Here is a 72,089-nt window from a genome sequence, read left to right on the forward strand (position 1 = left end):
TTTATTTATTTTTTTTTTTTTGAGTCTCGTTTAATCGAAATCTCGATAAGTCGAATTCCTGAGTAAGTCGTAAAAGATTTGATTCCCTTGCCATTTTTAATTATGGGGATTCGACTGTACTTCCGAAATAAAATATACTTTATTCGTTAATACTATTGTGGAAGCTACATGTAAAACAATTCCAGATCTTAAATTCTACAAGCACTAACCATACAATGTATAGACATACCAAATGGTCCTTTTTGTCGAAACAAAAAAAATCGAAACGAGGCGACCCCAATGATACCTGCGACCATTTTAGTGTTCCCAGACAGAGTAAGACTGCTGAGAGTGGCAGCCGAACGCCGGCCTCAAAAGCCGATCATTCAGTATGAAGCCGCATCTCGCTCAGCGCACAACGTCGCGGCTGATGATGCGTTTTCTTAATATATGTATGTATGCCATTTTTAAATCCTTAAAGCCCACTCACTCACTCATTGCTTGCATCCATCTCTTTCTCCCTGCATAGCTTCCCACAAAACCCCGAGATCTATAAGCATTAATACGTTTGTGTTGTGTGGATGTGCGCACAAGTAGATCGCGGCGTTTGTCGCGAGCCAGAGGTTATTTCTTCAATTGTGTGCCTTTTGTGCCTGTGGTAGCAATAGGCACTCACATTTAAATGCTCTATCAGGTATTTTTTTTATCCAGTCAGGCATGATGAGAAGAATTTGATCAAATTTTATTTAATACACAATTAATTGACCTAAATGAAATACTTATATTTATTTTCTGTTTACTGTAGGGACCTATTTTGCTTAAAATACAAAAATATATAAGTCGTATTTATGCAAGGGTAATTCATCGTCGGCTTGCCGAAGAATTTTAAGAAAAGACCAAAAATTGACGCACACTCTTTCAAGTAAGCACTTGTATGATATTATTTAAAGGTTTGGCCTGTTCATGTGCAAAATTGCTATTTTCCATGCTTGTTGTAAAGGTTAAGGGTTCCTGATCGCTGGCATGTGTGCATGATAACTTTTTGGGTCGGCCAACCACGCACACTAACACACTTTTCTATATGGATGGAAGCATTAATGCGTTTGTGTGCATGTTGGTAGCGTGCCTGCCACCGCAGGCATGCAAAAAAAAAAACAAAGACCGTGCCAGTCGCCCAAATTTACGCACCCATTAATAAAAATATCTCTGCCTTACGACAAACCCTTGATCAGCTCATTCGCACACATTTGTGTGCGCCTCGTTTCGATTTTTTTTTTGTTTCGATAAAAAGGGCCATTTGGTATGTCTATACATTGTATGGTTAGTGCTACAAGGTTTGCTCAAAAAACAGTAATTCGATATCTACTGCTTGGAATCGGGACAAGTTATCGACACATTGTAACACTTTGTTGAATCATAATCACACGTCAGTGAGACAAGATCAAATAATATGATACGGTCACTTGACGAGTTTCTGAAGCAAGTGCTTGGGAGCGCTATGTACATAGCACTTATACTTTTATGTAAACATCTGTATATGCATGACTAAGCTCCTTCTCAGAGCATATTGTCCGCTAACATTATAAGGCTAAGTTAAAAATGTAAGTTACGATAAGCTTGGGACAATTCAATAAACGCATTCTAAAAACCCCATCAAACGATTCATAGTGTATTCAATCTATGGCGACAAGTAAATTGGATATATAAGTTACCGAGTGACCCTCGCACGTCGTACTTTAATACTTTATAAGCAGACCCCACATTGTCTAACGAATGCACTCATGCAGGACCCTGATAGCAATGGACAGCGGCGGTAAGCTGCTCCCTTGCATATATCGCGTTATATATGCGTTATCGATAATGCTGAGTCGGCAGCCGGCTATAATTTCGAATATGGTATTTTGTAGCTAATGTTTTTGGTAGTTTATGCCTCAGCTCGCTGGTGACTTCAGTTTCAGTTCTGTACGAATAGCTTTAGTCTACACTTGACCTATAAATAAACTTTGCTAGCACAACTTTTCTTAGACTACATATTAGAGAAAAAGAAAAATAAAACAAGTAAGTAATAAAACTAGTCGGGGGCTTACGACTAGGGGATACCCTTACCCCTCTTATTCCAACACGAAATGCAGCTCGCGCTACACGCTCTTTTGCTTTAGAAGTAATAAAGATTAATTTAAAAAAAGTTCTCTTGGCAGGGATCGACCTCTCAACTGATCGCATTACTTGCTGCCGCTTCATCTCAACAGCCAGACCAGCCAAAAATTATAGTTTCCTCGTTAAATTCTAAATTGAATTATGCAAGTTGTTAGCAGCGAGTGTTACAAGAGACATAGCCAAAGGAAGAAACAAATTATCAACTGAATTAAACAATTTACTACTTCCACGACAAAATAAGCCACCGATGCATACAACCTTTTAAGGCCGTACGAAGGCTGTTACTACCATGAGAAATAACATGTAAGAGGCTCTAGTCGGGAATTCCCAACTAGGGGATACCGTGAACCCACTTTTACTAACATCAAATGCAGCGCTCGTTTGTAGTAATAAATATAAATTTAAAAAAAAAGTTCCCTCGGTAAGGTTCGATCTCGCAATAGACCAAACTACTATTACTACATAACAGCCGCATCAATAATTGAGTTTTAATGAGGAAAAAAAAACAGATAAAAATAGCAACAGAAAACAATACAGTTGCAATTGTATTGAGAGGACATGTACATGTAAACAGAAATTCGAGCAATTTGCGCTAGGTGCCACAAACACACATTAACTCTTGTTTCTTAACCGATCCTGATAAAGTTTTCGACGGTAGATCTTATTGTACCATAGAATATTTGTATATTCTCAAAAAGTCAATTCCATTTAAATTGTGGCTTTAATTGATGGGCAGTATAAGTTGGTTTACTTATTTGATTTTTAGGTATGAGGTATATATTTATATATATATATATATATATATATATATATATATATATATATATATATATATATATATGTATATGTATATATATGTACTATTCTAGATATATATATATATATATATATATGTACTATTCTAGATGCAACGTGTCAAGTTTTGTGACTTTAGCTCTTACTTATCACAAAATTTGCTCAAAAAACAGGATTTTGATTTCGATTTTTATGTATTACTTGAAAACGGGGCAAGTTATCGATTATCGGAGTTATCTGAACAAACTCGTACTGAGCAGGCACTATGAGGACCTACATTCACCAAATTTTAAGTCTCCCAGTTCAGGTTCAGATACCCTTGCGTTCATACATACGGACTGACGGACGGACAGATAGACGGACATCGCTAGATTGACTCGGCTTTGATGCTGATCAATGAGGTCGGAGGTGCTTCCTTTTGCCTTTTACCTACATTTGCACAAAGTCATTATTACATTTTTACAGTCCAGAGGCCAGAGCCGTCAACAAATGCACAACCCTGCACAGTATGCCTCTGATGACCAAGATCACGACTACGACAAAAGTTATGATCCTAACAGACACAGAGGCGGCAGGAGCTATACTAAGCCCGCAATGGTTCCATCGCCATGGTTCTTACAAGATCCACCAGTGTTTTTAACATCTTCGGTAAGACAGCTTCGATTTTCTTATATGACTCCCTTACACCGTTCGATGATATCAAAAGCTTTGACTTGCTAGCCGAGGTGGATCTGTGTCCGTAAGTCCACAGCACCAACCGGTGAAAATAGCTCCATCAGCAAACAAATTATTTTAGTGTGTAAGCTTTAGCAGATTTCTAAATCTGAAAACTATTCGATCTATCGACGGATGTTTCTGCGTACGGTATTAGTGCGGTATTGCCAGGCACATTACTATGATTTCAAGAACATTGAAAAAAAGTGAAACACATTACTTAAATGAAATACACCAATGAAACGTAATCAATGAGCATACAGTACTTCAACTAGAAGATGACACCGTAGCCGAATACGACGGCGATGTCCTAGCAGTCACAAGCTGTGCCGCAACAAACTGCAAACTGACGACTAACTGACGACACCTGGTCACGTGGCTTACATTCCGAAGGCACGGCGCTCTGCCACACTCACCCAGCCACTTGAAACCCAAAACATATATGGATGAACAAGTCAGCACAAACAACCATCAATGGTACGCAACTCTTCACATTTGAGAGCTTAGCGGTCATCAGCAAAACCAAGCGTATGAGTCGACTCGAGTCTTCACCATTACTAAAGAACATTAGCGATGATCCGGTACTGAGTATGCCACTCCTCCATAGGCTGAAAGATCGTAATCTGCAGATCATTCAGGAACTTAAAAAAAAGGTATTTTTCGACGTGTCGCCCAAGTCCAGCTTTGCGGCCGGACTGCCGCTGCTTCTACTCGACAGCCATACCAACAATCCGTTTTCGACGTAAGAATAACTTAGGCGGCCGATGATTTAATACACTGCAGACATTTCAGTTTTACAGGTGTGTGAAAATAGTGCTGCTCAAAAATGCTGAGTTTGTTGAAAATATCTTTGTGAACTGAATATTTCGTTATATAAAATCCTTTAATTCCACCGATCTTTCCTTTAGCAGCTACATCTGTGGCCGGATGCTGAATATCTACCAATCGTTTTTATGGTAGCTATGTGATATAGTGAGCGGATATTGATAATATTTTGCATATATTTTCGGGTATAGTAAAATTTTAAAATTACTAAAATATATTGATAACTACATATGCATAAAGAAACCTATAAATGCATCGCTTGGGTAAAGTAAACAAAAAAAAAGATTTTCATACAACAATCTACTTTTGGACTGATCGTTCCTATAGCAGCTGTATGATGTAGTGGTCTGATCCGGCTTCGGTTCCGGTCCCGACATATGTATTATTTGAAAATAGAAAAATGGACCTATGCATTGTTGCAAGACGATAGCTTGAAAACTGATTGACTAGTTCGCATATGTTACAAACAGACAGACGGACATGAGTATATCAACTCGGTTGTTGATGCTGATCTAGCTTATATATGCCTATATGGTATCGTAGATGTCTCAATCTATTCGTTACACATTTCATAAAAAAATTTAATTAGTTTCTTCAAAGTACAGATCACAATAAAATCGCTTAAAATTTGAAGTTTGTAGATTGTAGTTTGTAGTTTGTAGTTTGTAGTTGGAATGCGAATAATCGGTGAGCATTTACTATCGCTAGTAAGAATAAAATCGTGCCCAAAAAAAACCCAATAAAAAAGGAAATTAAATCTATTGTGCCAATTAATTTAATTACATAAGTACATATCTATTTAAAATTTATTTAGGTATGATGTGTGGCCCACCTTACCTTTCATGAGAACAGACGTTCATATGTCTACTTGAATAGTTGACTCCATACACAAGGGAGTCAGTTTGTTTCATATTCAAATACTCTTATCTTCTGTTGAGTTGTTTGTTTCTAATTGCGTTAGTTGAGTTTTATCTTATTTTATTTGCATTAAATTCATCGGTACATACATGTACTATCTCGATCGTTTCCTTCTCCGTTACGGAGTGCAAGAATCGGTTCTTTTCTAAGGTAGCGTGTGGATTAGTTCAACTGTGTCGTATAGCCTCCTCTCAATCTAAAGGCATCACGCGTTTTTTTACTAGGGTGCTATGAAAACGTTCTACATGCCAATTTGAAGGACTATGGATTTCACTACAAATACATAGCTTACAAAATTTATCTCGTACTTATTTTTTAGTAGCATGCTGATAGTTTGGTATTTAACGAATGCCTTATTATCTCAGTATATGATATGAGAAAAAATTCATAAGTTGGGCGCTATTGGTTGCACCATTGCATTTTTTGAAAATTTGTCGGGTTCTGTTCTTTATCAAAAAACTATATTAACTTATACTAACTTATACAGCTTATTCGAAATTTGCTTAGAATATACTTTCTTGATAGTTACACATGTAGTATATATACTAAGCAATTCAATTGTTACCGTAAAGATAAGAATGGGTACCGTCGGTCGCAAAAACCAATTTAATTACAGCTAATGTAATAAAAGACACAACAAATTGTATAAAGATTCTAAAGAAATGATATTTAACCCAATTTAAAGCGAAGTTATATTTTTTGTCTAGAATCAGGACCAATTCCCTGTAACAATTTCATAACAGGCAGAAGAAAGCATCTCCGACCCCATAATATAAATAAAGAACTTGGGACTACACGCCAGTTAGAGCAACCAATTTTATGCATTTGCCGTTTTGAGAATATAAAAATATTCTACTAAACAATAAACTAAAGTTCATCCAGATTGGTTAAGAAACACAAAAGTTATTTAAAAGACGTGTTGTTATGTTGTTATTTCACGGATATCCTGAGGCAATGCAACGTCGTGTAACGTACGATGCGAGTCGAGATGTACAAAACGAATACAAGCTACGACTATACATATAAAACAAATATAAATAAGACTACCGTCTTGCTAAATAGTTTGGAATAGAAGACTTTATACGAGAAAGAGAAGACTCAGAGAAGTTTAATTGGCTAATCAACACACAATTTGTTTGTAAGGACAAAATATTCCTCTCATAGGAAAACTTAAAGTGGTAGCATTATCAGCTATAGCACCTAAAAAAGCCGGTAGTCCGGACGACGATGTCGCCCCGTAGGAACTTCTACAACAGCGGATTATCAATTGATTTTCTCGTACCGATGTCACACATTTCGGAACAGATTTAGTGTCCACAGCAGACCTCACAGCTAAAGGAGTAACAAAAGAAATGAGCTTCGTAAGACATTATCACATTGTATCACGAGGTATGCCCAATTGACTTGCCGTAGTTTGCTTTTGGCAAGTTTTTCTCAAGTAGACAATTATATTATCCATTATTATGGGTATGTAACAAAGTAGCTAAATGCAAGGGGAGTATAAAGTAAGATATTATTAAGATCGAGCACAAGAGTACAAAGATAGAAATTATTAGGAGCGGACACAACGCCAACACGCAGCCAAGTGTAAGAAGAGTATAAGGTTAGAAATTATTAAGAGCAATCACAACGCTAGCAAGCGCTTGAATAAAGAATCAGATCAAAGCACAAGTTGAAAAGGGGCGCGATAGAGTGATCTGTTTATAGATTATAATATTTATAGATGTGCAGTTAAACATAAACAACTAAAAGCAGCTGAACCACAGAGTTAATGGGTAAGGTACGTTAATGAAATTAAATTAAAATTAAAAAGCCAGAAATATTCAGCAAGTAATAAAAATGTACAACGGTATAGTATAACACTACCTACGAATAAAATATGGGGGCCAGTAGAAGACTATCACCAAATAAATAAAAAAAAATATAAGCCAGCAATCAAATATTTAAAATATATTTGATCAATTAGAAAACAGTCGGTTCTAGTCGGGAGCTCCCGACTACGGAATACCCTGAACCCTCTTATTTCAACACCAAATGCAGTTTGCGCATAGCGGTAATAAAGATAAATTAAAAAAAAAAAACTCGCAACTGACCGCATTGCTTGCTGACGACTCTACTCAACAGCCATACCAATAATGGTGTATTATTGGGAAAAAAAAACGAATTAAAATAGAAGCACAGAAAACAATCGGAATTGCAATGTTGTTGATAACACTCAAAGCAGACGCGCGTTGAATGTGTGTGTGTTCATGTATACAGAAAATGTTGCAATTTGCGCTAGCTGCCCCATCCAATTGCGCGGTTAAACATAACTTTGTTTTTTTCTTAAATGATCTTAATGATATTTTCTGCAGTGTATCTTATTGTACCATAAAATATTTGTGTATTCTCAAAAATGTAATGGCATTTAAATTGTGTCATATATTGGTGGACAACATAAATTGGTTAATTAACAAAAAAAATGGTTTATTAACTTGATTTATAGCTATGAGGTAGTAGCATACTTAATATATTTACTAGTCTAGACGCAACATATAATTTGGCGACTCTAGCTCTAATTGTTTACCAAAATTGCTCAAAAGTCAGGACTTTGATATCGGATTTTTATCGATTACTTGGAAACGGGGCAAGCTATCGAATTTTGGAAACAAACTCGATCTACGCAGGCACTAGGAGGACCTACAGCTTACATTTCAAGCCGCTAGCTCTTATAGGTTCTGATATCCTTGCGTTCATACATACAAACAGACAGACCAACGGACGGACAGACAGACGCACATGGCTAGATCGACTCGGCTTTTTATGCTGATCAAGAATAAATATACCTTATGGGGTCGAACATGCTTCCTTTTGCCCGTTATATTCATTTGCACAAATATATTGATGGCGTAGATCCGCGCATTGAATTAAAAAATGAAAATTAAACATGAAGTCTAGTGTAAATTAGGTTTAGAGCAAAGCGAGAGCGCAAAAAAATTTTATCCCCCGCTTTTAAGCGAAATCGCCTCGCTTCGCCGCCTTAGCGTAATGTAGGCTTAAGATCAGCTGTCTAATTATATCAATGCGATATAATAATAAATCTGTCCTGCTGCCATCGTTGGAGAATGCCAAGGAAAGTAGATTCCAAAGTGGAACGTCCGGAACAGGAGGTACTGTGCTAAAAATTAAAAGCCCAACTCGATCGGTTTGGTTGCGCTAATAAAGCCCACGCTTTCAATTCAATGTGAAGTAGTTGAGCATAATTAATAGTACATGCACTTTCCAACTGCTTTGGAGATTCCTACATATAATTTAGTAATTGTGCGAATGATTATTAGCGTCTAAAATTAATTGTGCCTATAATTTCATTTCGCTTAGCTTTGTCGTTCCCCTCTTCTTGAAATCACTCGCAACCACTGTAAATTATACAGTTGTCCGAGACCAAGCGCTTGCATATAATTGCAGTACACGCATACATATATTTGTACAAAGTTTATTTTTCGTTCCGCTTTGTGCTAAGCGGTGGCTGTGCAATTGTTTTGTACGCATTTTCTCCCATACGCTTTTTTTAAACAAATTCGATTTTAATTTAAATTAACAATTATTAAATCGAATTTAGAGTAAAATATGGCCAAGGAAAGCTTTGACGATTCAAAAAAGAAACGCAATATGTCCGTTAAAAGCATAATGCATTTAAGTGATCAAATAATAAAGGGTAAATTAAACATAGAGTCTACAAAGTTAGAATGTAGATTAGAAATGCTGGCCTCACATATAGATACAGCGTTAAAATATCAGACTTGAGTAGAAACTTTTGACCAAGATGATGAGTATCGTGCCGAGCTCGAAGAACTTTGTATAACGACAAATGCTCGTCTAAGGTCCGGTTTCAAGACAATAAGTCCTGCAACGCGCATAGGCATGCCCGCTGCGGCTCCATGCACACGTCTTCCGCATCTGGCAGTTCCCCAGCTTAGTGGAAAATACTCCGAGCTTAAGAATTTTATTAGCCTTTCGAAACTATTGTTCATAACGATCATGCGATCCCGGGCATAGATAAATTCAATCATCTGATCTCATGTCTTTCAGGTAAAGCTCTAGGCACTGTTTGAGCGTTTCAAGTCACCGAGGACAATTATTTAAAAGTATTGGACAAGCCTAAATAGAGTATACGACAATGAATATCTAATATTTAATGAAAATATTTCGGCTCTCTTTAGCCTGGCAAAAATAACGCAGCCTTCTTCGACATCATTGAGATCAATAATTGACACTTTCCGCCATCTATGGCTTGCTCCTGTCAATAGGTGATGACATAAAGATTTCTAACACTCGAGCGTTACCACCACCTCTTGACTCCGCACAGGATCAACCATCGACTTCCAATGCTATGTATACGAATGTGTCTGATAGTGTAATCCTAGCTACCGCAGTCGTTACCGTTGAAACGGAAAGTAGCGAGCTTCTTTTGGCTAGAGCTTTACTCGATGCAACAGACGAGCCAGCACAACGATTGCAGCTGCGTAGAGAAGAGGCCGGTATTAGCTTACTCGGGCTTGCTCAATGCAATACTCAAGTATGAAAGAAGATTCATACACTAGTGAAGTCGCGAGTCAATTGCAGTGAGTTCTCGTTAGATTTGTGGATTTTGAAGTCTATTTCGGGTTAACAGCCTGCCCATACGGTCCATGTCAGTGCCTGGAAAATCTTGCAATTGGTTGATCCATATTTTCATAAGCTACAGAAGATCGCCATGCTCATCGGAGCTGAGACGTTCTTTGAGCTTCTGTATGTCGGTCAGATTAAACAAGGTCCGAATTGTCCGATTCTGCAAAACACACTTGTTGGCTGGATTGTATCAGGGCGTTACACGCTGTTAAGTCATGGGATGACTCATGCTCTGAGTTGCCAAGAAGAGTCTTATACCTCGATAGACAAAACATTGCAAAAATTTTGGTCGTTGAAGGAGTTGCCTTAAGTCAAAAAGGTCCGAACAGTTGAACAGCAGTTATGTGAGAACCACTTTCAAGATAATTTGGAAATAATGCCATCAGGTCAATTTAAAGTAAGACTGCCATTTAAATCAGATCCCAATCAGCCAGGTAACTCCTTCGAGGTTGCTAATCATCGTTTTTAGTCGCTTGAAAGACGCTTGTCTCGAGATCCCGAGCTTAAGCGCATGTGCTTGGAATTCATGGAATTCATGGAAAATCCGTGCAAAAAAAAACCGTGTAGAACGAGACACAGAGTTCATAAAAAGTAAACGGATATGTTCAATTAACCTGAAAACCGATCTTAAAAAGACAAAGAAAAGTCGAAGGTATGTTCATTATAATCGTGTAAAATGAGATGAGGTTGGAATAATAAAATAGAGATTTTTGCATTCAATTAAATTTATTTTTGATAGTTAAAAATGTACACATCAATGAATAATATTCCTTTCAATTAAAAAAAAAAATTTAAAAACGTAAAAATATTACAAATATTCTGTACAAAACAATAAAAGAATTCAATCATAAATAACTTTTTAAAAACATAAACTTAAAAAAAAAAGCAGAAATAAAAATCAGCCTTTATACTTCTTCTGAACTTTCTAAAGTTACAATTCTCCTTTCCCTTTCACTATCCGAGTCACTAACAGAAAATTCATCAACGTTTTCCATAGGTTTCGCTTCACTAATTGAGATGTTAGCAACATTTTGCACTTGGCTTCTAAAAGTTTTGGATGGCAAGAAATTAGTGATTAGCATTTCCTTACTTTTGCGGGAATTCTTATAAATTTTTTCATATTGACTGAGATCATTGCTTATTGTTCTTTGAAATTTCAATGCTCTCTCAGTATCAGGATCTCTGATCAAAAAAAGAATGATTGCAGTTCTCTACCTAGTCGTAGCCCTTCAGCCACTTTTCCACTAATTTTTTAGCATCATTATTGTCATCCTCAGAACTGCTTTCTACATTTTATCCTGGAGTCATTTGTAAGATTAATAAATTAATTAATTAGAATTCAATTCAACAAATGGATTTCAAGTTTCTTCTCCTTCATGCACAATATTCATTAAAAAAAGGTTAATGTGAATGGCCTGCTGTGAATGGAATAAATATTTAGCATACGTTTTGCAAACTTATACAAATAAATCTATCAGAATAAGAAAAAATGCTTGTTGCGATTTGAAAACCGTGTTAAAGTGAAACCGTGTAAATCAAGTACCGTGTAAATCGAGGGATAGGGGACCACAAAGCACATCGACGAAGTTACGCGTTGTTTTTGACGCGTCCTGTCGGACATCGTCTCAAATTGCGTTGAATGACCTTCTAATGGTTGGACCGACCATTCAAGAGGAGCTATACTTGACTCTTGCAGCTCGTAGTGTGGAGAAAGAACCCATCTGACTCTTTGAGGTCCGGTCCTTCAGGTTAAACACCGTAACTTACGGCACTGCGCCAGCCCCGTTTTTGGCAATACGGTGTTTAACCAAGCTAAGTGATATGAGCGAGTTATCACACTCTAAAGCTGCTGACGTTATCAGGACTTTTATGTCGATAATTTACTAACTGGTGCTGCATGCTTAGAGAACCTGCGGACAATTAAGTCTGCAGTGTCGCAAATACTCAAAAGCGCAGGTTTTGAACAAACCAAATGGTTTTCGAATTCTCCTGAGTTTTCCGCAACAAACGCAGCCAAGCTGATAACGATCTCAGAGTCTGACGCAACCAAAACACTTGGCGTGTTGTCGTTGCCGAATGAAGATGCCTTTCAATTTAAGATTGACGATTCATCATGGGTCTTAGAGCGACAAAACGGAACATTCTTTGACCCGCTTGGCCTGGCAGGGCAAAAATCCTACTCCAAGAACTATGGCTTCAGAAGTTAGATTGGGATGAATCTGTCCCTCTAAGTTCAATAACTCGTGGCAGCAACTGAAATCTACTCTGATTCAGTTGCAACAAATAAAGATAAATTCACCGATCGAAATACATGGCTTCGCCGACGTCTCAATAAGAGCGTTTAGCGCATGCGTGTATATACGCAGCCATACTTCGGAAGATTGTCGTATTTCGTTGTTGACATCCAAATTTAAAGTAGCCCCTCGCAAGACGAAGACTCTTTCCCGACTTGGGCTGTGCGAGGCTCACCTTCTCGCAGATCTTTGTTATCGAGTCAGAAATCTCATAAGATTACCGATTGAACAGACAGTTCCTCGGTCTGAAGTCACGCTTCATTGGATTCGGTCATAATTTTCGTCTTTGACAACATTGGTGTCAAATCGAGTGGCTGAAATCCAAGAATGGACAGAGAAAGCTGAATGGCGCCATGTACCTACTAAGCAAAACCCAGCAGATATTGTTTCAAGAGGCTGCGATGTTGATGAATTATTTGCGTCGATGTGGTTCATTTTTGAAGAAACCAAGAGGATCCGGGAGCCGGTTAACCAGCATCTGACAAAAGATGAACTCTAGAAGTACGCAAATCAGCTGTTGGACTAGCAGCTGTGGTAGACCGACCAGATATCTTGGAAACTCTCATCACATGTCAGGCTGCTGAGAGTGTTTGCTTATGGGTGCCGCTTGATTTATGTAAAAATGGAGAAGAACAATTTGAAAGTATCCCTAAGGCGCTCGAAAGGAAAGGAGCTTACGAGAAAATAGTTGAAGTCATCCAACGAGTTGAATTTAAAGATGACAACGATAGAGTTCGAAAAGGCACTCGCGTTGGTTGTAGCCTGTAGCGTATCATTCCATTTATAGATGACTATAATGGATCTTGGTGCTCCTTTTCGTTGTTGCGAGTAGGGGGACGATTTGTAAATGCTCATATTTCAATTGATGCCAAGTTTCCGCTACTTAAAAAAAAAAGCTCACAATTCGCTAGAAGCTTAATTAAATTCCTGCATTTGCTGGCCCAAGAGCACTTGTGAGTTTTCTTCGTGAGCGACTTTAGCTAATCAATGCTCAAGAGATCTGTCGTCAGACACTGAGATCATGTATCCGTTGCTTCAAATGCAAACCTCTGCTACCACAAATTATGGAATATTTATCAGAAGATCGACTTCGAGCGCTCCGCCCGTTTTCTATCTGTGGCGTCGACTTTTGTGGCCCAATTAGACGACATTTCGAATGCGTGCAAAGCCTACGTATTAGTCGTACAAAGCACTGTTTGTTTGCTTCGCCTCCAAAGCGGTTTACTTAGAACTAGTATCTGACTTATCCATTAATACATTTTTAATGGCTTTTCAAAGGTCGTCGAGGAGTCCCACAGTTCGTCCATTTCCAGTTCCTGGAGTTGCGAGCTGAATCGCGGAAGAGGCGCACCAAAAAGCGGATGTGAATTTGCGTTCATACCGCCAAGAGCTCCGCACTTCGGGGGTCTGTGGGAGGCAGCTGTGAAGTCTAGAAAACACCTACTCCTACGGACGGTAGGCAGCCTGCTGCTAACGGCCAAGGAGCTGCAGATGACTCTTGTCGCAGTGGAAGCAGTCCTCAATTCCAGGCCCCTGGGAACAATAAGCGAGGACCCAAGCGATGGCGAGGCTTAAACGCCAGGCCACCTACTGGTGGGAGGCCCATTGAGGGCTCTGTCGGCAGAGGGGACCCCCGACCAGCTGGGTCTCACCTGCTTGTATCGATCGCGAGCTGTCTCGTTGCTCAAGCAACAGTTTTGGCGGCGATGGTCAAAGGAGTATGTGCTCGGTCTCGTGGGAGAGCTGGTGGTCGTCACCGAGGACAATCTGCCGACCCGGCAGTGGCTGATCGGCAAAGTAACGGCAGTACACGCAGGAGAGGATGGAGTCGTCAGAGTAGCAGACATTAGGACGGCTAGTGGCGGAAATTTTAAAAGGCCGATCCACAAAATGGCTCTGCTATCCATGGTGGCCAGTGTTGGCGAAGATCCGCGCATTAAATAAAAAAATGAAAATGAAACATTAAGTCTAGTGTAAATTAGGTTTACGGCGGAGCGAGTGCGCGATAAAGCTTTATCACTCGCTTTGGAGCGAATACGCCTCGCTTCGCCGCCTTAGCGTAATGTAGGCTTAAGTTCAGTTGTTGAATTATATCAATGCGATACGTACTAAACCGCATGTAAATCTTTTGAAGCCACCACAAGTTTTAATTTTTTTAATTATATAAACTAATATACATTTTCATATATAATACCCATTTTACCCATTATCAATGGGTTCAGGGTGTAAAAAAATTAATATACATATGTAAATTATTTTTGCGAGCGAGCTAAACAAATATTTATTTAATGAAAACGTCGCAAAAACCAGCATTGTAAAACAATATTGTTTATCAATATAGATATATTCATGTATGTAGACCAAGGCCGTAATAAATGCTGCTTACATATGAGTCAACTGTTTTCAATATAGCATATCTATAGCACTAAAGAAAGAGTCGGTTAAAACATTAGATTTTGAATGTGTTGTAATAGGACGTCCACTACGCTTCTAGATAAAATATCGTCGATTTGCTGTTCCTATGGTGGGCTCTTTTCTTCATTGAAATAATATAATTTTTATTCACTTAAAAAAAACACGTTATTCTCGCTTGAATTTCTTTTCGTCTATATTTTCTGATAATATGTTACAATGTTTAGTGTGTGTGTTTTTGTTCTGTTTCCGGAATCAGAGTCATTTACTAACTTCGCTATCCTCACATAGTATCTGGAAAACCGTTAGCCAGAAGACGCCAAAGTCTAAAAGAGCATTAAATCTTCTACCAAAAATGTCCTTACTTTCTCGTCTTATTTACAATAAGCTGTTCTTAAACTGTGTGCTTCGCATGAGTTAAACCACTAACCAAACAACATATAGACTGGACAATCAGAGTACGGCGATCGTTTTCTGTGCGGCTGGTCCAAAGTCGCCTTCGCTTTTGTTCGGGTTCATAAAACGGCATCGCTGTTTTTTTTATTCCCTCGCACTGCAGGAAACTGCTTTGGTTTACTCTCAGTGCTCTTTCAATCTGTGTATTTACCGTTGAACTGTCTGTGTGTGTATTTGTCCACACAAGCAAAAATGCCCACAATTTCTTAAAAGTCGTTGGCTTTCTTCTCTTTTGATGGGACCAGTGATATGAAAAAATCAAAGGGTTTGCCACGTCGTTGCAAAATTCTTGCAGTTTATCTCGCTATTCACGCATATTTGAACAATTTTTGCGCTTGTTAACCTGTTGATTACTTGCCTGCCTGTCCCCGATGCAAATTTTACAAGATTTGAAATTTTTGTGATTTCTGTTTTCGGGCGCTAGGCACACACACTCACACACAAATATGTGTGAATGGGCAGATCATGGTCGCAAAAGAAAATTAATTATTGGCACGCGTCTGGAGCGCGCCCATTATTTTTATGAGTTCAGGTTTGAATTGATGAATGAATGAAAAATATTACCGTTTGGCTGAAAGGGTCAACTTTTAGTAGGTAAAATGATCACCTAAATGATTTTATGAGCAGCGGAAATTAGTTCGAAAATTAAAAACTTTTAATATAAGTACCAAATACAAAGGATCGATTATATATTTATAATGTTGATAATATTATTGAATAATCATATTAGCCTTTTCATTTAATTTCTTTAATCAAGATGCATGCCAATAATGCATTTTTTTTGCGCCCATGATCGCCCCATTCAAACATATTTGTATGTATCTGTGTGTGTGTGTTTTTAGTGCCCGAAATACAGAAATCACAAAAAATTCAAATCTTGTTAAATTTGCGAGGGACAGGCAAGGAGGCCACCAATAGGTACACAAGCGCACAAATTCCTCTATTCATATACAAAATATGCAAGTATGCGTGAGTCCAAAATATTTTAAATGCACACATGGCAACGCTTAGATACCCTTACCTACGATATCGACCTAAAATGCAAGAATTTCGCAACGACGTGGCGAACCCTTTCCTTATTTCATATTACTCGTCCCTTCAAAAGGGAAGAAAGCCACCGACTTATGAGAAAAACTAAATTTGTGGGCATTTTTGCTTGTGTGGACAAATACACATACAGACAATACAACAGTAAATACACAAATTGAAAGAGCACTGAGAGTAAGCCAAAGCAGTTTCCAGCAGTGCGAGGGAATAAAAAAAAAACAGCGATGCCATTTTATGAACCCAAACAAAAACGAAGTCGACTTTGGACCAGCCGCACAGAAAACGAGAGGCCCCATCGTCGTACTCTGACTGTCCAGTCTATATGTTTGTTGTTTGATTAGCGGTTAAACAAAAAGAGAGCGGTTCCAAGTTGTTACATACATACATATGTATGTATGTACATACATACGCATATAAACCAGGACTTTAAATTAAATTTCAATTCTTGAAGTATGCATACGAGGAATAAAATGGAAAATTAGCTGTTTTAATATATTGATGCATAGCTTTCCAAACTTATCAATTGAACATTGAAAACGATTCGTTACCTGTTGCTGATAACGTGCGATTGTGCCCTTTACGCGCAAAAACTGATAAGATTAGATATCTTTTGGGAAATAAGCCTCAAAATGAAAACTTTACTTGTTAGTCAGTTATATACAATTACTCTTGTTGAATAAACGGTGTTAATCTTACAATATATCATGAAGACAGTTTTAGACATATTTTATATCTTAACAGTGCTCTTTTTAATAATAAATTTGGGATTTGCAATACCAGGATCTGAAATTGAAGGAACAAAACCAAAAGACACACTCAAAAAGGTAAGATTGATGGAATTTAATGCAAAAACGTATTCATATATGTATGTATATGTATATGTATGTGCATACGTACATGCTTGTGTATTTATCATTCGCAAGCGCTATACCAGTCATATATATACATATATGTATATATGTGTACATATATGTATGTCACTTGTTCAATGTTCACTGTACATTTTAATATATTTTTATATTTTATATTAGCATATGTACTTATTTCTCGTGACTTGTACAACCTGTGCATATAAGACTTAACAAACTCTAGTTACATATTTTATATGTGTGTACATGTACATGATATATTTATACTGTTAATTGTTTTAAGTTACTAAAAAAAATTTCAATGTGAGTCATTGAGTGAATAAAATGAATCATTGGTTTTTTTATGTCATATAACCTTTAACAATTTTAAAAATGTGCTGTAATGGTTTTCTGATATTTATTTATGTGTAACAGGCATTTTTATTATAATTCAATAATTTATCATTTATCGACCATCAGCGAAACGCCGAGCCTAACTATCAACGGCCAGTACCTAGCTGTATCGCGTTTTAATTTTATTTACAGTTTGCTGTGCAGTTTACCCTTTGTTGTGCTACCATCACTTCCAAACTGTGGAAAATGGCTTTTCCGATCCTGTACAGTGTATATAAATCACTTTTTTGCCTGCGTGTGCCGTCACGCAGGTGTCCAGAGGTAGTACATTTTCAGATGCTTCTCTAATGATTAGGTTGAGATCGCTGTAATCTCTAAAATCGCTAGGCTTGTGGCGCAACAATGAAATAAAATGATATACTTAGGTTTGCGGCAATGCCGGAGAAAGAACTTAATGCAAAATTACACTATTGGTGCAGCTAAAGCTAAAGCCAGTCAATTGAAGTATACTCTAAATAACACGCTACAAAGTCACGGTTGGCAAGCCGACACAGCATAATCGTAGGCGATATTGAAAACTTAAGACTTAACAGAAGTATCTGATTACCACCGCTGACTGTTGCAGCTAGAGTGCTGAACTCAAATATTTGTGTCAGTGCATACGAGGTACATCTTTTTTGATTTCGGTTTCGATATCGATTGCATAGATACGGGGTTGATATCGATGATTAAAATATAGCTCGTACTGCGGTACCATTAGGAGACCCAACGCGTATAAATTAAAGCTTAGAGTATAATTAAGTATATTGTAGTTTTAAATATTCAATCTATCCAAAATACAAATCTTTTATTTTCATTAATCTCAGCTCTTTATTACAGGAGGAGCTGCCACAAAATATAGTATGCAATAAATGTAATTGCGATTCAGAAAATAGTCTTATTGATTGCACAAATAAGCTAAATGAGTGGTTTTCTGAAAATGAATGGGCAATCATTCAAAACGATAAACTTATATTTGAGACTATTAAAATGGAACACAATAATTATACGACAATTCCTAAATTTCCAACCTACGGCGTGAAAAACCTGTATTTGGGATATAACCAAATATCGTCGATTACAATTGGAGCTTTTCAAAATTTAACAGAGCTTTCCAGGCTTGATTTGTCAAATAACAAATTAACTTCAAAGAACTTACTTCCTGATGTTTTCAAAGGACCATTTTCAGAACAGGATTTTGAGCCGCTTAAAAACCTAAGGTCCCTAAATTTGGGATATAATCTCTTACATTTCTTAAATGATGATTTGTTTGAACATCTTCCAAATCTTGAAGAGCTTATTTTGTGCTCTAATACTTTTCAAGTGATCGATAAACTTACGGAAACTGCACTCTCTGGACTGTCTGCATTGAAGGTATGTAAAATATTGGCTTTTTGACGCTTTTTATATTAGTCTGGCTTAAGCAAGTCCTTTTCATAAAAAAAAAAATTAAGAGGTCGGGAGATCCCCACTAGGGGATATCCTGAACCCTGTTCTACTAACATCAGTTGCTCGATTGATTCAGCAGTTATAAAAATAAATTAAAAATAAATTGGTTTATTTACTTAATTTATACTTATGTGGTAGTAGCAGGAATAGCGATGGCTATAAAATGTAAGATACTTAATATATATATACTATTCAAAAAGCTACATGTCAAGTTTGGTGACTTTAGCTCTTATAACTTACGAGATTTGCTCAAAATACAGGATTTAAATATCGATTGTTATCGATTTCTTGTAAACGGAGCAAACTATCGATTATCGGAAATAAATTCGTTCTGCGCGGGAACTAGGTGGAGCTACGTTATATATTTTAATTTTCTCTTGCTGTTATAGGTTCTGATATCATTGCGTTCATACATACGGACAAACGGACAGACAGACGACTTGGCAAGATGAGGGTTCAGGCTATCCCCTAGTCGGGAGCTCACGACTAGAGTCCCCTACTTGTTTCTGGATCAATTAGTTGCCCTTGCCGAATTTTAATCTGTTCACAGTCAATGTTGGGTGCCGGATATTAGTTTTAGTGCGCTTCCCAGCATGTTTATGGTTATTAATATTTCTGATTGTCAGAGGTCTGCGTTGAGCAATTTTTCATATGGTCTATGGTATGGATTTTAATAATTTTTTTATAGTCTGTTTTTTTATACCCTGAACCCATTAAAAATGGGTGATCAGCATCAATAGCCAAGTCGATCTGGCCTTGTCCGTCTGTCTATCCGCATGTCTGGCTGTATGTATGAACGCAAAGATCTCAGAGCCTATAAGAAATAAAGGCTTGAAATTTGGAAAGTAGGTCATCCTAGTACATGCACAGCACGAGTTTCTCTTCGATAGCCGATAGCTTGCCCTGTTCCTTAAAAACTGATCAAAATCAATATCAAACTCCTGTTTTTTGAGCAAATATCGTAAGTTATAAGAGCTGGAGTCGCGTACACACTATAGCTACAAATCAAGTAATTAAACAATTTGAACTACCAAGCAATTTAAGACACAATTTTAATGCATTTGACTTTTTGAGAAATACTCTATAGCACAATAAGATCTACTGTTTAAAATTGCTTCAAGATCAGTTAATAACAATTAAGAGGTTCTAGTCGGGAGCTCCCGACTAGGGGATACCCTGAATCCTATTCTTCCAACAACAAATACATATATATATTTTATTTTAGAAGCTATATATCAAGTTTGGTGAGTCTTATTATTTACCATAATTGCCCAAAAAAAACAGGATATCGATATCGATTTTTATCGATTGCTTGGAAAGGGCGTAAGTTATCGATTATCGGAAACAAACTCGATCTGCGCGGGAACTAGGAGCATCTACATCTAAAATTTCAAGTCTCTAGCTCTTATAGGTTCTGAGAACCTTGCGTTCATACATACGGACGGACGGACTGACAGACAGACAGACGGACATGGCTAGATCGACTCGGCTATTGGTGCTGATCAAGTATATATATACTTTATGGGGTCGGAGATGCTTCCTTCTGCCTGTTACATACATTTGGATTTTGCAGAAATACAATATACCCTTATACCCATTTTTAATGGGTTCAGGGTATAATTACAGAAGTTATTAAAGAAAACGTCAGCGGCAGCTAGTGCAAATTGCACAAATTAACCGCATTGCAACTGCGATTGTATTGTTTTCTGTTCTGTGAGCATCTGCTGATATTTTAATTGGTTCATTTCTTGGCAGTGGTAAGTTGTTTGTTTGGCTGTTGGGTAGAGGAGGCTGCAAGTAGCGAGTCTGTTATGTTCAACACGTATCGAGGGAACTATTTTTTATTTTCAATTAATTTATAAAATATTTTAATTACTGCTAAAGTAATCGAGCACGTAGCGCGAGCTGTAATTTGTGTTGGTAAAAGAGGGTTCAGTGACGGGAGCTCCTGACTAGAGCCTTTTCCTTGATTTCTTGTGCCGATGTGTTTGCTTTCTTAATTTGTGTGGTAAGGTCTACAGGTATCGAATGTATGCATTTGATCGGTTATTTGTGGTCACAAAATATTGTCCTATTATATTCTACGTTTGGAATGAGGATAATATTGGTAGTATCGGTTGAATGTTTATCCATTCTCATGCAGCAGCCAATAATTTAGAGGGTACTATGGAACTATGAATTGATCGACTTTTCATTGCCACATTAAATTCTTTTTGTTTTCGAAAACATGTTTATTAGTTGTAAGATCAGAGCTTTATTGACTACGATTACACGTGAAAGAATAGCTTGGACCACTGAAAATGTAGAAAACTTATCGACGCAGGTCAGGAAGTATTTCTCATCGCGGAATACAAGTAACATGAAGTATTTCCTCGTCGGTTGTTTTGTATGGTAACGACTATACTTTTCCTCATATACCCTATATACAGCTATTTTCGTTGTAACCGGCTCATATTGGGGAAGAAATAATATCGTTGAGTATGTTTCATGATCACTTGATCTCCGCGATGAGCGCGGTTATGCTCCGTTGTTGAAATTTCTTACAGTTTTGTATATTAAAATATTTGTAAGGTATTTGAATGTGGTTTTAGAGAATGCTTCAACTGACTTATGTTGGATAAGCGCAGGCATCTCTCAATGTGCTGCGTTGACTACGTACGCTTATAAAACGTCTAGTTTGGTTTGTAAAAGAATGTTAAGGTTAGAAAATTGAACGGCATGTCTATTTTTGTTTTTAACTTGAAAAATTAAGTTTATATTTAATATTTATATCTTCCTCAATTACTAGTTTGTTCATATAGCAGCCTACCAGTCTTTCTGAAAGCTCAATCATATGTATAAGAGTTTCCTCACTGTGCACTGAGACCACATCTGAGTCTACAGAGTCTTCTGGGGCGTATTCTGGTTCTTATTCGGTTTCTTTTCCGGTACTACAACTGCTAGAGACTGATGGTCTAAAAAATGTTCTAATTTCTTATTCCGTATAAAAATATCTGAAGTTTTCTTAATGTCCAAACAATGGCAAAAAGTTATCGCTCGTTTGTGGCAAACGTTTTTTCAATGATGCTAATCAATATATATATGTATATAATAATAAATATATTTTTAAAGGGGTCGGAAATGCTTTCTCAGCCTGTTACATACATTTATTTTACCCATTGTCAATGGGTTCAGGTTATTAAGACTAGTTGGTTGCATTCATATGTTGGATAACCAAGGAAGAGCTTATTTTGTGAAAAAAACAGAGGAACTTGTTGGTCACTGTTCATTAAGAACTAAGAGGATTGAACTATGCAACATCTAAAGTTATATGATATGCATCCTTAAAAGCAGAAAGAGAATTGGTCCCTGGTCCATTAGCTATATGGTAATTATTGACAAATACAAGATCAAGTAATATATTCAACTGATTAGAAATTTAATTGATTCCAAACTGTGAATGGTCGAACGAGCTATCTAAAAAGTCGTGCTTTGCTGAAGGCAAGAGGTAATTTTTGCGGTTAATAAGGAGGAACAGATGTAGTTCTTTTAAAAAAACTTCGAAATCAGTTATGGTTGACTTCTGATCTATGCTTCTTAATGCGATTATATTTAAATCAAAGAATGTGACAGCCAAAATAAAAATGTTTACAAAATGGAAGTAATGACACATTGATAAAGAACAGGACTAAATCCAAAAATACAAAAATCCAAAAATGAATTTAATTTTTTGTGCCACTGCTTGTATGGAAACAACCTGAAGTTTTGGGTAATAATTTCTAGTGTCTTTAAAAATATGAACTTTGTTGCATTACATTTAAGGGCACTTTAACTTTTCCTGCTTCTGTTTGATTGCAATACTTATATTACTTGCTCTAGAATGATTTATTATTGCACAATAAGTGGCTTCTTTGACACTGTCAATTATATTAGTTTGAGGCCAAAAAAAAATAAATACTGTAAGGACTGGAAAATAATATTATTGTTCAGTGCAGTGCAGTATTCAATACAAATACAAAATACAATAGACAAACATTTATTAAAAGATTAACCTTACATGTAGGATAACTGCCCACTTTTGTGACATACTATCAGATGCGCTTCAAATTAATTTACACAGTTTTTTATTAAATTGAATCTGAAAAGTGTGTCACACTTTCACTGTTGAATGAAAAATGTATATCACAGGTTCCCTCGTAAAAAATTGGATGAAATGGATTTCAACTTTTGGTTCTTTATTTGATATTAGTTTATGGTGGAGCGGGCCCTAGATAGGTCTGTCGTTGGTCGTCAGTTTTGTGATGTATACCTAGGTCTAGGTGTAGCCTAAATCATGATCTTTTACCATCAAATTCTAATGCATCTGTAAAGCTAACCCTTCAACCGTTGTTCTTCAAACAATTTTTTAATTTATTTGAATGCATTTAATTACTAATTGAATGCAACTTATTAATTTAAAATAAATTATTAAACAATTAGTTTAATGGGAAATTAATCAAATAAAAATTTATTAAATAAAAATGCATTTAATAAACGCTAGGCTAACAGTTCTAGGAGGACCTTACTTCAAAACTTCAAGTCTCTAGGTCTTATATTTCTTTTTCTGGGGTCGGAGATGCTCCCTGTCGGAGATGCGCTGTCAGTTACATGCAAAATCATTATATCCTTTTTAGTTATTTCCAACTGAAGGCAACCATCACATAATTAAAAAGGTGAACTCGCCGGGTCCTGATGGTACTGGGGTTTAGCAATTTGTAAACCAGATTACACTGCATCTTTCCCTGGCTTATAAAAATATCGTGTTTTATTCCACTTCGTTCTTAAAATTGTCTGCTATTCCTAAGGACTTGGAGAGAATTCTTCACTGTAACATTTATACAGCTTTATTATATCACCACATTCTGTCCCCACTTAGCTCTTTTAGCATGCAGTTTAAATAATTATAAGCATACAATTTAATTCAGAATAGAATTGTAACAAATAAAATATAATTTGTAAATAAATAACTGATGCAATGTGTCAGCAGAAGTTGGCGTTTTTAACAAATTGATAACTCGCGCATTTCATTATTTTACATGTAGAGCTCTTAAGTTAACTGTTTCAAAAGCTATTTTTAAATTATACTTTCATCGTAGAAAACTATTAGCATGAAGCAAATAATCTAAAAAACAAATCAGCTTACAATATGCATATGTTTATTTGGTATTCAAGGTTTTGGATATGTCGTACATGGAACTAAAAACATTGCCTGAAACAATTTTTCATGGACCTCGAGGACTGGAGACCCTAATAGCATCAGGAAATCTATTTAATCAAGTACCTAAAGCTCTTTCGTATGCGAAGAACTTAAAGCGCCTTGTTTTAGATGAAAATCCCATCACAAACTTAGAAGGAGAAAAGTAGGTAATCTTAAAAGATGTACTGTTGAGATTAAATTAAAATATTTTATTGCTTTTAAGTGTTTTTCCTGCGATGACCTACTTAAAATACCTTAGTATTTCATATATGCCCGAACTGTACAAAATTGGACAAGGAGCACTGAATAACCTACAAAGTAAGAACATGCATGCAAGAAGCATACCAAATTATATATATAAATATACCAATTACCCCATTTTCCTTTGTTATATTTTCAAAAGATCTAACAGAATTAATTTTAAGTGATAACAAGATGCTTACAGAAATCGATGAATATGCCTTAGCGAAAAATGTTACAGGGGCAAACTTTTTGGATTATCCCCCGCTTGAAAAGGTAAAGTAAAGAATAACATTTTTTTAAATTATATATTATTAACTGGTTTTATTTTATGACAGCTTTATTTAAATAACTGCAATCTAACTGCATTGCCAAGAACTTTAATTGTTCGCTGGGATAAACTTTACGTAATAGATCTTCGATTTAACCCATGGAATTGCGATGCCTCTAACGAGTTTATGATAAATTACTTAATTCAAAGAATAAACAACAGCACGCCACTTCTAGCAACAAATGTTAAATGTGAACTTCCACAACAGTTGAAAGGCGTGGAGGTTTTAAATGTTGCAAATGACAAATTATTAGGATCTTCACGCAATGGCAGTCTGGTCTGGATTGTCATAATAGTGTGCGTTCTCTTAGCAGTGCCCATTACTATATCTGGTGTAATATTTTATAGACGCGGGTATTGTCGCTGTGTTCAGAAAGATGAGACAGCTAAAAGGGCGTTGTATAGTCGAGCAAACTTTAGCGAGGATTTTCATATATAATAAATTAGTCATACAGTCAACATAGAACGTATTTGAATGAGCATAACTATATATGTTTTGTTTATAATTAAGAAATAAAAATTGTGTAAGCTCTGTTCTTACCTATAAAGTCTGTGGGTTGTATTGTATATTAATGTATATGAGACTACACTGTCACTAATTCAATGTTATTGACGGTGCAAATACTTAAAGCGATTACACAAATGGACCTCAAATGTCAAGGCTGGGCCTATACATCTAAAACACCACCTACTATGAGCTGACTTCATAAAGATTGAAGAAGCCATCCTGGGAGAGTAGATACAGATATTTTACTCTGAGCCTTCTCCGACATCGAAATGGAGTAGTCTTATACATATTTGAGTCGCTTTACAGATCACCAGGCTTATAGATTGAGTGGGATGGTTATCTTCCTTCCTTGATCCGGCAACAGAGTGACTCACAAGCTAAGCTCGCATAACTGGTGTGCTATGATACACCGTCAACGACTTTTGTGGCCGATGAAGGACTAGAAACTTGCGGACACTGCCGGCTGATATATGACTGCACACACAAGGCGCAACGTCGTTAATTTTAGAATGTTGGGTTGCCTTATAAGTATTATAAGAAATTGTGTTATTTTTTCTTAATTGAATTAATTGCACAACGGAAATATATCACATTCACTCAGCATACTCACACTCCACGCAGATGATGATTCTTATTTACGTGATGATTTGAACTTTTTGCGACTCTAATGTTTAATGCTGCTAATCCATTCCATCTAAATTGTTTAAAGTATATGTTTATGAACTTCAATCGTACTAGGCCTTATCGTATCAGCTTTACAATCGACAATAATCCTATATGTAATAACAGCTAATGACCTAGGCGTTATTTTTGATTCTAAGCTCTGCTTCAATCGCCATCTAGCTATCATTGATAATAAGGCCAAAGGTGTATTTGGCTTCGTTAAACGTTGCTCTAATTGTAGTAGTAGATTGTACCACGTACAATCTTTCGGAACTCACTGATCATTTCCAGCTACGACTGGGTCGGTGATTTACCATCACTATCTCTATATCTTATTAAGAATACATCCTTTTTAGTCTATAGCTTATTTCAAATTTCTTTACTTTTTTAAACCCCTTTCCTTCCCCTTTTCTAAAATACATCGTTACAAAAGATTATGTAGTGGCGCTTGAAGCAAGAACAATTTGTTTGAGTTTAAATAAACAGCCCAAAAATAGACAATGTAAATCCAGCCAACGTCTTGTACCTTGCTTCCCCTAGTAGATCTCGCCATCTATGGCTCAACCCGGGCGTAATATCGCTTGTAACGAGTGAAAGAGAAAAAAATAGTAGAGGAATGTTAATTTGATAATTGGAAATGGCGTCTGTCCTGGTGTCGCTGTAAATAGTTTTCCTTAAGCCGATCGGAGCTCAGATCTTTTCTTTTACCTTTGGTCCACCGTGGAGAAAGGCTGACTCACAAAAAAAAAAAAAGTAAGAAAGTGCCTATTTACAATCGCGCTTAACCTCTGAGAAACAGTATTTTTGGAAGCATTATTTTTAATAGAAGTAATTTCAAAAAACAGAAAAAATTCTAAGTGCCCGCACTGATGAACCACTTCTCAGCCGCCAGTTGGTCGCAAATTAATTGAGAAAACAAAAAAATAAAAAAGTGCCAGACCCAATCAGGGGTAAGTTAGATTTTTGCTAGACAGTTTTTTTGTTGAACCAAAAGACTTAAAAGCACTTATATTACAACCTGTCTATTGCAGGTATGGCGCTTCGTAATATTCTCATCAACAAAATATAATGAGATATTATAGTCTTTCGACTTTCTGCAAGTAGCATCGGCAAACATTTCTTTTTTTGCCTGCCGAAGCCCAAAATATGCAGAGCGCCTGTAATTGTCATCGTTAATTCGGCTTGTCGCAAATAGCTTAACCAGCTGCGTCTAGCTTTTTCGCATCGTCAAATCTCGTTGTTTCGTTTCGTGCTCTCTAGCCTGCTCGAAAATGGGAGTTCGAAAGACGAATTAGTAAGAGACGATCGCCGTCGCCGAAACTCCAAAAATTAGTTGGAAATCGTTCCCTGGTGGCTGACGTCGTCAAAGTAAGCTACGTTTATCTTGGTGGCGCAATAATTTTTTTTATAAGCGAAACGAAATCTTACTTTTTTTAGTGTTATATTTTTGCTGGAAAAATGAATAATTAGCTTAGCTAACAAAAAAAGTGAAAAAAACTGAATAAGTCCTATTGTGAACACCATGGGCGTAGTCAATCCGCCTTAAGCGCATAATTTAAAATTTTACATTAGGTATGTGCGAGTTTCTTTTTTTTTTTTTCGGTAAAAGAGTGCAAATTCAAATTCAAATTCTTATTCCGCATTTTTTTTTTCTTTAACTCCGTTTTTTCTTGCCTTACATATTCTTTCCATTGGCCTATTTTTATCTCTCCTTCTCTCCTTCCATGCTCCGAAATTCGGATCGCCATATTGCTGGTGAGAGCCAGTTTTAAAGAGAAAGAGAGAGAATACAAGTCACATGAAGTTCGAAAAATAATTTTGTTATCTAGCGCCTTCTTTGTTTTATTTTTTTTGCTAAATTTTTTTTTTGGTGTGCAATTCGAAGTGATTTTTTTTTCAGCAGATCATCGCACATTACATCGATGGAAGCGCTTTCGGAGATGCAGTGAATGCATGTAAGTGAAGCAAAAAAAAAAAAAAACTCTTAAATTTTATTTTTCTTTGCACTTAGTTTTCGAGAAAATCAAAAGAGAATGGCCTAATAACAATTTAATAGATAATTTAATGCCGCGTTTAAGAGCAAAAAAAAAAAATCGGTAAAGAGAAAACGTTAAGAGAATAATCTATTTCAAGTGAGCGTTACAGCTTTCGCTAAATGAATTAAAAAATTTAAATGAATTTTTGTCGAACAAAAAAAAAAGAAAGGAATAGTTTTTGCTTTTACCAATTTGGGTCATAGACCAAATTAGAACCTCACCTAAAAATTCTTTATCTATGTGTAATATAAGTTTTTTATTAATCTTCTTTTCTTTTCTACTATAAAAATACGAAAAAAAAAATGTTTAATGGCTAAGAAAAATTTCGATTTAACTCCCCAATTCACCCCAAAAATAAATATGTGTAACGAACTTATAATTATGTGCTAATTTGCCTTATTTATGTTGGAGCCTTGCGTCGTCGGAATGTTAGGGTAATGTAATCTGTGTTGTTTTAGGGATCACCGACCATTTGTCTGGTCAAGCGGCCCCGGTGATCATGGTAGGGTGGGCAACAGCTGTCGCATTGATACCAGCGCAGCATAACAACAACATTTACAGCTACGGTCCCTAATCAATCTAATACAATTTCAGTAACTCTGTAGATTTTTTCCTAACCACCGTAATTTTGTTTGTGCAATCGAACTAGACATTAGCACGCGAAATTTTTATATATAATTATAAGAGCTTGCGAGCAGGTAGCTTAGCCATTTATGAGTCAACCCATCCCAGCCGACTTCACTGCACGCTACACGGACATCAGCTCGCTTACATACGTTGTATGTTACAGTATATATCATATATTTATATATTCGGCGCCCAACTAAGGGGCATGAAGCAGCCACTCTGGCTGGTCCCGACTAACCATTATCTTTACATTTTTCAACAATACCTGACAGTACACAGCTAGTTCGATTTGTTTCGTCACTACCCATTATCGTGTTATTTGCAATACGTTTTTCTTTTGGATCAGCTACAGACTTTAATTAGTGTAACTGCCAAGACTTATTATAGCGAATAACACATGTTTTGTTTAGAGTAACTGGATGCGTTTTAACTTTAAATTGTTATAACTCCGTGATCTATAATTACAAAACAATGTAAATCCCAGTATGATTGTTTGGTCGTGCGTAGTAGACTTTGGATATTTGTTATACGCGGAGAAATGTGCAGCGGCAATCCCGATTACTGCTACACCGATTCAATTATACCCTTCTGTTGCGCTATGGAGTTAGCAGTACTTTCATATTAAGTCGTTACCTAGGCAACGGCTATCCCTTGCATCTTAATCTTTTTTTTCTTCTTATGAGAGAGCTTCTGGAGCCTTACTGACGTGTGTTATACCAAGTGGATCAAACTGTTGTCTTTTGCCTTTTTGATCTCGTACTGGTCACATCATAAGACTAAGCCGGCTCTCAACCTAACCATTATCTGTTGTTGAGAAAGCAAGAAGATATTAGTTACTAGAACTGGCACTTGCCGCTTAATTATTAAATTTTTGTTTTCTCATCCCTATACCCTTTCTTGTATTAGTTGATCAGTTTTGAAGCTGATGCAGATTATAACCTTTCGTGAAAACGACTGCATGGCATCCACACATTTTTATGAAATATTGTTCTATATTTTCGATCTGTTTATCGATTTTGCACCTTTTATTTTTTTTGTAATTTTAATTCTTGTTAGTATTTTATTTTAAGCGTAGGTCGGAAATGTCAATACATCGCAGTTGCGAAAACTTAGCAGCTGCTTCGATTAATAATTAACAGTGCTATATTTGCCTCAAAACGATCGAGTTTTCTACACAATTAGTAGCTACCAGTTGCGAGCACACATTCCATCGTGCATGCTATAATACTAGAGTAGGAAAGAAAAATATTTGTCCTGTTTGCAAAACAACAATTTCACCATCTAACCCATGTGTGGTAGACGACGCCCTCGCAAAGCAACCGACGATAGCTACTATGCCAATTGGAACCCGAAGTCAAGGGCCCCCAGAAGAGATTTTGTCCCAAGGCACCATGTCGAAGAATCCTCGTCCGCCAAGTGTTCCGCCTTTGGCAGTCGAGCCAGATGCATGCTCTCGTGTATCCCCCACGGTAAGCGAAATACAGCAGTCAATTTCTGATTCAATGGCAGCAGCCACAAAAAGACAAACAGCCTCCCTGACCCAAACTTTACAGTCAGGATTCCAAAATATTTTGTCTGCTTTTACAGCTCAACTAGGCAGCTCCACAGCTCAGCAACCAACTTCGAACGTGAGTATTGTCGATCATCCTCAGCCCAGACCGGCTAATTCTATACGAAACGAGTCTAGGAGTTCTCCAATATTAGAAAACTTGCGTCCAGACCGACTAAGCCAAATAATCAGTAACTGGAAACTTAGATTTTCTGGTCGATCGGGCATGGGTATAGATGAGTTTATCTATCGCGTCGAGGCGTTAACAGCCGAGACATTATATGGAAATAATGAGTTGTTGGCTCGTCATATAAGCCATCTATTTGAAGGCAGCGCTAACGATTGGTTCTGGCGCTACCATAAGAGTGTCCCTATTATCGTATGGTCGGAATTATGTGTCGCTTTACGTGCTCAGTTCAAAGAAGAGCGAACTGATGTTGACATACGTGCGGCAATTGATCGTCGTAAACAAAAGAGGGTGAGTCTTTCGATGACTTTTACGATGCAATTATTATATTGACCGACAAACTGTCTCTACCCTTATCGAATTCCTCCTTGCTGGAATCGTTGCGCTCAAATTTGCTGCCAGAATTTCAGCACGAGCTTCTTTATAAGCCCATACATTCTATCGCGCAACTTAGACATTTAGTGCGAAAGCGGGAAGGTTTTATTCAGTCAATTTCCAAAGCTCGAGTGTTTGCACCCCGCCCTGCGCCTCGTCGCTCATTGCACGCTATAAAGGTACAAACTGAAAGTGAAGCAGAGTCCGATGCGATAGTCGTTCTCGATAATGATGTATCAGCCATCAATCTAGTCTGCTGGAACTGCAGCCATCGGTATCAAGATTGTGTCGCCGAACGCAAAATGTTTTGCTATGGCTGTGGTCAGACAAACACTTACAAGCCAACTTGTACCAAGTGTAACAATGTGCCAAAAAACTACCATTGACCGGTACACGCAAACCAGTTGCATACAAGGCAACAAATACCGACTAGAGGGAGAAGTAGAATCCTCTAATCAATCCTTACCTGACTTATCATTTTGCCCAGAATTTACCTTACATACTCGTTTGCAATCTCAATCTGTTAATAAAAATACTTCTGTAAGTCGCAAGATATTACGAGCGCGATTACGTCGAATAAATTTCTTTAAGCGATGTAAGATCGAGAAACAAGCTCTCTTGTCAGCGATCGTGTGTACCGATTCAAGGCCTTACGCTGAAGTAACCGTATTGGGAAAAACTGTTACGGGATTATTTGATACCGGTGCGCCGATAAGTTGTTTTGGTGGTAGTTTCGCTGTGGAATTGTTGAATACAAATGTACGGTATAAACCGATTACTTCACAGGTGAAAACCGCCGATGGAAAACCCCAACAAATATTGGGACGGTTACGCACAGAAGTTTATTATGGTGGAAAGGTTAAACGAATTACTTTTTATATAGTCCCTTCTCTTGTTCAACCGCTTTATTTGGGCATAGACTTTTGGTCAACGTTTGAGCTGTTGCCTCCATGCTTGTTAAGGCCAGCCTTGCAGCCAAGTATTGCATGCATTGAGGATCCGCTGCGAGCTTTAACTGCACACGAACAGCAACGTCTTGCAGAAAGTGTGAAGCTATTTCCTTCATTCGCGGAAAAAGGGTTAGGAAAAACCACCTTACTGTCTCATGTCATAGATGTAGGTAACGCAATTCCTATCAAACAATGACACTATTCCGTATCTCCTGCAAGGGAGAAATTAATGTTCAAAGAAATTGATCGTATGCTTTCCCTTGGCGTAATTGAACAATCGGAGAGTTCTTGGTCTTCCCCAGTAGTGCTCGTTTGTAAACCAGGAAAGGTTCGTTTCTGTATTGATTGCAGAAAAGTTAACGAGGTTACTCGAAAGGACCTTTATCCGATGCCCCTAATTGATGGAATTATAAGTCGTCTTCCTAAGGCTGAATATATTACCAGTCTCGACTTAAAAGACGCTTATTGGCAATACCCTTAGAGCCCAGTTCTCGTGACAAAACAGCGTTTGCAGTACCAGGTAGACCCCTTTACCAATACACGGTAATGCCATTTGGTTTGTCTAACGCCCCTGCAACGATGTCCAAATTGATAGATAGGATAATTCCAGCTTACTTAAGAAATGAAGTGTTTATATATTTAGATGATCTTCTGATACATTCGACCGTCATCTTGCCGTGTTAAGTGAACTAGTGGGAAAAATAAAGGATGCCGGGTTGACAATTAACGTTGAAAAAAGCAAGTTTTGTCTAAAGGAAGTTAATTATCTTGGTCATGTTGTTGGTCAGGGTATTATTCGGATGAATGCTGATAAAATAACTGTCATTACCGAATATCCAGCGCCTCGCTCGCTTAAACAATTGCGTCGCTTTCTCGGTATGACTTGGTGGTACCATAAGTTCATTCGAAATTACGCTTCTATAGTTTCGCCATTGACTGACGCCCTGACAATTCGAAAAAAGTTTGAATGGTCAGAAGCGGCAGAGCAAGCTTTCCAGGCGCTTAAAACTGAAATGTTGAAGGCCCCTGTGTTGCATACACCTAACTTTGAAGCTCCCTTCTATATACATTGTGATGCTAGTCACACTAGTGTGGGTGGTGTTCTCGTTCAAATTAATGATACAGGTGACGAGGTCCCCATATTCAGTTACGGAGAAGGAATGTCTAGCAGCAATTTTAAGCATCCGCAAGTTTCGACTTACGTCGAAGGCCATCCATTTACTGTTATTACCGACCACGCATCCCTTAAATGGCTCATGAATCAAGCAGATCTCAGTAGTCGTCTAGCTCGATGGGCTCTCAAGCTTCAAGGATATACATTTTCTATACAACATCGGAAGGGTAGTAAGAATATTGTACCAGATGCTTTATCCCGTACTCACACGGAGGATTTATCGGCTTTAGATGTCGATGACTTTATTGATATGCAGTCTTCATATTTTAAATCCCAGGGTTATGAGTTGTTGAAGTCTAAAGTTTTGCAGAATCAGACTCAAATGCCGGACGTCAAAGTTATCGATGGCTTTATTTATCGAAGGTCCGAGCATGCCTCAGGAGACGGAGTTGCCGATGACATGGTTTGGAAATTATGGCTACCCAAAGAATTGGTTCCCCATGCTTTGAAATTAGCTCATGATGATCCCTTAGCGTCGCATTGTGGAATGAATAAGACACTAGAGAGATTACGACGATATTATTATTGGCCAAATTTAGTTTCAGACGTGAAAGAGTATATCAATAAATGTGAAATTTGCAAAGCGACTAAACATCCGAATCGTGTTTTGAGACCTCCTATGGGAAAAAGTGGAGAAACTTATCGATTCTTTCAAAAATTGTATGTTGATTATCTTGGACCGTATCCCCGTTCCAAGGCTGGTCATATTGGCATATTTATTGTGCTCGACCATTTCACAAAGTTTCCTTTTTTGAAACCGGTTCGCAAATTAACCGCAGATGCTATTCTACCGTTTTTGGAACAAGAGTTGTTTCACTGCTTCGGGGTCCCAGAAGTGATTGTGTCGGACAATGGTGTTCAATTTAAATCACAAGTGTTTAATGATTTACTTCAAAAGTATTCGATACACCACTCGTACACTGCAGTTCACGCACCTCAAGCAAACGCATCCAAGCGTGTCAATAGATCTGTTATAGCAGCCATGAAAGCTTATATAAATCCTAATCAGTCTAATTGGGATGAAAAACTCAGCAGTATCTGTTGTTCAATGCGATCCAGTTGGCATTCAGCTATTACCCATAGTCCGTATCGCTTGGCTTTTGGTCAGAATATGATTACCAATGGGTCAACATATAAATTATTACGAGACTTGAAGATCGGACAGTGCAATTTAGCAGAGATGATTCCTTTGATTTAATGAGAAATCAGGCTGCCAAAGCTACACAAAAGCAGCACGTACGAAATAAAAACTCCTACAATCTAAGGTGTAGTCCAGTATTTTTTACTGTAGGACAAGAAGTTTTTCGAAGGAACTTCCAACAGAGCAATTTCTCTCAAGGTTTTAGTGCTAAGCTAGCTCCTACTTTTATCAAGGTAAGAATACGACGTAAGCTTGGTAATAGTTACTATGAGTTGGAGAACCTACAAGGGCAGTTCGTGGGAAAGTACCATGCGAAAGACATAAAACAATAATTAAATGGTGAAACAAATATTCGCTCCAAGCGCGGATCGCACTTTGGTGGTTTCAAATAAATAAATTATGTAAGCCCCCCAAAGTCCGATTTTGGCGGAGGGGAATTGTAGTGGCGCTTGAATCAAGAAAAATTTGTTTGAGTTTAAATAAACAGCCCAAAAATAGACAATGTAAGTCCAGCCAACGTCTTGTACCTTGCTTCCCCTAGTAGATCTCGCCATCTATGGCTCAACCCGAGCGTAATATCGCTTGTAACGAGTGAAAGAGAAAAAAATAGTAGAGGAATGTTAATTTGATAATTGGAAATGGCGTCCTTCCTGGTGTCGCTGTAAATAGTTTTCCTTAAGCCGATCGGAGCTCAGATCTTTTCTTTTACCTTTGGTCCACCATGGAGAAAGGCTGACTCACAAAAAAAAAAGTAAGAAAGTGCCTATTTACAATCGCGCTTAACCTTTGAGAAACAGTATTTTCGGAAGCATCATTTTTAATAGAAGTAATTTCAAAAAAAAGAAAAAAGTCTAGGTGCCCGCACTGATGAACCACTTCTCAGCCGCCAGTTGGTCGCAAATTAATTGAGAAAACAAAAAAATAAAAAAGTGCCAGACCCAATCAGGGGTAAGTTAGATTTTTGCTAGACAGTTTTTTTGTTGAACCAAAAGACTTAAAAGCACTTATATTACAACCTGTCTATTGCAGGTATGGCGCTTCGTAATATTCTCATCAACAAAATATAATGAGATATTATAGTCTTTCGACTTTCTGCAAGTAGCATCGGCAAACATTTCTTTTTTTGCCTGCCGAAGCCCAAAATATGCAGAGCGCCTGTAATTGTCATCGTTAATTCGGCTTGTCGCAAATAGCTTAACCAGCTGCGTCTAGCTTTTTCGCATCGTCAAATCTCGTTGTTTCGTTTCGTGCTCTCTAGCCTGCTCGAAAATGGGAGTTCGAAAGACGAATTAGTAAGAGACGATCGCCGTCGCCGAAACTCCAAAAATTAGTTGGAAATCGTTCCCTGGTGGCTGACGTCGTCAAAGTAAGCTACGTTTATCTTGGTGGCGCAATAATTTTTTTTATAAGCGAAACGAAATCTTACTTTTTTTAGTGTTATATTTTTGCTGGAAAAATGAATAATTAGCTTAGCTAACAAAAAAAGTGAAAAAAACTGAATAAGTCCTATTGTGAACACCATGGGCGTAGTCAATCCGCCTTAAGCGCATAATTTAAAATTTTACATTAGGTATGTGCGAGTTTCTTTTTTTTTTTTTTCGGTAAAAGAGTGCAAATTCAAATTCAAATTCTTATTCCGCATTTTTTTTTTCTTTAACTCCGTTTTTTCTTGCCTTACATATTCTTTCCATTGGCCTATTTTTATCTCTCCTTCTCTCCTTCCATGCTCCGAAATTCGGATCGCCATATTGCTGGTGAGAGCCAGTTTTAAAGAGAAAGAGAGAGAATACAAGTCACATGAAGTTCGAAAAATAATTTTGTTATCTAGCGCCTTCTTTGTTTTATTTTTTTTGCTAAATTTTTTTTTTGGTGTGCAATTCGAAGTGATTTTTTTTTCAGCAGATCATCGCACATTACATCGATGGAAGCGCTTTCGGAGATGCAGTGAATGCATGTAAGTGAAGCAAAAAAAAAAAAAAACTCTTAAATTTTATTTTTCTTTGCACTTAGTTTTCGAGAAAATCAAAAGAGAATGGCCTAATAATAATTTAATAGATAATTTAATGCCGCGTTTAAGAGCAAAAAAAAAAAATCGGTAAAGAGAAAACGTTAAGAGAATAATCTATTTCAAGTGAGCGTTACAGCTTTCGCTAAATGAATTAAAAAATTTAAATGAATTTTTGTCGAACAAAAAAAAAAGAAAGGAATAGTTTTTGCTTTTACCAATTTGGGTCATAGACCAAATTAGAACCTCACCTAAAAATTCTTTATCTATGTGTAATATAAGTTTTTTATTAATCTTCTTTTCTTTTCTACTATAAAAATACGAAAAAAAAAATGTTTAATGGCTAAGAAAAATTTCGATTTAACTCCCCAATTCACCACAAAAATAAATATGTGTAACGAACTTATAATTATGTGCTAATTTGCCTTATTTATGTTGGAGCCTTGCGTCGTCGGAATGTTAGGGTAATGTAATCTGTGTTGTTTTAGGGATCACCGACCATTTGTCTGGTCAAGCGGCCCCGGTGATCATGGTAGGGTGGGCAACAGCTGTCGCATTGATACCAGCGCAGCATAACAACAACATTTACAGCTACGGTCCCTAATCAATCTAATACAATTTCAGTAACTCTGTAGATTTTTTCCTAACCACCGTAATTTTGTTTGTGCAATCGAACTAGACATTAGCACGCGAAATTTTTATATATAATTATAAGAGCTTGCGAGCAGGTAGCTTAGCCATTTATGAGTCAACCCATCCCAGCCGACTTCACTGCACGCTACACGGACATCAGCTCGCTTACATACGTTGTATGTTACAGTATATATCATATATTTATATATTCGGCGCCCAACTAAGGGGCATGAAGCAGCCACTCTGGCTGGTCCCGACTAACCATTATCTTTACATTTTTCAACAATACCTGACAGTACACAGCTAGTTCGATTTGTTTCGTCACTACCCATTATCGTGTTATTTGCAATACGTCTTTCTTTTGGATCAGCTACAGACTTAAATTAGTGTAACTGCCAAGACTTATTATAGCGAATAACACATGTTTTGTTTAGAGTAACTGGATGCGTTTTAACTTTAAATTGTTATAACTCCGTGATCTATAATTACAAAACAATGTAAATCCCAGTATGATTGTTTGGTCGTGCGTAGTAGACTTTGGATATTTGTTATACGCGGAGAAATGTGCAGCGGCAATCCCGATTACTGCTACACCGATTCAATTATACCCTTCTGTTGCGCTATGGAGTTAGCAGTACTTTCATATTAAGTCGTTACCTAGGCAACGGCTATCCCTTGCATCTTAATCTTTTTTTTCTTCTTATGAGAGAGCTTCTGGAGCCTTACTGACGTGTGTTATACCAAGTGGATCAAACTGTTGTCTTTTGCCTTTTTGATCTCGTACTGGTCACATCATAAGACTAAGCCGGCTCTCAACCTAACCATTATCTGTTGTTGAGAAAGCAAGAAGATATTAGTTACTAGAACTGGCACTTGCCGCTTAATTATTAAATTTTTGTTTTCTCATCCCTATACCCTTTCTTGTATTAGTTGATCAGTTTTGAAGCTGATGCAGATTATAACCTTTCATGAAAACGACTGCATGGCATCCACACATTTTTATGAAATATTGTTCTATATTTTCGATCTGTTTATCGATTTTGCACCTTTTATTTTTTTTGTAGTTTTAATTCTTGTTAGTATTTTATTTTAAGCGTAGGTCGGAAATGTCAATACATCGCAGTTGCGAAAACTTAGCAGCTGCTTCGATTAATAATTAACAGTGCTATATTTGCCTCAAAACGATCGAGTTTTCTACACAATTAGTAGCTACCAGTTGCGAGCACACATTCCATCGTGCATGCTATAATACTAGAGTAGGAAAGAAAAATATTTGTCCTGTTTGCAAAACAACAATTTCACCATCTAACCCATGTGTGGTAGACGACGCCCTCGCAAAGCAACCGACGATAGCTACTATGCCAATTGGAACCCGAAGTCAAGGGCCCCCAGAAGAGATTTTGTCCCAAGGCACCATGTCGAAGAATCCTCGTCCGCCAAGTGTTCCGCCTTTGGCAGTCGAGCCAGATGCATGCTCTCGTGTATCCCCCACGGTAAGCGAAATACAGCAGTCAATTTCTGATTCAATGGCAGCAGCCACAAAAGGACAAACAGCCTCCCTGACCCAAACTTTACAGTCAGGATTCCAAAATATTTTGTCTGCTTTTACAGCTCAACTAGGCAGCTCCACAGCTCAGCAACCAACTTCGAACGTGAGTATTGTCGATCATCCTCAGCCCAGACCGGCTAATTCTATACGAAACGAGTCTAGGAGTTCTCCAATATTAGAAAACTTGCGTCCAGACCGACTAAGCCAAATAATCAGTAACTGGAAACTTAGATTTTCTGGTCGATCGGGCATGGGTATAGATGAGTTTATCTATCGCGTCGAGGCGTTAACAGCCGAGACATTATATGGAAATAATGAGTTGTTGGCTCGTCATATAAGCCATCTATTTGAAGGCAGCGCTAACGATTGGTTCTGGCGCTACCATAAGAGTGTCCCTATTATCGTATGGTCGGAATTATGTGTCGCTTTACGTGCTCAGTTCAAAGAAGAGCGAACTGATGTTGACATACGTGCGGCAATTGATCGTCGTAAACAAAAGAGGGTGAGTCTTTCGATGACTTTTACGATGCAATTATTATATTGACCGACAAACTGTCTCTACCCTTATCGAATTCCTCCTTGCTGGAATCGTTGCGCTCAAATTTGCTGCCAGAATTTCAGCACGAGCTTCTTTATAAGCCCATACATTCTATCGCGCAACTTAGACATTTAGTGCGAAAGCGGGAAGGTTTTATTCAGTCAATTTCCAAAGCTCGAGTGTTTGCACCCCGCCCTGCGCCTCGTCGCTCATTGCACGCTATAAAGGTACAAACTGAAAGTGAAGCAGAGTCCGATGCGATAGTCGTTCTCGATAATGATGTATCAGCCATCAATCTAGTCTGCTGGAACTGCAGCCATCGGTATCAAGATTGTGTCGCCGAACGCAAAATGTTTTGCTATGGCTGTGGTCAGACAAACACTTACAAGCCAACTTGTACCAAGTGTAACAATGTGCCAAAAAACTACCATTGACCGGTACACGCAAACCAGTTGCATACAAGGCAACAAATACCGACTAGAGGGAGAAGTAGAATCCTCTAATCAATCCTTACCTGACTTATCATTTTGCCCAGAATTTACCTTACATACTCGTTTGCAATCTCAATCTGTTAATAAAAATACTTCTGTAAGTCGCAAGATATTACGAGCGCGATTACGTCGAATAAATTTCTTTAAGCGATGTAAGATCGAGAAACAAGCTCTCTTGTCAGCGATCGTGTGTACCGATTCAAGGCCTTACGCTGAAGTAACCGTATTGGGAAAAACTGTTACGGGATTATTTGATACCGGTGCGCCGATAAGTTGTTTTGGTGGTAGTTTCGCTGTGGAATTGTTGAATACAAATGTACGGTATAAACCGATTACTTCACAGGTGAAAACCGCCGATGGAAAACCCCAACAAATATTGGGACGGTTACGCACAGAAGTTTATTATGGTGGAAAGGTTAAACGAATTACTTTTTATATAGTCCCTTCTCTTGTTCAACCGCTTTATTTGGGCATAGACTTTTGGTCAACGTTTGAGCTGTTGCCTCCATGCTTGTTAAGGCCAGCCTTGCAGCCAAGTATTGCATGCATTGAGGATCCGCTGCGAGCTTTAACTGCACACGAACAGCAACGTCTTGCAGAAAGTGTGAAGCTATTTCCTTCATTCGCGGAAAAAGGGTTAGGAAAAACCACCTTACTGTCTCATGTCATAGATGTAGGTAACGCAATTCCTATCAAACAATGACACTATTCCGTATCTCCTGCAAGGGAGAAATTAATGTTCAAAGAAATTGATCGTATGCTTTCCCTTGGCGTAATTGAACAATCGGAGAGTTCTTGGTCTTCCCCAGTAGTGCTCGTTTGTAAACCAGGAAAGGTTCGTTTCTGTATTGATTGCAGAAAAGTTAACGAGGTTACTCGAAAGGACCTTTATCCGATGCCCCTAATTGATGGAATTATAAGTCGTCTTCCTAAGGCTGAATATATTACCAGTCTCGACTTAAAAGACGCTTATTGGCAATACCCTTAGAGCCCAGTTCTCGTGACAAAACAGCGTTTGCAGTACCAGGTAGACCCCTTTACCAATACACGGTAATGCCATTTGGTTTGTCTAACGCCCCTGCAACGATGTCCAAATTGATAGATAGGATAATTCCAGCTTACTTAAGAAATGAAGTGTTTATATATTTAGATGATCTTCTGATACATTCGACCGTCATCTTGCCGTGTTAAGTGAACTAGTGGGAAAAATAAAGGATGCCGGGTTGACAATTAACGTTGAAAAAAGCAAGTTTTGTCTAAAGGAAGTTAATTATCTTGGTCATGTTGTTGGTCAGGGTATTATTCGGATGAATGCTGATAAAATAACTGTCATTACCGAATATCCAGCGCCTCGCTCGCTTAAACAATTGCGTCGCTTTCTCGGTATGACTTGGTGGTACCATAAGTTCATTCGAAATTACGCTTCTATAGTTTCGCCATTGACTGACGCCCTGACAATTCGAAAAAAGTTTGAATGGTCAGAAGCGGCAGAGCAAGCTTTCCAGGCGCTTAAAACTGAAATGTTGAAGGCCCCTGTGTTGCATACACCTAACTTTGAAGCTCCCTTCTATATACATTGTGATGCTAGTCACACTAGTGTGGGTGGTGTTCTCGTTCAAATTAATGATACAGGTGACGAGGTCCCCATATTCAGTTACGGAGAAGGAATGTCTAGCAGCAATTTTAAGCATCCGCAAGTTTCGACTTACGTCGAAGGCCATCCATTTACTGTTATTACCGACCACGCATCCCTTAAATGGCTCATGAATCAAGCAGATCTCAGTAGTCGTCTAGCTCGATGGGCTCTCAAGCTTCAAGGATATACATTTTCTATACAACATCGGAAGGGTAGTAAGAATATTGTACCAGATGCTTTATCCCGTACTCACACGGAGGATTTATCGGCTTTAGATGTCGATGACTTTATTGATATGCAGTCTTCATATTTTAAATCCCAGGGTTATGAGTTGTTGAAGTCTAAAGTTTTGCAGAATCAGACTCAAATGCCGGACGTCAAAGTTATCGATGGCTTTATTTATCGAAGGTCCGAGCATGCCTCAGGAGACGGAGTTGCCGATGACATGGTTTGGAAATTATGGCTACCCAAAGAATTGGTTCCCCATGCTTTGAAATTAGCTCATGATGATCCCTTAGCGTCGCATTGTGGAATGAATAAGACACTAGAGAGATTACGACGATATTATTATTGGCCAAATTTAGTTTCAGACGTGAAAGAGTATATCAATAAATGTGAAATTTGCAAAGCGACTAAACATCCGAATCGTGTTTTGAGACCTCCTATGGGAAAAAGTGGAGAAACTTATCGATTCTTTCAAAAATTGTATGTTGATTATCTTGGACCGTATCCCCGTTCCAAGGCTGGTCATATTGGCATATTTATTGTGCTCGACCATTTCACAAAGTTTCCTTTTTTGAAACCGGTTCGCAAATTAACCGCAGATGCTATTCTACCGTTTTTGGAACAAGAGTTGTTTCACTGCTTCGGGGTCCCAGAAGTGATTGTGTCGGACAATGGTGTTCAATTTAAATCACAAGTGTTTAATGATTTACTTCAAAAGTATTCGATACACCACTCGTACACTGCAGTTCACGCACCTCAAGCAAACGCATCCAAGCGTGTCAATAGATCTGTTATAGCAGCCATGAAAGCTTATATAAATCCTAATCAGTCTAATTGGGATGAAAAACTCAGCAGTATCTGTTGTTCAATGCGATCCAGTTGGCATTCAGCTATTACCCATAGTCCGTATCGCTTGGCTTTTGGTCAGAATATGATTACCAATGGGTCAACATATAAATTATTACGAGACTTGAAGATCGGACAGTGCAATTTAGCAGAGATGATTCCTTTGATTTAATGAGAAATCAGGCTGCCAAAGCTACACAAAAGCAGCACGTACGAAATAAAAACTCCTACAATCTAAGGTGTAGTCCAGTATTTTTTACTGTAGGACAAGAAGTTTTTCGAAGGAACTTCCAACAGAGCAATTTCTCTCAAGGTTTTAGTGCTAAGCTAGCTCCTACTTTTATCAAGGTAAGAATACGACGTAAGCTTGGTAATAGTTACTATGAGTTGGAGAACCTACAAGGGCAGTTCGTGGGAAAGTACCATGCGAAAGACATAAAACAATAATTAAATGGTGAAACAAATATTCGCTCCAAGCGCGGATCGCACTTTGGTGGTTTCAAATAAATAAATTATGTAAGCCCCCCAAAGTCCGATTTTGGCGGAGGGGAATTGTAGTGGCGCTTGAATCAAGAAAAATTTGTTTGAGTTTAAATAAACAGCCCAAAAATAGACAATGTAAGTCCAGCCAACGTCTTGTACCTTGCTTCCCCTAGTAGATCTCGCCATCTATGGCTCAACCCGAGCGTAATATCGCTTGTAACGAGTGAAAGAGAAAAAAATAGTAGAGGAATGTTAATTTGATAATTGGAAATGGCGTCCGTCCTGGTGTCGCTGTAAATAGTTTTCCTTAAGCCGATCGGAGCTCAGATCTTTTCTTTTACCTTTGGTCCACCATGGAGAAAGGCTGACTCACAAAAAAAAAAAGTAAGAAAGTGCCTATTTACAATCGCGCTTAACCTTTGAGAAACAGTATTTTCGGAAGCATCATTTTTAATAGAAGTAATTTCAAAAAAAAGAAAAAAGTCTAGGTGCCCGCACTGATGAACCACTTCTCAGCCGCCAGTTGGTCGCAAATTAATTGAGAAAACAAAAAAATAAAAAAGTGCCAGACCCAATCAGGGGTAAGTTAGATTTTTGCTAGACAGTTTTTTTGTTGAACCAAAAGACTTAAAAGCACTTATATTACAACCTGTCTATTGCAGGTATGGCGCTTCGTAATATTCTCATCAACAAAATATAATGAGATATTATAGTCTTTCGACTTTCTGCAAGTAGCATCGGCAAACATTTCTTTTTTTGCCTGCCGAAGCCCAAAATATGCAGAGCGCCTGTAATTGTCATCGTTAATTCGGCTTGTCGCAAATAGCTTAATCAGCTGCGTCTAGCTTTATCGCATCGTCAAATCTCGTTGTTTCGTTTCGTGCTTTCTAGCCTGCTCGAAAATGGGAGTTCGAAAGACGAATTAGCAAGAGACGATCGCCGTCGCCGAAACTCCAAAAATTAGTTGGAAATCGTTCCCTGGTGGCTGACGTCGTCAAAGTAAGCTACGTTTATCTTGGTCGCGCAATAATTTTTTTTATAAGCGAAACGAAATCTTATTTTTTTTAGTGTTATATTTTTGCTGGAAAAATGAATAATTAGCTTAGCTAACAAAAAAAGTGAAAAAAAACTGAATAAGTCCTATTGTGAACGCCATGGGCGTAGTCAAGTCGCCTTAAGCGCATAATTTAAAATTTTACATTAGGTATGTGTGAGTTTCTTTTTTTTCTTTTTTTTCGGCAAAAGAGTGCAAATTCAAACTCAAATTCTTATTCCGCATTTTTTTTTTTCACTAACTCCGTTTTTTCTTGCCTTACATATTCTTTCCATTGGCCTATTTTTATCTCTCCTTCTCTCCTTCCATGCTCCGAAATTCGGATCGCCATATTGCTGGTGAGAGCCAGATTTTAAAGAGAAAGAGAGAGAATACAAGTCACATAAAGTTCGAAAAATAATTTTGTTATCTAGTGCCTTCTTTTTTTTATTTTTTTTTCTAAATTTTTTTTTTGGTGTGCAATTCGAAGTGATTTTTTTTCCAGCAGATCATCGCACATTACATCGATGGCAGCGCTTTCGGAGATGGAGTGAATGTATGTAAGTGAAGCAAAAAACTCTTAAATTTAATTTTTCTTTGCACTTAATTTCCGAGAAAATCAAAAGAGAATGGCCTAATAATAATTTAATAGATAATTTATTGCCGCGTTTAAGAGCAAAAAAAAAAATCGGTAAAGAGAAAACGTTAACAAGTGAGCGTTACAGCTTTCGCTAAATGAATTAAAAATTTAAATAAATTTTTGTCGAACAAAAAAAAAAAAAGAAAGGAATAGTTTTTACTTTTACCAATTTGGGTCATAGACCAAATTAGAACCTCACCTAGAAAAATTCTTTATCTATGTGTAATATAAGTTTTTTATTAATATTCTTTTCTTTTCTACTATACAAAAAAAATAATGTTTAATGGCTAAGAAAACTTTCGATTTAACTCCCCAATTCACCACAAAAATAAATATGTGTAACGATCTTATAATTATGTGCTAATTTGCCTTATTTATGTTGGAGCCATGCGTCGTCGGAATGTTAGGGTAATGTAATCTGTGTTGTTTTAGGGATCACCGACCATTTGTCTGGTCAAGCGGCCCCGGTGATCATGGTAGGGTGGGCAACAGCTGTCGCATTGATACCAGCGCAGCATAACAACAACATATACAGCTACGGTCCCTAATCAATCTAATACAATTTCAGTAACTCTGTAGATTTTTTTCCTAATCCCCGAAATTTTGTTTGTGCAAAAATGAACTAGACATTTTAATAGCACGCGAAATTTTTATATATAATTATAAGAGCTTGCGAGCAGGTAGCTTAGCCATTTATGAGTCAACCCACCTCAGCCGACTTCACTGTGCCGGTACCAGCGCGTGCTTCGCTAGACGCTACACGGACATCAGCTCGCTTACATACGTTGTATGTTACAATTATTTTAAATTTTATTGAAGAAATATTTTATTACTTTTAATATCTTTCTTCTTAGCTGCAGACTCTAATAACTAAACCGACAAATTGAAGAATGGTAATTTATTGCACAATCAGTGGCATCGCTTGAGACCAACAACAAAAAGAGAGATTTCTCAGTTGAGAGTGATTGACGTGTTTTACTCGTCCTCCAAAATTTGTATATATTTTTGCGCTTTAATCCTGCTTTTCTTCTACATTTTGCATTTTTTGTGCTTTATTCAAAAAGCTGTATATTTGTGCAAAGTGTTTTTCTGCTGTTTCATCGTAAGTCTATCATTTATTGATTGAAATCTTTTGATTTCTTTGCTTTGGTGCTCCCCTGTGCATACATTTGCTTTCAGCTTGTGCATCGCACTCTCGCAAATTTTTGCTGTTGCTTTCCGCTCCAAAAAATTTGTTTGTGTACGATGATTCTGCATTGCCGCAATTTGTTAGTTGCTGGCTATGTGAGAATATGGTGCATGCAAAATGTGCAGGTCTCAGGTCTGGGCGTGATTGCGACAAGATTGCTGCAATTGCCAAGAAGGGCTGCGGTGGCTTGCGTTGGTCGTGCCCAGAATGAATCGAAAAGCAAATTGATTTCTCCAGAATGTATAACTCGGTGAGTTATTAATTCTTAAAGCTTAATAACATGGCTAAGCAGCTCTCGAGTAATTTTGACTCGAGTTTTGAGTTGCTTAGCAAATACAAATTCGAGTCTCAACCCTATCGCCGGCTAGAGCCTCAATTCCTGCATTTTCCCTCTGCCTCTGTCCATACACCTACGCCCTTTTTATCAACTCCTAGCAACTTGGATTTATTTCCAATGTTGTCTTTGTCGCCTTCTCCGAGCGACTGCCCAATAATTACCCCTGTTTCATACCCTGTAGTAGTCCCATTAGACACCGTACTCGAACCTGCCCCAGTTAGCCAAACTTGAGCTTGAGCCCCGTCAGCTCCTGGACGAAAAAGTAGACCTGCGCGTAATCCAGCCCAGGTTGTGAAGAACAATAATGGGGCCTCTTTAGCCTCACCAAATCTTGTATTATCTGCAGTCCCATCAGTTCCTACCTTAACTTTAGTTGCCCCACGTAGGCAAGTTTTTGTGACTCGACTTTCGTCCGACACTACTTCTGAGTCATTGGCAGCCTATATTGCTAGCAAATCTTCTAGCGTGTCAATTACCAAATTTAATTTTTCCACCCCTCGTCAAATATCATTATTCAAAATAAATGTTTCACATGATATGTTCCCAATCATTTGTAATCTCAAATTTTGGGCTCCACACATTGTTCACGAGCTCAAACCAAAAAAGCGTAACCATTCTGTCACCCTTCCGGTCCCTTCAATACAAGGTACTATTTTTGTCCCAAAAAATAACTTCGTCTTCTAACCAAATCTTTATTCATTATCAGAATGTCAGAGGTCTCATTTCTAAACTTAAACATTTTTTCATGGACACCATTTCCTTCCATTCGGATATAATCGCATTTTCAGAAAATTCAACCATATCTGATTTTGAGGTTTTTTCGAATAATTTTATTTTGCATAGAAATGATCGGCCGACTCGAGGTGGTGGGGTGTTAATTGCTCTTGAAGCCACTCTCCAGTCAAACTTTTCTGTTTTAGTACGCCTACTGACGCTGAGTTTGTCTCAGTTAAGGTGTCTTTTCCTACACGGAATATCTATATTACATGCTCTTATGTCCCCCCTTCTTGTAATATTCAAGTTTATATGAAACATATTACTTGTTTTACAGAAGTTTCTTCACACGTGCATGATAATGACCTATTTATGGTGTTGGGTGATTTTAATTTGCCGAATATCTCTTGGTCATTATTAACTGCCGAAAATTATCTAGTGCCCTCAGCACTGCATGACTTTATAGATTGCATGCTAGACCCTTCCTTGTTTCAAATCAATTCAATTTCGAATCATTTTTGATCTGGTATTTGTTAATGACTACCTTATTGTTAATGTGTCCAAGTCCCCTCCTTCCTGTGGCTATATATCATCCTACTTTAGAGGTTGCAATGTTCAATTGCAATCCTCTCGTTTTACATTCATCAGGTACCTATACGCCCCTCCGTTGCTTTCGCAAAGGAAACTATTCCTTGCTAAATCAACGTATTCATGAAATCAATTGGTCTTTTTTTATATGACGCAGCTTATATGAATATTTCTATTAATTTTTGTTATAATACTCTGAGTTCCATCTTAGATGATTGCATTCCTAATACAATTCCCTCAATTGCTTCTTCACAGCCACCCTGGTTCCCAGTATATCAAACCTACAAATTATAAATTCTAAATATTTTAAAAAGTTTAAAAGGTCGGGTTCGAGTATTGACTTTGCCAAATATTCCATAGCCAAGTCGAACTTCTTTCTTCTTAATTCTCAGTGCTATGAGAATTATCTTTCTCGTTGCAGAAGGCAATTTTCCCAAAACCCGAGACAGTTTTATAATTTTGTAAACTTGAAACGTAAATCTTCAAGTTTGCCATCTTCTTTTTCTCTCGGAATAGATAAAGCTAGCAATGATTCCGATTTTGCTAACCTCTTTGCTAATTTTTTCCAATCAACTTACTCTGCCGTCTGTTCTACTAATAATTCTTACAATTACAATATTACTTCCACCGGTTTTATACCTGCTTCTTTTATTTCCTAATCCTCCCTTCTTTCTGCTATAAATTCTTTAAATTTTCTTACTCTCCTGGGCCTGACAATGTTCCTAGTTATCTACTTAAGGAGAGTAGTTCTTCTTCTCTTCGTCCATTGCTAACGCTTTTTAATCCATCCCTTGAATCTTCTGTCTTTCCATCTCTTTGGAAAGAATCTTATATCATACCTCTTCACAAGAAAGGTGGTAAGTCTGATATAGAAAATTACAGGGGATTGCAGAACTGTCCGCTATCCCTAAATTATTTGAAAAAAATGCACTTCGAATTTGCAGCGTTTTTGCAAATCTGTTGTCTCCCCTGTTCAACATGAATTCGTAAAGAATCGCTCAACTACGACCAATCTGCTAGAGTTTACTTCCTTGGTAAATTATGATTTCCTTTCGAAAATGCACTGATGTCATTTACACTGACTTCAGTAAGGCGTTTGACTCTGTCCACCATGACATCTTACTTCTTAAACTTGACCGGTTAGGTTTCCCTCCGTCTCTTTTGCTTTGGATTAGTTCTTATTTAAAAGGTAGGACCAAAGAGTAATCCTGGGACAGACTACCTCTAAACAGGTTCACATTATTTCGGGTGTTCCTCAAGGTAGTCATCTTGGTCCTTTACTCTTTACTCTTTTTAAAAATGAGCTCCCCTCGTTTATATCACTTGCCCGGATACTTATGTATGAGGATGATGTAAAACGTACACTTATCCCCTACATCACTCTCGTCTGTAAGACGATTTAAACGCTATGCAACTTTATTGTTCAGCCAATCTTATGCATCTAAATTCAATCGCAGGTGTACCTTAACTTGTCAGCTATACAATTGACAATACTCCATTGCAACGTATACTAACAGTAAGGGATCTAGGCGTTCTTTTTTTTTCTAAGGTCAGCTTCAACCTGCATATAGATACCATCGTTAATGAGGCAAAAGGGGTACTTGGATTCATTAAACGATGGTCTAAAGAGTTTAAAGATCCTTTTTAACGAAACTTCTGTAAATCTTTTTTGTTCGCTCTATTCTTGAATACTGCTCTTCCATCTGGTCTAGGCAGTATAACAATAGCCAGGATCGTATTGAATCTGTTCAGAAGCAATTTCTGCTTTTTGATTTACGAAGTTTAAATTGGGACCCTAATCTTCGGTTGCCCTCTTACTTCAGCAGGCTATTTCTTCTTAATCTTCCGTTGCTACCCAACCGTAGGACAATTCTCGGTGTTGTCTTCCTACATAAGTTGATTGTTCCGTCCAGACCAATTAGTAAATATCGCCCCTGATTCCTATCTACGTGCACAACAGACTACGTTATGCACAATCTTTTTCGCGTGCTATGTGCAAATTATAATAGTTTGCATCACGTTTTCTCTACCGAAGTCTATCTACCCATAAAACTGTCGTTGTTTTCAGGATACCTGCGGGAATTCACTGACCATTCCCAGCTATGAGCAGGGGCATAGCTTGCCGGACTGGTTATAAATTTTCCCCCACCGGGTCGGTGATTTCCCATTACTATCTCTCTATCCTATCTATCTAGCATTCTATAAATCTTGTTCAAATTCCTTCAGTTTATTAATAACTTGTTTTTTTCTTTTTGCCTATATATTGTATTTTCTTAATTAATACAGTAAATTACGATTATTTTTTAATTATAATAAAGAACACTATTTTCTTTACTATAACCCTTCTTCTTCCTGTAGGCTCTAATAGCGTCACTGACAAAACTAGCTGTGAATCGGGGCACAGCTGGCCCGACTGGCAAATAAAACAGCTCCATCGGTCGGTCATGTTATTAGAAAATTATGTACTCTAACTAGGCTTTTATCATTTAATTTTCATAATATATGTATATTTTATTGAATAATTAGGAAGACTCTCGTTTTGTCGACCATGTAAAACAATATATCGATATCGGTTTTTATCGATTGCTTAGGAACGACGTTAATTATCGATTATCGGAAACAAACTTGATCTGCGCAGGCACGAGGAGCACCTACATCTAAATTTTAAAGTCTCTAGCTCTTATAGGTTCTGAGATCCTTGCGTTCGTACATAGGGACAGACGGACGGACGGACAGATGGACAGACAGACAGACGGACATGGCTAGATCGACTGATCAAGAATATATATATATTTTATGGGGTCTGCCTGTTACATACATTTGGATTTTGCACAAATACAATATACCCTTTTTAACCATTTTCAATGGGTTCAGTGTATAAAAACAACATACAATGCCAGTTTGGTTACTTCGCCTATGATACTGGCACTGCGTCATATTGGTCAACAACCTCGTTGGGGCTGCCCGTAATATGAGACACCACACGACGCGCAAGCTCAGCGATAAGTCGGCACCGCCTACTCTAACTATAAGAATCAATTGTTTTTAGTTCAAATGTTAAAATAATCGACTAGTTCCGTAACCGGTCCTACCTTTCATTATCTGCTGACGCGGAGCAACAGTATGTCACTCTCCAGCTTATGTGAAGTAAGAGTCTAATTTATACATGTACACACACACATTCACGCGCGTTTTAAGAATTCTATGAACATCATTGTTACGAGTGGCCATCAGACCGTCTTGCACTAGCTAGGTTAGGTTTACAACAAAAATCGTTTTCCCTTATAAAAAAAACTCAGAGTCAGGCTTAGAAATTTGTATTAAATACAAATTTAAACTTATGCTGAGCATCTGAAATAATACAGCTTTGTTCCATCTTTATTTTCATCTTGTAGCCTCATACTAACCTTAAGAGATTTCTCTAGATTAACGAAAATTCATATTACCCTGATATATTCCAAATTTGTTTTCACAACCTCAGTACACAACATGCGCATACAAAATTTGGATTGATTATGAAAATCGCAGAAAACTTATAAAAAAAATAGTTTTTAGCAAAATGCACTGCAAAGAATAACAAAACTTACAAATATAGGTGAACCTACGATTAAAGTTGCAGGTTAACAACTCTTATAAGTTCTGAGAACGACATTATGACATCAGAGCTGCTACCTTATGCTTGTTACATACATTTACACAAAACCATTATGCACCTTTTCCTATTTTCACCTAAAAGCAACCTTAATATAGTCAGACTGGTGTATTCAACGGGTCCTGATGGTGCACCCGCTTGTGTGCTTTGTAAACCAGAAATGTCTACTAATCCTAAGAACACAGCTTACCGAATAGATGATCTTGAATATTTTGTAACATGTACTGTGGTGAAGCAACTCTAGCAATACATATCGGGTAGCAACGGTGACGGCGGTTGGCAGCCAATCTTCACAAAATAATTCGGGAAGTATTCACCGAGGCTCCTCGTGTTTGAGTTAGCATGGCAGGGCGGGATCCTCTTGCTCCCTAGCTCTTTCGGGTGGGGGGGTTCTTTTTGCCATGTCTCGACCTGCATACACAATTTTATTTTAGGATCCCTACAGAATCTAAATTGGAGACCGATACTCCGAAGAAACAAAATCTCAAACAGGCATAACTTAACGAGCACTTCAAGTAAATTGAACTAAAGTGTATTCGGCAAAAGCAAAAAAAGTTATTATAATAGAGTCAATACAATTGTAGTTAATGGTTAATTGTATGGTCGAAAAAAACTATGGGCAACACAAGGTTAAGCTCGAAGCGCATGGGCAAATCGGAGCGCAGCGCAACCAGCTGATCAGTGTTAAAAATTATTTTCTTTAAGGTTGCTTCTGTTTCAGCCAATAATTGAGCGGGGTGTAGGTAGAATCAAAGATGATAAGCATTCACCAGACTGACACTGTCATAAACATATTGATCGGAGCTAAAGCGTAATGTGAAACAGAAAGTCAAAAAAAAACTCAGCAGGTGCGCATGTCAGTTTGGCTGTTCTTATCTGTGCCAAAATAAGAAAATATACTCAAAACAAAATTGCGACCATTACAATTTGCTTCATGAATACCGAATATAACTTAAACATATATTTTATAATTTCTTTTATATATTATGCTTTTTTTTGTTGGTAATTAATTAATAATATATACTATCTTAAATAATATATCAATTATCTTTCATTTGATACCCATTGCCACCTCCCCGCTACTACCTTATTACTATAAATCAAATTAATAACCCAACTTGTATTGCCCACCAATTTAAGCTACCCACCAATTTAATGCAATTTATTTTTTGACAATTAACAAATCAATTTTTTTTTATTTTTTTGTTATTTTTATATATGTTTATTGTATTCAATCAAAATTAGCATTCATTTTTCTTACAACAAAGTTGATTTGGGTGACATTTCACTTCTGCCGGGATGACGGGGTCTGCCATCTATAATCACCATCTGTAGTTGACTGCCTAGCACTTCGAGGCATTGAGCTTGATGTTCCACCTGCGTGCCTAGCTTTCAAGCAATTGGATATATTCCTGGACCCCGTCAGTGGGCGGAGTAAAATATTGGCACGTCATCGGCAAATGTGACCATCATGTGTTTGCCTGGCGTGGTAAATTCGTATAGGTTGTGAGGAGCTTGCTCTTCCTATGTAAGGCAGTATTTTCCATTGCGGCGAAGATAGGGAACGGTTCTCCAGGGTTGGCGCTTCATGTTTTTTGTTGCTTTCCAGAGCGAGTATCCTGAGTAATGGAAATAGTCCATGCTCCCCAACCTTCTGGAGAAGGAAGAGTTTATGAGTCTGCTCTTCGCCACTCCGCCTGATCCCAGGGATGCTGAGTATTCTGGAGCCTGTGTCTGCACCGCCACTTGATCATGAGCAGGTTCGCTATGTTTGTGGGCAGTCCAGCACTGTCCAAACGCCTTGCCACTGGACGGGGAGTGGCTTCAGCTGCTGCATGGATCTTTGCGTTAAGCAGCTCGTTGGCGTCCTCTACATTTAGTCCAGTGCAGGCTTGGATGTTGAGTTGACTACTTGCACTCATCTATCTGTAGAAGACACCGAGATCAGTGCGTACGTTGATCAGCCTCGGTATTGCGCTGACCACTCTGGCCCTTTTCTCCAGGGTAACTATCGGTCGCTTGGGATATCCCAATCGTCAAGGATTCCCTGGTAGATGGAGAAGTCTATGCAAGACAGAGTGCCTCTGCTGCAGTTCGGGACTTGTGTGTTAGAACCTGTGGCCAGTACCTTCGCTTGACGATGCGCTAGGTTATTAGCTAGTTGAAGGCCGCGCGCAGATATCTGCTTCCAGCCGAGTTGAGAATGACATTGAAGTCATCAGTCGACGTTTGCTCATTTGGTCTGCATTAGGCTGTTCTAAAATCCACGCTTCCAGCATCACTGTAGACTTTCAATGTCGAATATTGGTAAACACGATTAGCAATGCTCAATTGCGGGAAGTGAAACAAGTTACTCCGGAAGAGGACAGTGCAGCCTCCACTAGCTGAGTGATTTTGATTTCAATGTACAGGGGACGCCTCGATTCTGAAAAAGGAGGACCGTTGGTTCTATTTTCTGACGGCAGAATTATTCCGATGGCATGTTTTGTAGTAGGGCCTCCAGCTCTAGTAAATGCCATTGGCATTCCAAATTAACACCTTCAGTGGTGTGCCCATTTGGATAGCAACGCGGTCAAAGGGTGTGAGGCGGCCACTAAGGTAGCCACCCCACAGTTCATAATAACAATTATAGGGTAAATGCATTGTATATTATATAAGTATTGTATTATTAATAAGAACAGTTAAGGGCAAGGAGCCCAGTTTGAATTTAACAGCCGGCCGTTGCAGCAGCCGTGCGTTGCTGATCTGTTGCTCAACACCGAATTCGAGAGCGCAACTTCAATTCGGCGGCGAAGACCAAAAGCTCCGAGGCGAAGTTGCGAAAGCTCGCGGTGAAGTTGAGCGGCCGAGACGAACGCATGGCTCGCTAGCGAGCTAGTGAATAAAGTAAATGTAGTCAAAGTGATGGAGAGAAATGCTAATTTTTGTATTCTCGGGCGGTCATATTTGTGCTAAACATCGGAAATAATCGATGTTCACCCCAACCTAGGGGAATAGTGTAGTTGGTGCGAGGCCAAGGGCCGCTGGTGTAGATGGTGCGAGGTCAAGGCCCGCTACTGTAGTTTGTGCGAGGCCAAGGCTCGATAGCGTAGATGGTGCGAGGCTACGGCCCGCTAGAATAGGTGGTACGGGGCTGCGGCACGATAGTGTAGGTAGGATAGAAGTAGTGCGAGGAACAGTTTGGTCGAAACATTCACTTCCCCCCTCTCCTGTTGCCATTCCCTCAGCAGCCTATGTGGCCTAGCTTGCGCTGGTCCTTCTCGCTGGCTAGCGCTGAGTGCGTTGTTCTCTTTGCTGAATGCAGCTACACTTCTTCTGGTGACAGCGGCGTATGAAAGCCCTTTTAGTTGTTCAGTGGGGACTGTACGGGGAAAGTCAACAGGTGTAAGCCCATGTACTTTATTGCTGCGGCTTCGATTCGCTTGAGTCGGTGGAAGATTTTTCATGTTGGCGAGCTTTGGGGCTCCCGCACGCTTTGTATATTTGGTGAGCCACTCACTGCCTTTATAGTTGACAGGGTGGTTACTACCGCAGTGGGTGCATGTTGCCGGAACTGAATCGGGCCGTGTGTAATCGGCAGTGCGATGATTGAGTTCGCATTTAGCGCATTTGTATGGTTTTCTACAGTATGTGACTGTGTCCCCGTAATCCTGACATCTATGACATTGCACCACGTCCTCGCTTCTTCGATCAGTCTCCACCTTGACTGTCTGCCTGCACAGCAACCTGAGGGTAAGCGCCTCCTTGTTGTTGGCTGCCGGCTTCAAGTCAATGAAGTGGATAGGTAGGGCTTCTCCTCCTGCAGCTGGTATGAATAGAACTGAATTTTTTGTTCTTCCGGTATCTTTTTGATGGCCCGATGGCCCTGTATGTGGGCATATCATTGGCTAGGAGTTGCATAGTCCGACCTAGGTTAGATTTGATGCGGATCAGGACTAGTATGAGCCACACGTCGTTGATGTCGTTGATGACATTTATGACGATGGGGGGTGGATGAATTGGGTTTGACGATATCTATTTGTGCACTAGGGAGTCAATGGGGTCTCTGTTAACACTAGCACCAGCATGTGGGCTGCTGCCGGGGTCTTCGGGCCCATTAAAAGGTCAGAGGGTGAAACTGAAGTATTTCTTGCATAGACCAGCACGCAGAATTTATTGGCAGCTGTTGGTAAGCGGCTGTTAGGCATTGAGGTGCTCGGCGGCGTTAGCATTTAATTGGCCTACCTCGTTAGTCCGAGACGACCCCTTGTTACTCATTGTGGGTGCGTTGCTGTTCTCAGCACTCTCTGCAATACTTGATGCGTTGCAATCTTTGTTCGAGATTGCAAAAGCCGCGTTTGACCGTTTGGGCGTGCACTCGAATTTAGATTTTTAATTTTATTCCGCGAGTACGTCCGTTCACTCCGAACAGCAAAAAGTGTCTTAAAAACAAGTATTCTACGGCACAATAAGATATACTGTAGAAAATTTTATTAAGATCGGTTAAGAAACACGTGTTTGCGGCAGCTGGCCCAAATTCCAAGAATTTCTATATGCATATACACACACACATTCATGTGTGGTTAAGTCTCTTGCTGGTTAAGTCATATTGTACCTCCTATCGCCCTATTCCTCTTCCCCTTCCTCATTCAGTATGCGAATTTTAATAAAGTTGATTTATAACTTTGGGTGCAAATTAATCAGCGGAATTAGTGACGTTATTTATACAACATGCCCTGAAAAAATAATTTCTATGTTTTCCATTACACAAATGGATAAATGACAGGGCTGTGCTTGTCAATCTTAAAAACGAGCACCTATTATGAGTTGATTCATGAGGGTTAACGAAGCTAGCTTCGCTAAGACTGTATGTATACGCTGAAAAGGCATATACCATATGTTACTCTTTGCCTCCTTCGATTTCGAAATAAGAGTGGTATTTTAAGGCATTGAATAACAATAAAGTAGCAGAAGCTGCCGTCCAATATATGACAGCATGCATGAGGCAACACGTCAGCGATTTCAGGGAGTAGGGAAAGCTTATATTAAAATACCTTTTTTTTCATATCTTCAGTTCATTGAAAATGGGTAAGAGGGTATAATATGTTTGAAATGTCGACGATTCAGCTAAGAAACCTGACACTTCTGCAATACCATGACGACACTTTTCTCTATGTATGCATACGCTACTAACGAACAAAACAATCATGAGCTATGATAACACCATAATTTTCACACTCAAGTAAACAAAGTATACAATAACATTACAAGTTCTACGAGTGTAGAAGAAGTGATATATTAAAGGGAACGAAAAGATACAACAGCTTTAACTAAGAAGCTCGATAGAAGAAAATTATACAGCCCCACTTAAACCACTTGAAGAGTTAATAGAAGTTATAGCAGTATAATGAATCAAATTATACTATATTCGGACTTAACATAATGAAATAAACAAATGTTTACCTAGATTCCAACAATAAACTATACAGACTTAGAAAAAAACACAATTTCTTAAATGCTCAAGTGTGAACTATACAAAAATGTAAAATATTGAAGAACTAAAACCAAACACGAAAAATTCATGTAACGTGATTTTCGCATGGACAAAAAACGTCCCAAGCATTTTTCAAAAGTGCCATTGAGAACGTTAATGCCGTTTTTGATTTTTCAATGACGACCATGGTAAACAAATAAAATGGTATTCGATAAGCTTATGGAAGTCAACATGAGTGTTTCAAAATAAAAATAAAATATTTTAAAGAAAGTGTCGAATACCTTAATTAAGTGGCGTCCCACAACGGTATTACCACATGCCTTTACAAGGTAGATTGGAAAGTCACTATAGATGTTGCATTAAAGACTTTGCATTAATAGCAAAGCCTTACAATGACCCATGAAGGTAGAAAATATCAAAGTAAGCTGGGGAGTTACAAAAAATTGACCAAATAAATTGCGAATCATTTGGCAAGCTCAAAAGGTGTTTGCATCAGAAAATGTAATATTACTCTATCTTCCCCAAAAGAAGCCGTTTAATTTGTGATACCCGTCACAACAAAACATTGACGCTTTAGGTGCTTAGTCTGATATTGCCACGATAGAACTACCTCGAAACTACCTCGGATCGAATAATTATTATATTCTGTAAAGTTGTCAGATGACCAAACTAGCTAACGAAATTGTTGCAAACTGAACAATTTTTCAAATGTGAAATATGATTGTTACCCTCACATTCCGTTAAATGCGAAATATTTTCAACCGACAAAAATTATTTTCTTAACAGTATAGACGAACTTTGAATATATTCTTTCCAGAACAATATTAGATATAAAAACAGCTTAGTGCTTATGAACTTTTATAACCATTCTAAAACAATATAAATATCAATTTTGAATACTCCTTTTAACTGTCACACCAACGAAACAGAAATAGATTCTGCAGTAACCTTGCTGAAATTCCACTCTGTCTGAAAGGCAAAAGAAATGCTAATGACACAGTCGAACCAAACACAATAATAACACTAAGTTGAGTATGTGCAATTCATTTAAATGCGTCGCAAAAAATTATATTCTGGCTTTTCATCTGCCTTTTCGCTCCTCAAACGATCAGTCGCTAGCGTGAATTCAGCAAACCTACTACATTGAACGAAAAAAAATTGTACTTGCGTTCGACGTTTAGTAGTTTTGCTCAATCCATGGATGCATTTGCATGCTTTATATTTATAACCTTAAATACTTTTGCAAAACTGTTTGAGCAAAGTTATAAACTAAAATATTTTATTACTAAACGCACTTTGAGCAATTTTTATTCCTTCTTAGAGCCGTTCCTTCAAGGCTCTACGACTACCGACGACGTTAATACTAGGATTAGTGCAACACAATTATTTACGGCCCGTGTATAACCGACAGGATAAGCGTAAAGCATGTCCCAAAACTGCTCGAGTTCGCCTTCGAGGCTCAAAGGTCTTCGCTAACGTTAATACCCTACGATTGGTACGGTTGTTTTACGAGCGATTTCATTCTCAGGCAACCGAGACAAAGCGTCGGGAACAATGTGTTCTTTGCCTTTCCGATGGGAGACGGAAAATTTAAATTGTTGCAGTCTAAAAACCCATCGTGCCAGTCTACCCGATATATTTTGCTGGCGCATAAGCCATAGCAAACTAGAATGATCGGTAACCACTTCCTGGAGCTCCAAATAACATCGGAACTTCTCGATGGCTTATATGACTGCTAGGCATTCACGCTCGGTAACACTATAGTTTCGCTGCGCTCGGCCTAATTTTTTTGACATGAAAGCTATCGGTTGTTCTTCATTATCTTCAGACATCTGTACTAAAACGGCGCCAATGCCAAAATCACTAGCGTCACAATGTAAGAAAAATTTCTTCTTAAAGTCAGAATTTTTTAAAACCGGCGAGGATGTTAGCACTGTTTTTAAGTTGTCCATTGCGGTCTGTGCTTCAGGGGTCCACTCAAACTTTTTCTTTGTCGATAATATGTCCGTTATGGGGCAAGTGAGATCGGAAAAGTTGCATATAAACCGACGATACCAACCGCAAACTCCTAGAAATCCTCGAACTTGCTTCAAGTTTTTTGGCGGCGGCCAATTTACAATACAAGCTACTTTTTCTGGATCTGTGCAAATACCTCCGCTACCAATCATGTAACCAAGATAATTGATACTTGTTACACAGAATTGACTTTTCGAAAGTTGGCTTTTCTAAACTGCTCAGCGATGCGAACCAATACCGCCAGATGTGAACTGAAATCTTCTGACACAATACACAGATCATCTAAATAACTAAACACGCAATAGCGCAGGTCAGAAGGAATTATCTCGTCCATTAACCGACACATGGTAGAAGGCGCGTTACAAAGGCCAAAGGGCATGACCGTAAACTGATATAGCGGTCTTCCGGGGACCGTAAAAGCAGTGAGAGGCTTTGAATCCTTGGATTCTATTTGCCAATAGGCGTCTTTCATATCTAGTTTGGAAATTATATTCGCCTTAGGTAGCCGCGAAAAAATGCCATCGATGCTCGGCAAAGGATAAGCATCTTTTTTGTGGCGTCATTCAGTCTTCGAGCATCCAGACAAAGGCGCACCTTGTTGGGCTTAAGGACGAGTCGCATAGGCAAGCTCCAAGCGCTTACAGACGGCTCAATAACTCCAAGCTGCAACATGCGATCAATTTCTGCATATAACAACTTTTCTACGGCCGGACTTACAGGATAGAATCTTTGTTTCACTGGACGTGCGTCTCCTATATCTATACGGTGTTGGATCAATGTTGTGCGGCCTAATCTATCAGCAGCGTTGGGGAACAACTGCATTACTACGTGCAGCTGTTGCGTTTGCTGGCTATCTAAGGGGTATGCAATCGACTCTGTTTCCTGCTCTTTTTCCATTGATTTTAATTCTACAGAATTTATAATGCTTGGCGCGAGCTCAAAGGCTCTCCAAAAATCATGACCCAAAATAAGATTTTGGTTTATAGAAGGAATCACATACAGTTTCAAGGACTTGGTAGCCGATTTATACTGCATTTTAACTTCAAGCACTCCGATGACTTTCTGACTATGGCCATCTGCTGTTCTGACATGCGATTTAATAGGCTTAAATTCCGGCATTGCGGTAAAATCTTGTTGCGCAAGCGTAGAACCTATGCAGCTAATATTCGCGCCTGTATCCAATAGACCAATCTCGGTAAAGGTTAAAAATGACACTTCGGCATAGCTGCGCATATCGGTGGGATTGCAAAAAACTGTCGAAACTAAAAGCTTGCCATGTTGCTTGATTTTTGAATAATAATTTTTCAAGCGCTGCGTTCGCTGAGAAATACGGGGTTTTTCTTCATAAAAAATCTTATTTCGGACATGCAAATAATTAGCTAACCGTTCATGATACGGTAAAAATCGTAATTGAATAGTTTTAGCTATTTCTAAATTGTTGGAATGTGACTTTAAAGTCGGTGTAGGGACCAAGCTTTTACTTCGGTCCACAGGTACACAGTTCGTATGGGAATTAATTAGATTTTTGGGGGCATCCGACTGCTGCTGGATGCACCCTTCTGTTGGTTTTCCGAAGCTTTACGGATACAGTTTTGGCACTGGGGCTTAAAAATGTTGGGTGCCCCGCATCCGTAACAGAATATACGGCGGTCAGCAAGGCAATTTTCCCACAGATGCCCTTGCTCTTCGCAGTTCCAACATTTAAAGTTGGCATGACATCTACGAATTGCTGCGATGTCAAAGTTTGTATCTTCTGAATTTTCTACCTCCGGTTCAATAACAGACTCTTCTAGTCCATATACTTGGCGACGGTCAATAGTCCTGGATTTATTCATACCATTAGTGCAACAACTGAGCTCATGAACTAAATTCTCGTTCATTTGGACCAATCTACGTAGATGGCCAACTGACATTATTGGCTGGTATAGCAGTTTATGTCGGGTTTCGGGTAATAAATTATTTTTTAAAATTTCGATTAACTCCTTCTCGTCAATTTTAATTGCAAATTTATCGATCAGTGATGCTACAGCGTCATGGACCGACACAAACGATTCCCCAGGGTTTTGCTTCCTAGCTCTTACTAGTTCCTTGCTCATAAAATCGGAGCGATAATCTTTGTACTGATGGCGAAGTGCAGTACAAAATTCAGTCCAGACTATGTGGTCTACCTGCTTGTGGTACCGCCAGTACCAGTCACGGGCTTTGCCTAAAAATAGCACATGTAAGTGCTTACAGAGACCCATAAAGTCGCTATCCAAAGTTTCATCAGTCAATGCTTTGACTCTGTATAGAAATTCTTCTACCCCTAATCATTTTTGCATGGTGTCAGCAATTTTTCCATTTCGGAATGACGAACTACTAGGCGACACCGGGATCGGGGTTGGCAACACTCTTGGAAAGGGTGTTGCTTGTATTTGCAGTGATGACATAACGCGAGTGATTGATTGTTCGATCATCTCCTGAATTATCCTATAGTCCACTCCCAGATTTTGGCGGGTATTACTGGACTGAGTGGGTCTTCCTCTCCTTCTTACACCAGGAGCTGGTCGTGCAGGAGCGATTTCAGGTGGATTCGTGCTATTGCTAGCGTCGAGTCCTGATTGTGGTACATCACTAACATCTAATAACCTTGCTGCTGGATTCTCGCCACTCTGGGTCGGACCAGGATTAAGAGATTTTGCTTGACTGCGCGTTACCGTTCTCCCTATGTTCGTAGGTGGAGGTGGAGCAGATTGTTTTCCTCTCGGCGAGCAATCTCCAACAACTAATTTAATTGAGGCTGGGTCAATCACAGCACTACAACTGGGACATTTAGCATGGTTTAGCAACCAACCTTCCAAGCAAAGTTTGTGAAAAACATGCCTACAAGGGGTGCAATAGCAAGACTGTGTATTGTCCATTACTAACTGGCATAGAACACAGTGGTTATCAGCTCTCTCTGACGACGGCTGTACAGTTTGTGGGCTGCGTAAAGGCAACATGATTAATTAAATTTTTCATGATTCGTGACATTGGGTTGGTAACATAATAGAGTAGAAGTTTTTTTTTTTTTTTTTTTAATTTTAATTACGAAATATAATCGCCTCAATGAAAGTAGGTAATTTATCTGGTTTATTGAAACTACCTTAGAATGCGGTTTGTAACATTCAACATTTTAATCCAGTCAGAAATGTTCGGCAAGGATATGCAAAGCAGCATATGGCCAAGTTCCGGGCAACATTCAAACTATTTTTGATAGTATCGTTAATACAAAACCATTCAATCTGACTTTATAACTTTTGGCTCCACGAAGACTGAGATTTACTTAATCATCCACAAGCTATCAAGTAGCAATCAGTACTGATATCTTATCAAAATATGCAGTATTCTAAAATTGCATATGAAAGTAATTCTACCTAAGCAAACCTAATCTGTTGTTTCTCCAAAATCATAAGAAAGAAAACGAGCAAATGTATGGGACCGATTGTATAGCTGGTGTTAATAACTATAGTCGTGTTTATATATAGGCACTCAACAATATAGTAAGGTCAGATTCTCGGCATAATTCAATCTCTGAATTGTAAGCATCGTAGTCCTAATTACTATCTTGTATACTACCAGTATCTGCGCATGCGGAAGATAGACTAAACCAGTCACATCGACGTCAGCGTGCGTGGACAATAATATAAAGACTCTTTTTTTTTTTTTTTTATATAGACAACCTCGGGCCCCATGATTGGGCGCCAAAAATTTATGTTGCATGTACTGTGGTGAAGCAACTCTAGCAATACATATCGGGTAGCAACGGTGACGGCGGTTGGCAGCCAATCTTCACAAAATAATTCGGGAAGTATTCACCGAGGCTCCTCGTGTTTGAGTTAGCATGGCAGGGCGGGATCCTCTTGCTCCCTAGCTCTTTCGGGTGGGGGGGTTCTTTTTGCCATGTCTCGACCTGCATACACAATTTTATTTTAGGATCCCTACAGAATCTAAATTGGAGACCGATACTCCGAAGAAACAAAATCTCAAACAGGCATAACTTAACGAGCACTTCAAGTAAATTGAACTAAAGTGTATTCGGCAAAAGCAAAAAAAGTTATTATAATAGAGTCAATACAATTGTAGTTAATGGTTAATTGTATGGTCGAAAAAAACTATGGGCAACACAAGGTTAAGCTCGAAGCGCATGGGCAAATCGGAGCGCAGCGCAACCAGCTGATCAGTGTTAAAAATTATTTTCTTTAAGGTTGCTTCTGTTTCAGCCAATAATTGAGCGGGGTGTAGGTAGAATCAAAGATGATAAGCATTCACCAGACTGACACTGTCATAAACATATTGATCGGAGCTAAAGCGTAATGTGAAACAGAAAGTCAAAAAAAAACTCAGCAGGTGCGCATGTCAGTTTGGCTGTTCTTATCTGTGCCAAAATAAGAAAATATACTCAAAACAAAAGGTACAGGATAACATGTATTCCTCGATGAAAGGCCTTCCAAATAGGAAAATTGCGACCATTACAATTTGCTTCATGAATACCGAATATAACTTAAACATATATTTTATAATTTCTTTTATATATTATGCTTTTTTTTGTTGGTAATTAATTAATAATATATACTATCTTAAATAATATATCAATTATCTTTCATTTGATACCCATTGCCACCTCCCCGCTACTACCTTATTACTATAAATCAAATTAATAACCCAACTTGTATTGCCCACCAATTTAAGCTACCCACCAATTTAATGCAATTTATTTTTTGACAATTAACAAATCAATTTTTTTTTATTTTTTTGTTATTTTTATATATGTTTATTGTATTCAATCAAAATTAGCATTCATTTTTCTTACAACAAAGTTGATTTGGGTGACATTTCACTTCTGCCGGGATGACGGGGTCTGCCATCTATAATCACCATCTGTAGTTGACTGCCTAGCACTTCGAGGCATTGAGCTTGATGTTCCACCTGCGTGCCTAGCTTTCAAGCAATTGGATATATTCCTGGACCCCGTCAGTGGGCGGAGTAAAATATTGGCACGTCATCGGCAAATGTGACCATCATGTGTTTGCCTGGCGTGGTAAATTCGTATAGGTTGTGAGGAGCTTGCTCTTCCTATGTAAGGCAGTATTTTCCATTGCGGCGAAGATAGGGAACGGTTCTCCAGGGTTGGCGCTTCATGTTTTTTGTTGCTTTCCAGAGCGAGTATCCTGAGTAATGGAAATAGTCCATGCTCCCCAACCTTCTGGAGAAGGAAGAGTTTATGAGTCTGCTCTTCGCCACTCCGCCTGATCCCAGGGATGCTGAGTATTCTGGAGCCTGTGTCTGCACCGCCACTTGATCATGAGCAGGTTCGCTATGTTTGTGGGCAGTCCAGCACTGTCCAAACGCCTTGCCACTGGACGGGGAGTGGCTTCAGCTGCTGCATGGATCTTTGCGTTAAGCAGCTCGTTGGCGTCCTCTACATTTAGTCCAGTGCAGGCTTGGATGTTGAGTTGACTACTTGCACTCATCTATCTGTAGAAGACACCGAGATCAGTGCGTACGTTGATCAGCCTCGGTATTGCGCTGACCACTCTGGCCCTTTTCTCCAGGGTAACTATCGGTCGCTTGGGATATCCCAATCGTCAAGGATTCCCTGGTAGATGGAGAAGTCTATGCAAGACAGAGTGCCTCTGCTGCAGTTCGGGACTTGTGTGTTAGAACCTGTGGCCAGTACCTTCGCTTGACGATGCGCTAGGTTATTAGCTAGTTGAAGGCCGCGCGCAGATATCTGCTTCCAGCCGAGTTGAGAATGACATTGAAGTCATCAGTCGACGTTTGCTCATTTGGTCTGCAATAGGCTGTTCTAAAATCCACGCTTCCAGCATCAGTGTAGACTTTCAATGTCGAATATTGGTAAACACGATTAGCAATGCTCAATTGCGGGAAGTGAAACAAGTTACTCCGGAAGAGGACAGTGCAGCCTCCACTAGCTGAGTGATTTTGATTTCAATGTACAGGGGACGCCTCGATTCTGAAAAAGGAGGACCGTTGGTTCTAGTTTCTGACGGCAGAATTATTCCGATGGCATGTTTTGTAGTAGGGCCTCTAGCTCTAGTAAATGCCATTGGCATTCCAAATTAACACCTTCAGTGGTGTGCCCATTTGGATAGCAACGCGGTCAAAGGGTGTGAGGCGGCCACTAAGGTAGCCACCCGACAGTTCATAATAACAATTATAGGGTAAATGCATTGTATATTATATAAGTATTGTATTATTAATAAGAACAGTTAAGGGCAAGGAGCCCAGTTTGAATTTAACAGCCGGCCGTTGCAGCAGCCGTGCGTTGCTGATCTGTTGCTCAACACCGAATTCGAGAGCGCAACTTCAATTCGGCGGCGAAGACCAAAAGCTCCGAGGCGAAGTTGCGAAAGCTCGCGGTGAAGTTGAGCGGCCGAGACGAACGCATGGCTCGCTAGCGAGCTAGTGAATAAAGTAAATGTAGTCAAAGTGATGGAGAGAAATGCTAATTTTTGTATTCTCGGGCGGTCATATTTGTGCTAAACATCGGAAATAATCGATGTTCACCCCAACCTAGGGGAATAGTGTAGTTGGTGCGAGGCCAAGGGCCGCTGGTGTAGATGGTGCGAGGTCAAGGCCCGCTACTGTAGTTTGTGCGAGGCCAAGGCTCGATAGCGTAGATGGTGCGAGGCTACGGCCCGCTAGAATAGGTGGTACGGGGCTGCGGCACGATAGTGTAGGTAGGATAGAAGTAGTGCGAGGAACAGTTTGGTCGAAACATTCACTTCCCCCCTCTCCTGTTGCCATTCCCTCAGCAGCCTATGTGGCCTAGCTTGCGCTGGTCCTTCTCGCTGGCTAGCGCTGAGTGCGTTGTTCTCTTTGCTGAATGCAGCTACACTTCTTCTGGTGACAGCGGCGTATGAAAGCCCTTTTAGTTGTTCAGTGGGGACTGTACGGGGAAAGTCAACAGGTGTAAGCCCATGTACTTTATTGCTGCGGCTTCGATTCGCTTGAGTCGGTGGAAGATTTTTCATATTGGCGAGCTTTGGGGCTCCCGCACGCTTTGTATATTTGGTGAGCCACTCACTGCCTTTATAGTTGACAGGGTGGTTACTACCGCAGTGGGTGCATGTTGCCGGAACTGAATCGGGCCGTGTGTAATCGGCAGTGCGATGATTGAGTTCGCATTTAGCGCATTTGTATGGTTTTCTACAGTATGTGACTGTGTCCCCGTAATCCTGACATCTATGACATTGCACCACGTCCTCGCTTCTTCGATCAGTCTCCACCTTGACTGTCTGCCTGCACAGCAACCTGAGGGTAAGCGCCTCCTTGTTGTTGGCTGCCGGCTTCAAGTCAATGAAGTGGATAGGTAGGGCTTCTCCTCCTGCAGCTGGTATGAATAGAACTGAATTTTTTGTTCTTCCGGTATCTTTTTGATGGCCCGATGGCCCTGTATGTGGGCATATCATTGGCTAGGAGTTGCATAGTCCGACCTAGGTTAGATTTGATGCGGATCAGGACTAGTATGAGCCACACGTCGTTGATGTCGTTGATGACATTTATGACGATGGGGGGTGGATGAATTGGGTTTGACGATATCTATTTGTGCACTAGGGAGTCAATGGGGTCTCTGTTAACACTAGCACCAGCATGTGGGCTGCTGCCGGGGTCTTCGGGCCCATTAAAAGGTCAGAGGGTGAAACTGAAGTATTTCTTGCATAGACCAGCACGCAGAATTTATTGGCAGCTGTTGGTAAGCGGCTGTTAGGCATTGAGGTGCTCGGCGGCGTTAGCATTTAATTGGCCTACCTCGTTAGTCCGAGACGACCCCTTGTTACTCATTGTGGGTGCGTTGCTGTTCTCAGCACTCTCTGCAATACTTGATGCGTTGCAATCTTTGTTCGAGATTGCAAAAGCCGCGTTTGACCGTTTGGGCGTGCACTCGAATTTAGATTTTTAATTTTATTCCGCGAGTACGTCCGTTCACTCCGAACAGCAAAAAGTGTCTTAAAAACAAGTATTCTACGGCACAATAAGATATACTGTAGAAAATTTTATTAAGATCGGTTAAGAAACACGTGTTTGCGGCAGCTGGCCCAAATTCCAAGAATTTCTATATGCATATACACACACACATGTGTGGTTAAGTCTCTTGCTGGTTAAGTCATATTGTACCTCCTATCGCCCTATTCCTCTTCCCCTTCCTCATTCAGTATGCGAATTTTAATAAAGTTGATTTATAACTTTGGGTGCAAATTAATCAGCGGAATTAGTGACGTTATTTATACAACATGCCCTGAAAAAATAATTTCTATGTTTTCCATTACACAAATGGATAAATGACAGGGCTGTGCTTGTCAATCTTAAAAACGAGCACCTATTATGAGTTGATTCATGAGGGTTGACGAAGCTAGCTTCGCTAAGACTGTATGTATACGCTGAAAAGGCATATACCATATGTTACTCTTTGCCTCCTTCGATTTCGAAATAAGAGTGGTATTTTAAGGCATTGAATAACAATAAAGTAGCAGAAGCTGCCGTCCAATATATGACAGCATGCATGAGGCAACACGTCAGCGATTTCAGGGAGTAGGGAAAGCTTATATTAAAATACCTTTTTTTTCATATCTTCAGTCCATTGAAAATGGGTAAGAGGGTATAATATGTTTGAAATGTCGACGATTCAGCTAAGAAACCTGACACTTCTGCAATACCATGACGACACTTTTCTCTATGTATGCATACGCTACTAACGAACAAAACAATCATGAGCTATGATAACACCATAATTTTCACACTCAAGTAAACAAAGTATACAATAACATTACAAGTTCTACGAGTGTAGAAGAAGTGATATATTAAAGGGAACGAAAAGATACAACAGCTTTAACTAAGAAGCTCGATAGAAGAAAATTATACAGCCCCACTTAAACCACTTGAAGAGTTAATAGAAGTTATAGCAGTATAATGAATCAAATTATACTATATTCGGACTTAACATAATGAAATAAACAAATGTTTACCTAGATTCCAACAATAAACTATACAGACTTAGAAAAAACCACAATTTCTTAAATGCTCAAGTGTGAACTATACAAAAATGTAAAATATTGAAGAACTAAAACCAAACACGAAAAATTCATGTAACGTGATTTTCGCATGGACAAAAAACGTCCCAAGCATTTTTCAAAAGTGCCATTGAGAACGTTAATGCCGTTTTTGATTTTTCAATGACGACCATGGTAAACAAATAAAATGGTATTCGATAAGCTTATGGAAGTCAACATGAGTGTTTCAAAATAAAAATAAAATATTTTAAAGAAAGTGTCGAATACCTTAATTAAGTGGCGTCCCACAACGGTATTACCACATGCCTTTACAAGGTAGATTGGAAAGTCACTATAGATGTTGCATTAAAGACTTTGCATTAATAGCAAAGCCTTACAATGACCCATGAAGGTAGAAAATATCAAAGTAAGCTGGGGAGTTACAAAAAATTGACCAAATAAATTGCGAATCATTTGGCAAGCTCAAAAGGTGTTTGCATCAGAAAATGTAATATTACTCTATCTTCCCCAAAAGAAGCCGTTTAATTTGTGATACCCGTCACAACAAAACATTGACGCTTTAGGTGCTTAGTCTGATATTGCCACGATAGAACTACCTCGAAACTACCTCGGATCGAATAATTATTATATTCTGTAAAGTTGTCAGATGACCAAACTAGCTAACGAAATTGTTGCAAACTGAACAATTTTTCAAATGTGAAATATGATTGTTACCCTCACATTCCGTTAAATGCGAAATATTTTCAACCGACAAAAATTATTTTCTTAACAGTATAGACGAACTTTAAATATATTCTTTCCAGAACAATATTAGATATAAAAACAGCTTAATGCTTATGAACTTTTATAACCATTCTAAAACAATATAAATATCAATTTTGAATACTCCTTTTAACTGTCACACCAACGAAACAGAAATAGATTCTGCAGTAACCTTGCTGAAATTCCACTCTGTCTGAAAGGCAAAAGAAATGCTAATGACACAGTCGAACCAAACACAATAATAACACTAAGTTGAGTATGTGCAATTCATTTAAATGCGTCGCAAAAAATTATATTCTGGCTTTTCATCTGCCTTTTCGCTCCTCAAACGATCAGTCGCTAGCGTGAATTCAGCAAACCTACTACATTGAACGAAAAAAAATTGTACTTGCGTTCGACGTTTAGTAGTTTTGCTCAATCCATGGATGCATTTGCATGCTTTATATTTATAACCTTAAATACTTTTGCAAAACTGTTTGAGCAAAGTTATAAACTAAAATATTTTATTACTAAACGCACTTTGAGCAATTTTTATTCCTTCTTAGAGCCGTTCCTTCAAGGCTCTACGACTACCGACGACGTTAATACTAGGATTAGTGCAACACAATTATTTACGGCCCGTGTATAACCGACAGGATAAGCGTAAAGCATGTCCCAAAATTGCTCGAGTTCGCCTTCGAGGCTCAAAGGTCTTCGCTAACGTTAATTCCCTACGATTGGTACGGTTGCTGTTGACTATTCGTGTTGGCATACCTGGCAAAAACGCAGCTCACGCTCTATGAATATCACTTTCGTTATTACCCTAAGGTTTTATTAACACACAAATATTAAATGCCGGGAGTGCTCTTACGGACGAGGAGACTAAGTCTTATATAACTATTACTGGCAACAACCTTTTGGGTTAGGAAGAAGGGTTATGTTGAACAACAGCTTGCCTCAATGTTTAGGTTTTCGTAATAATGGTGAAATAAAAGAAAAAGAAAAATCTGGTATTGTTGACAACTACTCTCTATGTTATTTCCCTATAAGGGCCCTACCGCACTGCCTGGAGCCCTAGCTCTCCTCTGTACACTTACTCTTTGACTCCATATCTGCTAATATTCTCTTTTATAACTTATTCATTTTTTGTTGAACATGAATTGCTGTGATGACTTCGAGTCCTATTGACAGCAAAATAATCATTTTATACAATTAAATAAGAGAATTTTTAAGTAGAAAGCTCATTTATTTTCAATAATTTTATATAACAAAAAAATATACTAAAAAGCTAAGCTAAGCTAGTAAAAAAAAAAAAAAAAAAAAATAAATCCAGCATTGATCTTTGCATTTTTAAAAATTTCTCATTCGTCCCGTATAGGAAAACGGAACACTTTACATACAAATTTACGAAATAAAACGACGGTAGCTCAAACATAAGATACAAACTAAAAGGACCAGCTGACATGGTATTAGCGTCATTTTACACGCCGTTATATTAAAAATGCTATAATAAATCGACTTGACTTCACATATGTGGACAAGCGACCCATAAAATGTAATGAAACAAGAAATATTAACGCTCCAAGAAGGTAACCTGACAATACTCTGACAAAGTAAAAAAAAAGCTTCCGCTACTAACGAACAAAACAATCAATCGTTGGTCATACGAGAACCCCATAGCTGACACACTTAACTATTCAAAGTATACAATGGTCGCTAAAACATTGCACGTTCGCCAGCAATTATTCTAGGAGTGGAAAAGAAAGGGTCCAAAGGAACGAACTGGGACTACAGCTTCAAGTAAGAAGATCGATAGAAGAAAATTAAAGAGCACCACTTAGCCACTTTAAGAGTTAAAACGAGTTATACCATTAAAATCAATCCGCAAATGCTTCTCCTTCTCATCGTTTGAGAGGCAGACAACATCAAATGTCCTTATCTTTCAATGCTGGAAAGCATTCCCAGCAAATTGACCGCACTTCAAATTTAGCTGCTGCTGCAGCAGCCCGCTTGGTTAAAATCCAACCGGATCAAACGCAGTAACCAGCCCTACTTCCACCACTGGTGACCACAAACAGGTTGATGGCAGAAATTCAACGCAAGCCAAACCAGGCTCCCGATCAGGCGGGCATAACACGCGTTCCCTATTAACTTTACTAATCGGTTTGCCGCACTGGCCGAACCATTGGTTGATGATTTAGACGACGATGAATCCGACTTAGACTATGGGATAGACAAATTTCAGATAGACGCTGAGTTCAATAATGGTGCTAGTCTTAGTTCAGCTCCAGGGCTACAGGAAACTGGATGAAATCAAAAAGGAGTTCCGCAGCTTCAAGTTACACGAGGATAAGCTACATAAAGAGGTGGTGCCTAATAACAAGAACATATATTACATAAAAATACTAAAAAAGCAATAAAATAGGATCGAGAACATGCGAAAGTAAAGCGAGATCGCCAACTGAAGACACTGTCAGAGCAATGGAAATACCGGGATACAGCCAAGAAGCGAAAGGAGTGGCCAGAGCTACAATACCTCCGAATGTGATAGGCCAGTTGTCGTACCACCCACATATAAGGGATGCTTGTGGTTCAAGGAGTACCTTGAAAAATAGAGAGCAACATACAACAGCAACAACAAGTGCCCCATAATACTGAATCGTGCCCAACAGGGTGTGAAAGGTCCTGGAACGATAAGTTGTGCCAAGTCATTTTGAAGGGTCTGCCGAAATGATCATTCCTTTATGTTGCGTTGATGAGTATGCAATAGTGAGGTTCTAGTACTTTCTGGTCAGTTGGCGACTGATGAGGATTCTGATGATGCATAAGCCTGGCAGGACGGAGGATGATCCTGTGTCATACCGACCAATCAGTCTTCTTCCTTCGCTTTCGAGCGTTTCAGAGAGACTGGTATGGGCACGGCTTCTCAGGCATGTGTATCTTCAAAATATCTTAACGAATTATTAATTTATGTTAAGGGAAGGATACGGCGCTTTTGAACAGGATCACAAGATGGTGATTCATATCCATTAGGCCATACGATGACACGGACTTCTGCAACGGTGTTTTTGTTACTATGTCGAACCGGATTCTCGTCCAGACGCTTCAGAATAAAGCCCTACGGCTAATTACCGATTGCTATTGCTATTACTCTTACATTTTTTTATTTAACCGAATAAGTTTGCTTGTTTAGTGTTGTTGTTAGACGTGGTCTCGATATTTAGGAAAAAACAAATTCATTGGTTCCATGGGGGATTTGTTTATATGGTTTTGGTTGTGTAAAACGGTATGCTTCAGTGTTAGCATTTCTTCTTTCATTTGATTTTCCAAGGTGCACTAACGCGTCTACCACGTGTACCTAGTAGTAAGGGCCTAGCAGCTACTGAGTGTTAATTAAAATTACCGGGTTCCCACGTGTTGTCTACTTGTTCAGCCAGTGGACTTCATTAGAAAGTAGAATTCACGCGTGTTCTTAAAAACCTCTCCTTTTTTTATACCCTGAACCCATTGAAAATGGGAAAAGAGGATATTATGTATTAGTGCAAATGTGTGTAATAGGCAGCAGGAAGCAACTCCGACCCCATAAAATATATATCTTCTTGATCACATCAATCGCCGATGCGATCTAGCCATGTCCGTCTGTCTGCCCGTCCGTCTGTCCGTATGTATGAATACAAGGATATCATAACCTATATGAGCTCGAGACTTGAAATTTTAGGTTCTCCTTGTTCCTGCGCAGATCAAGTTCGTTTTAGATAATCGATAACTTTCTCCGTTTCCAGGCAATCGATAAAACTCAATATCAACATCTTGCTTTTGGGCAGATTGCCAAATATTAAAGCTAGAGTTACCAAATGATTTGATATGTTGCTTCTAGAATATTATATATATATCACGTACCATTCATTTTATACCTATCGCCACCTCCCCGCTACCAACACAGAGCTTTAAATCAAGTTAATAACCCAACTTGCATTGCCCGCCAATTTAAGCCACAATTTTAATACAATTGACTTTTTGAGAATAGACAAATATTCTTTGGTAGAATTAGATATACTGTAGATTATTAGAATCGGTTAAGAAACACATGTTTGCGGCAGCTAGCGCAAATTCCAGGACTTTTCTGTACACATATACACACACGCATTCATGCGCGTCTGCTTCTAATTCTATCAACAGCATCGCAATTGCGATTGTTTTCTGTTCTGCTTTTTTAATTCGTTTTTTTTTTCTCATTATGACTTAATGATTGGTTTGGCATTTGAGTAGAGACGGCGGCAAGTAGTGCGGTTAGTTGCGAGCTCGAACTCTGCCAAG

The 72,089-nt window shown here is 38.7% G+C and overlaps 1 protein-coding gene across 6 annotated transcripts; it reads left to right on the forward strand.

Moving 5' to 3' along the window:
• The first annotated feature begins 3,302 nt into the window (after positions 1–3,302).
• On the forward strand, positions 3,303–25,275 carry LOC115763958 (leucine-rich repeat transmembrane neuronal protein 3). 6 transcript variants are annotated; one of them, XM_030706748.1, is made up of 7 exons: positions 3,303–3,332; positions 3,397–3,579; positions 18,326–18,859; positions 24,125–24,312; positions 24,373–24,467; positions 24,553–24,665; positions 24,728–25,275. In XM_030706748.1, exons 1-7 carry the CDS (start codon positions 3,318–3,320, stop codon positions 25,157–25,159), a joined length of 1,560 nt encoding a protein of 519 aa, XP_030562608.1. In that variant the 5' UTR covers positions 3,303–3,317; the 3' UTR covers positions 25,160–25,275. The 6 variants fall into 6 exon arrangements, with proteins under 6 accessions (XP_030562608.1, XP_030562610.1, XP_030562614.1 ...); XM_030706750.1 differs by having other exon boundaries at positions 3,306–3,339; XM_030706751.1 differs by lacking the exon at positions 3,303–3,332 and adding an exon at positions 16,986–17,068 and having other exon boundaries at positions 3,477–3,579; positions 24,728–25,273.
• Positions 25,276–72,089: the final 46,814 nt, after the last annotated feature.

Source organism: Drosophila novamexicana, unplaced genomic scaffold, assembly GCF_003285875.2.
Source record: "Drosophila novamexicana strain 15010-1031.04,08,12 unplaced genomic scaffold, DnovRS2.1 tig00000796-arrow-arrow-pilon, whole genome shotgun sequence".
NCBI classification, from domain to species: domain Eukaryota; kingdom Metazoa; phylum Arthropoda; class Insecta; order Diptera; family Drosophilidae; genus Drosophila; species Drosophila novamexicana.

Coding starts and splice junctions, on each gene's coding strand:
- LOC115763958 (XM_030706748.1), top strand. Junction 3,580..18,325: donor CAGTGTTTTTAACATCTTCG/GTAAGACAGCTT, acceptor TCTTTATTACAG/GAGGAGCTGCCACAAAATAT. Junction 24,313..24,372: donor ACAAACTTAGAAGGAGAAAA/GTAGGTAATCTT, acceptor ATTGCTTTTAAG/TGTTTTTCCTGCGATGACCT.